This window comes from Desmodus rotundus, chromosome 6 (genome assembly GCF_022682495.2).
Source record: "Desmodus rotundus isolate HL8 chromosome 6, HLdesRot8A.1, whole genome shotgun sequence".
Classification (NCBI taxonomy): domain Eukaryota; kingdom Metazoa; phylum Chordata; class Mammalia; order Chiroptera; family Phyllostomidae; genus Desmodus; species Desmodus rotundus.
This window is the reverse complement of record NC_071392.1, coordinates 85,928,375-85,999,722: the sequence shown is the minus strand read 5'-3', so window position 1 is coordinate 85,999,722 and position 71,348 is coordinate 85,928,375. Positions and strand designations below refer to the sequence as shown.

The 71,348-nt window shown below is 46.6% G+C and overlaps 3 protein-coding genes across 5 annotated transcripts in view; all 3 read left to right on the top strand.

Annotated features, from left to right (window-relative positions):
- TCAF2 (TRPM8 channel associated factor 2) overlaps positions 1-664 on the top strand; it is an 18,854-nt gene extending 18,190 nt beyond the window's left edge. The window contains exon 8 of the mRNA XM_024564565.3: positions 1-664. This exon is cut by the window's left edge and continues 1,121 nt beyond it. The gene's annotated coding sequence lies outside the window, so the exon portion shown is untranslated.
- Positions 665-25,912: 25,248 nt separating this feature from the next.
- LOC112310265 (olfactory receptor 10AC1) lies at positions 25,913-34,396 on the top strand. Of its 3 annotated transcripts, none has more exons than XR_008427114.1 (2): positions 25,913-26,004; positions 30,308-30,383. XR_008427114.1 is itself a non-coding variant. In XM_053926718.2 (2 exons), the coding sequence occupies exon 2, from the start codon at positions 32,222-32,224 to the stop codon at positions 33,209-33,211; it is 990 nt and encodes a 329-aa protein (XP_053782693.1). In that variant the 5' UTR covers positions 25,939-26,004; positions 32,200-32,221; the 3' UTR covers positions 33,212-34,396. The 3 variants fall into 3 exon arrangements, 2 of the variants coding, with proteins under 2 accessions (XP_053782693.1, XP_053782692.1); XM_053926718.2 differs by lacking the exon at positions 30,308-30,383 and adding an exon at positions 32,200-34,396 and having other exon boundaries at positions 25,939-26,004; XM_053926717.2 differs by lacking the exons at positions 25,913-26,004; positions 30,308-30,383 and adding exons at positions 30,459-30,524; positions 32,200-34,396.
- Positions 34,397-61,591: 27,195 nt separating this feature from the next.
- On the top strand, positions 61,592-69,100 carry LOC128781276 (olfactory receptor 10AC1). Its single transcript, XM_053927395.1, has 3 exons — positions 61,592-61,887; positions 66,198-66,414; positions 68,089-69,100. Exons 1-3 carry the CDS (start codon positions 61,788-61,790, stop codon positions 69,098-69,100), a joined length of 1,329 nt encoding a protein of 442 aa, XP_053783370.1. The 5' UTR covers positions 61,592-61,787.
- The last annotated feature ends 2,248 nt before the right edge of the window (positions 69,101-71,348 follow it).

Here is a 71,348-nt window from a genome sequence, read left to right as displayed (position 1 = left end):
AGGGTACATGGATAAATGATGCTGAGGGTAACCGGTTGTCATAGAGACAAAGACAAAATCTGACTTTCCCCCACTCTCTGCAGAGGAAGCTGGAGCCCTTCTCTCTCACAGAGACTGCCATGGCCCTGCCACTGGTCTCTAAGTTCGCAGTCTCCGTAACTGTGACCCCGTCCGACTACTGTTGAATGCGTGAAAACAACTTTGCTGCCAGTGGTAGGGATGATCTATGATTTCTGAGATGTACTAAGTCTAGAGAAATTATTCTAAGAAAGTTATCCATGGAAATGGAGAGTATTGTGCCAAGTGAAATAAGCCAGTCAATGGAAGAAAAACACCATATGATCTCACCTATAACAAGAACCTAATGAACAAAACCAAACTAATGAGCACGACAGAACCAGCGGCATGGAGACAAGGAACAGGCTGGCGGCGGCCAGAGGGGAGGCGGGAGGGGGATAAGGGTGGAAAGAAGGGGAAGGGACTAGTGAAAGTACTCATATCAATGACCCACCGACAACATGGCGGGGACTGACTGGGAGTTGGGGGCTAAACTGGGTGGAGGAGAGCAAAGGGGGGGAAATTGGGACAACTGTAATAGAACAATAAATGATATAAACTTCTGGGAATAAAACACAATAGAACGAATACTGCATCTAGCTTGTCTGGCTCTGGAACTGGTTCTTACAGCTCCCTCGGACTCCGTTTTCGCCCTGTCACTCCACGTATAGGATACGGGTTTGGGGGTTTTTGGTGTGGAATTTTTTTTTTTGTCCTTTGTCTTTGTGGCCTCCCATCAGCTACTGTATTGCTTTGGCAAAAGCCTGCCAGTTCCCCTTTGCCAGTTCCCCTTTGCCATCACCACCCTCAGCACAAAGTCCACATGGTTTGGAAGGCAGGGCACAGGGTCTGAGTGGGGCTCATCTGATCCTCTGCACCTTCTGACCTTGACTGGTCCAAGCAGGAGGGAAGTTGCAGGAGCTGAGCTGATAAAGGGCCTGCTGCTTCCCTCCATAGCACGTACTGGGAAGCACACGCTCTCTCTGCAGCTGGAGGATCAGAGGAAAGTGTGGCTGGACTGCCAGGTGCTGTCAATCAGTGAGCCTGGGTGCGGGAAACCTGGGTTCATTACTCAACTTTCCCATGTGCTGGAAAGGGGTGCAATAAATAAAAATTTAAAGGTGCAATTGTATCGGTTATAGCTTTAAAAAGGAAAAAATTCTTTTAAAGTTTTTAAGGAGCCTGTTAGAGTGGGACCAGGAGTAGGGGAGCTGAAGAGGGAAGAGGGTTTGGGCAAACTGCTATATTTCTTATATGCTCTTCACCAGTTTTTCAGCATTTCATTTTTTACTCTGAAGGATTCTGCCACATCTTCTGCCATAATTTTTCAACAAAATAAACTGAACTACCGCCACATCTTCAATCCCCGACGAGTGAACAGCTCTTCCACGGCTGGGCCTGTGTGTTTTCCAGACTCGCCCCGGGCCGCTGTCTGCCTTGCCCCTCTCCTCCAGCCGTGGTGCTGTGTTGCACACGGGACACGGATGCTAATGCCCCCTTGCTCACAGACCGCTCCGTGCCCCTGGAGCCACTGCCCCCGCCTGACCTTCCCTCCACATCACAGGGAAGAACTCCCGGTGCGGGGCTTCCTCCCTGGTGAACAACCAAAGACAATGACAGTGGACCTGAACACATGTCCTTGTTGATAATTACAGTCTCAGATGTGCAGAACCATAATATGTAATTTATATATGCCACGGGAAATCAGAACACTTTTTTCCCCCTATTAAGTATTCAATGACCTTCAGGCTGACCTTACACTGGAATGGTCTGCAATCTTTTTGATATGCGAATAGTTTTATCCATTAGCTAAATATCAGTAAAATGATCAGCACTGTTTGTTGCTGCATGTAACAAACTAAAGTCCTGTCCTGTGGGGGAGGGGCACCACGTGCAGGTGCCATTTGGGCCCCACAGAAGATACCAAATCTAAGGGCCAGGAGGGGGCGCTGTCCAGCCCTTGCTGCTCTCCCTGGCAGGGCTTCAAGTCAGGCCTTTCCCAGCTTACACACAGGCACTCCATGGCCCAGCGGGGATTATGGGGGAAGGGATGGTACTCCTCAGGACAAAGTGGGATTCCTGCATCAGTCTTTTTAAGGTTTTCTTCTCATTTTTCAGGTCTTAACCTAAAGGCCATTTCCTCTGGCCTATCCCCATGCCTCACACTCGCATGAATTTCCCTAACATATCCATCGTCACATTTGTAATGGTTTACTCAGTGTCTTCTTTCCCACTACACGCGCACTTCGTGAGGGCAGGGACCCGGTCTGTCTGATTTACAGCTGGTGGTTTAGCCCCAAGGCCACCCACGGGTTTGGCTGTGGGTGTTTACTGAACTCACAGATCCTACTAAGACTGCATAATACGGGAAAAGACTAGCTGAGGGTTACCAACTGCTGCACCTGTTTGCTGTCTTTCAAAGGCCTCTGTTACTTATTCCTACTCAGGAAAACGCTTCATTATTCCAGAAACTTCAGGGTGATTATAACCATTCTATTTTTGTCATCTGAACACAGGCTACCCAAGTGAGGTAAATTTTCTATTAACTCTCTTTTTCCCCATTTCCAGGTAGCTAGCTCAGAGAACACCACAAGCTATTTGCAGGAGTTTCTTCTGCACTTCTGGGAAACAATCAATTACTTAACCAAACTTCCAGGCCCTGAAATTTCTTGGGCCCTGTTTGTACTATATCTCTCTGTCAATTTCTCTCTTCTAATAATTAACAGTCCCACCCAAAGTTAACTCTCACAGAGATGCCTTTCCTTCCAATCAACGTTATTTTCAGCCTCTAGGACACTTCATTTACCATCTTCAGCCTCCTTGGCTGTCTTCACCAGAAACCTGCACTCTCTGAGCGTCGCTAAGACAAAAGTCCGCTGTGCTCGCTGGAGATCAAAGGTGCCCGCAGGCGTGCCTCCTGCTGTCTGTCTCTACCGTACCGCACTCGCGGTCCGAGAGGCCTTAGACGGGTACCAGGGTTCTATAGGAAGGCAGCTGCTTCTCCACCTCCTCACAAGAGGTCGTGATTTCCCACCGTTTCAGGATGCTCTTTTCCTGCCCTTGTCCCGGTCACCAGTTGTTTGGTACTGTGCTGACGAAGCTTCCATCACCTTCTCTTACAGGCCTGCAGTGCTTCCCGGGTATGCAGGAAGGTAGTTTGTGCCCACATTCAACTTACAAAAGAGCCTACTGTTGTGTACTCCTAACTCTGCGGGTGACTCACCTTTTGTTCAGGAAAGCAGTGGAAAAAATAAACTTTATTCATAAAAACTAGAGGTATCACCTAAAGATGAGGAAAGGAGGAAGCACTATTAAAAAATGTTAGGTTTAGCCATGGCTAGTGCAGCTCAGTGGATTGAGTGCCGGGCTCTGAACCAATGGGTCACCAGTTTGGTTCCCAGTCAGGGCCCATGCCTGGGTTGTAGGCCAGGTCCCCAGTGGGGGGGCCTTTGAGAGGCAACCACACATTGATTTGATGTTTCTCTCCCCCTCTTTTGCCTTCCCTTCCCCTCTTTCTAAAAATAAATAAATAAAATTTTTAAAAATTAAATATTAAGTTGAGATAGGGAAATAGGGGGGTGAGAAAACAGTTAGAATTGACATCCCAAAGCACCCGTCCAGCCGGAGGCCCACAGAACAGAGAAGCCGAGGGTGTGGGCAACACCCACAGATGCAGAGAGAGGAGTTTTTGCCTTGGGGGGTGCCCAGGACCCAACCTGAAGGCACAGTCTCCTGGTCACAGCCGCAGGTGGCCAGTGCCCCACACCAAGGGGATGACACTCAAAGCCAACACCCAGTTAGAAAACCACTACTTCAAAATAGATTTTTTTTGCTAGTCTTCCAACAAATTTATCAAAGCTGCTTGGATTTGCCTTTCACAGAGAATAACCTGAAAAAAGCCAATCCTTTTTACTGAGGATCACAGGTGAAAGGGACAATTAAACAAACCAAAAAAAAAAACACTCTACCACTTTACCTCCGCTTCTGTCTTGTTCCCGGTCCCTTAATGGCCGGAAGAAAACTCTGGCGGTGAACTAATGAATGAACTTAGCGCATATTCGGAAACTCAAATGCAGCACAGCTGGCCCAAGAAGAAGGGACCCGTGCAAGGACACTCACAGCGATTAAAAACAAATTGTAGCGCTTCAGCGTGGCCTTCAGAGCTCTCCCGGGCCTGCAGAGACTGGAGCCCAGGGTGCTGTGTGCACCAATGAGAGAAATACAAGCTGGACCCATAAGACGGGAACCCCTCACAAAGGACGCCGTCTTCAATGTGGGCCTCGCAGGCTCCTCTCGGGCCCATTTCTATCTTAAATGAACCTTAGACACTGTCCATCTGTGGACACCATGTTGTTCGTTGTCTCCCCCTTGTGGCCACTGAGAAAACCTTACAGCTCCTCACCATCAACTGTTTCCAAAATGGTGCAGAAAGAATTGATTTTTTTTTTCTGAGATCACAGTTTCTATAAGCCATTTAAGGCAAAAGCTGCTTATAATATCATTATCTTGGAAAGTTATGGCAAACCAAAGACAAAAATCTCTATTCCTAAGAATATTGCTCAATCATGGAGATCTAGTAGTGCTCTCAGCTCTGGGTCAACTCCCAGAACTTTGTGTTTCCTGAATCAATAAATTGCTTCCTTTTGCATCAACCAGTTTGAGTTGAGTTTCTATCACTTGTCATCAGAAAAGTCCAACTAACACATTTTAACTTTTAATTTTTTAATTTAATTTTCTATTTATTTATACTTAGGAACAAAACCAGTGATCACATTCCAGGGTATTATTTTGCATATGAATATCATTATTGCTTTCTAGAGTTATACTTTTAACACAGAAGCATAAATTAAAAAAATTAAAAACATTTATATAGATATAGAATTAGTACTACCCATTTATAATGGGCATCCTTATATTTCCCTCAATAATTCGGGCAAAAAAAGGTGCACATTATACATGTCAAAATACCATAATACTTCTCATCACACTTGCAGTTAATACCTGTTTACTGTTCTCTTCCCTCACTAGGCTGTATGTTTCGTGAAGGCAGGGCTGATGTCTGCATTTCTCAGAGCTTTATCTCTAACTCGGGTCCTAGCGCCTGGCACATCAAAGATTTCCATAGGCATTCGAGTACTCTATAAGGATATACAGGACTGATTACAGATCCCCCACCTCCTATCCCCACTGAATAACCGATAGAGGCCTATGATACTTAATGAAATTCAAAGAAATTCTCCCATCAATCTAGAAGGTACTTTCAGTATGACTTTAATCTTTCCTCCATCTTTCCTGCCTTATGATTGGCTGCATGAAAATTGTGGTCATATTGGTGGTGGGACTGGATGAAAGGGAACTTTCCTAAGGTTTCCCCCCTACCCCTTTTCTATAGTAAAGAACCAGTACTTATGAGAATGTTTTCAGCAAATACTTTTGTGGGGACAATGATGGAAACTTTCAAAGGCAGTCATCAGCTTTGAGTTACATTTTTTAGGCATTGACATTTTTCGGGCTCTGTCTTCCCTTCTTCTCGCACCTGTGTCTTTTCTCACCTTACCTGAACTTCAGCCAGCATTAATTTCTGAGGGGTTTTTCTTTTCTCTCGAGGATCACTTCCCCCACCCCTGCTGTATGTCATCATATTTCAGACCAAGGGCATTCCTCTAACTCAGCATGGTCCCCAAATCTCTTTATGTCATCAACCAAAATAGCTCCGTCCTTCCCCGTCTGTCCTCAAGATGGCATGCTAAGCCCGGGCTCCAGCCTCTTCAACCCTCAGATGTAAGGTACTAGAAAGACACGATCTTTTGTAAAACTCTCACATGGTTGGAAATCCAGAAGGCAGGCTCCCCCTAAAACATCCAGGGAGATGGGTGTTTTAGAAGCACCTGCCGGATGCAAAGGGCTTGCAGAGCAGCAGTGGCCCTGGGAGCTTCCAGGTCCTGGGGAAGCTGACGGTGGGAACAGCTAAAACTCAGGAATGCAAAATGCAACTCCCATGTATCTAATATCTTCACCAAGTGCACAGATTAGGTTACAAGAGAGAAATTTTATGGCCGTGCAGAAAAATAACTTGAAAAGTCAAGACCCAGTCGTAACTAAACATTTGCAGCACAGAAAAGCAGAAACAAATGTCCTATAACAAATGGTACATCTACCAGAAACCTTCGGCAAGCATTACACTTGGTAGGAAAAAATCAGAAGCATTCACAGTAAGTTCAAGAACACGAGAAGGATCCTCGGAGGTCCTTATTAATGCGATGCAACAAGAAAAATAAGCAAACTGAAAAGGAAGAGAAAATACTAATTATTTTGGGATCCTGTATATTTGGGCGGGAGCCGTAGTCTTAGCTGATGAATTGGATGTGACAGTCACAGGGAAACAGAGACGAAGGATGATACCGCGGCTCTTGGCTGGAACCGTCAGAGTTTTTCCCACTTTAGCTGAGACAGTGGGCATGAGAGTGTGAGAGGAGGGGAGAATATCAAAGAGTTTCATACAAGTCTACACTGCAGCGGTTCCGAGCACAAATCAAGAGGAGATATTAGACAGGCAGTTTGACAGAGGAGTCTAGACTTCAGGGGAGAGCCCAGGTCTGACCATGGAAAGGAGGAACTTTTCAGAAGAGAGTTGGCATTCTTAGTTTCGGCAGTGTCGAACGCAGTAGGAAGCAGCACATTGAGAACGCTGCAGGCCAGCAGCCTGGAGAAATCAAATGGGATTGGGGAGGACCAGCCCGAGAGAGAAGGGAAAGCCCAAATTCACCCCAGTGTCACAGAGCGGTGTGGAGAAAACAGTTAAAAGCAGAGGCCTTGGGAGATGACAGCATTCCCAGGGCGCCAAGTATGCACGAAGAAGTCCCAGGAGTGAGGACTGAGGGAACCTTAGGGACCCGTGCTAGTGGAGGCTGTGGGTGATCTCATCAGGGTGGGTGAGGCCTAGTGGGGAACCCACCTGGGGCAGGTTGAGGAGAACGGGGCAGGAGGGATTCGGGATTCAGGACAACTCAGATTCAAAATGCTGGCAATGTGTTTTTCTTGGTAAGGAAGCCAAGAAGCAGGTACTTGAAGCGTTAAAGGGCCTAGGGAACAGTTCATTCTGTAAAACAATGAAATACTGGAGACTATTTACACAGTAGTGAAGAATCCAGGATGGAGGGAGAAACTGTGGGCAGGAAAAGTGAAAGAAGGACATTATATTTAGCTTTACGTGAAAACGCAGAGTAGTTTTCAAGTAAAGAGAAAGAGATTAGCCAGGGTATGATCCATACCTCAGCCAGACAAACTGAGTTTCTATCGACTCAATTAGCTTTTATTATGCGCTTTTCACTTAAGAGACTAATGTGTACACAGTATTTTTCTTTTAATGAACTATAGTTAGCTCAGAGATTATTTTTATAATAGTAAGATATTTAGGGGAGGTGGGTTCCCAAATAATAGCACCTTACTTCTCAACATATCTTTGGGGATCTAGGATGAACCTATATTGACAACAAACTTATTCACATTTAAAACCTGCGTGTGAAGAGTGAAAATGTGGCTACACTCGACAGACTATCTGCTCTCAACTCACTTAGTTCTGTTGAATTTTCAACAGACGCAGGGGACTTCGTTTCTTTGTTTCTTTCTCTTTTTTGCCACTCAGCATTGGGATCCTGATTCTGTTTGGGGCCCTGCACCAATATTCTGAGTGTGAGTAGGAAATGAGGTCCTTCTTCACAGCACACCAGCTAAAAATGCCAAGCACACATATTTCTTACTCTCACCCCCGTGGCTAGAGAGGAGTCAGCCGAGTCCACTGGGGGCTGAGTCCCAAGCAGATGACAAGAAGAGTGTCAAGTGTGGAATTAATTCTGTTGGTGGCATCCAATGACCAGTAGCCACAGCCGCCACAACCTAACCAAGTTCCTCTGGTGGCATAATTGTTGCTGTACAGACAAACCTCATTTGATTGTGCTGCACTTTATTCTGCTTTGCAGAGACTGCATTTTTTACACATTGAAGGGCTGTGGCAACCCTGCACTGAACAAGTCTATCGGTGCTGTTTTCCAACTGCATTTGCTCACCTTGCGTCTCGGGGTCACATTTTGGTAATCCTTGCAATCTTTCCAGTTTTTTATCATTACTATATTTGTTTTGGGGATGTGTGATCAGTTACCTTTGGGGTGCCGTGAACCGTGCCCATATGAGACAGCAAAGTTAATCAATATTGAGTGTGTTCTGACTGCTCCAGGGACCAGCTGTTCCCTTATATCTATCCATCCATCCATCCATCCATCCATCTCTCCTCCCACCCCCCTTGTGCCTCCCTAGTCCCAGAGACACAACAGTATTGAAATTAGACCAATTAGCAACCCTACAAGGCCTCCCAGTGTTCAAGTGTAAAGAAGAGTCACACGTCTCTCACTTTAAATCAAAAGCTAGAAATGAGTAGGCTTACTGAGGAAGGCGTGCCAAAAGCTGAGACAGGCTGAAAGCTACACCTCCTGCATCAAACAATTAGTCAAGTTGTTAATACAAAGAAAAAGGCCTTGATGGAAGTTAAAAATGCTACTCCAGTGAACACACAAATGATAAGAAAGCAGAACAGCCTTATTGCTGGTGTGGAGAAAGGCTTAGTGGTCTGGATAGAAGATCAAACCAGCCACAACATTCCCTTAAGCCAAAACCTAGTCCAGAGCAAGGCCCTAAGTCTCTTCAATTCTGTGAAGGCTGAGAGGTGAGGGAGCTGCAGAAGAAAAGTCTGAAGCATAAGTGGGCTCGTGAGGGTTGGGGAAAGAAGCCATCTCCATAACATAGGAGTACACGATGCAGTAGCAAGAGCTGATAAAGAGGCCATGGCAAGTGATCCAGAAGACCTAGCCAAGAAAATTAATGAAGGTGGCTGCACTAAACAGACTTTCAATGTAAAGGAAACAGTTTTATTCAGAAGAGGAGGCCATCTCGGACTTTCACAGTGAGAGAGAAGTCAATGTCTGGCTTCAAAGCTTTGAAGGACAGGCTGACTCTCTTGTTGGCAGCTAATGCACTTGGTGACTTTAAGTGGAAGTCAGGGCTCATTTACCCTTCTGGACATCTCAGCACCCTTCAGAACTATAAATTGACTCTGCCCGAGGTCTATAAACAAAACAACAAAGCCTGGATGACAGCACATCTGCTTACAGCATGGTTCACTGAATATTCTAAGCCCACTGCTGAGACCTAGTGCTCAGAAAAAAAAGATCTCTTTCAAAATATTACTGCTCATGGACAATGCAGCTGGTGGCCCATGAGCTCTGATGGAGATGTTGTTTTCATGCCTGCTAACTCAACATGCATTCTTCAGCTCTTAGATCAAGGAGTGATTTTGACTTTCCAGTCTTATTATTTAAGAAATAATTTTGCAAGGCTAGAGCTGCCATAGATAGTGATTCCTCTGATGGATGTGGACAAGGTAAAAACCTTCTGAAAGGGTTCATCATTCTCGATGCCACTCAGAACACTTGTGACTCATGAGAAGAAGTTAAAATATCAACATTAACAGGGGTTTGGAAGAAGCTGAGTTCAACCCACAAGAAGGCTGTGAGCAGCTCCAGACTTCAGTGCACGAAGTCACTACAGATGTGGTGGAAATGGAAAGGGACTAGAATGAGAAGTGGGGCCTGAAGATGCCACTGAATCGCTGCAATCTCATCATGCAGCTTTAATAGATAAGCAGAGAAAGTGATTTCTTGAGATGGGATCCACTCCTGGAGAAGATGCTGTGAAGACTGTAGAAATAACAACAATAGACTTAGAACATGACATAACTTCATTGATAAAGCAGCAGCAGGGTTCGAGAGCATTGACGCCAATTTTGAAAGAGGTTCTGTGGGTAAATGCTCTCAAACAGCATTGCACACTACAGAGAGATTATGAAAAGCAGAGTCCGTCACTGCAGCAAATGACAATGTCTTATCTTCAGAAATTGCCGCAGCCACCCCAGCCTTCAGCATCCACCCCTGATGAGTCAGCGGTCATCCACATCAAGGTGAGACCCTCCGCCAGCAACATGGTTATGACTGGCTGAAGGCTCAGGTGATGGTCAGCAGTTTTTAGGTTCCCTGACCTTCTCTACACAGTCCCTCTCTCCTGCCTGTCTTGCAGGAGCTGTTCAATTGACTCTCAGTTGTCTCTCCAGGGGACTTGCTCTAAATACAGGTGTACATTCGATCTGCTCTGAGAAAGAGCAAGTTCAGCTTCCACCTACGCCACCATTGTAGACGTGCCTCCAATAAAGTATTTTTACATTAAGGTATGTACATTCAGTTTGGGTTTTTTTAGACATGATGCCACTTCACACTTCGCAGAGTACAGTACAAACATAAATTTTACATGCACTGGGAAATCAAACGTTTCATACCTCACTTTATGGCGATATTTGCTTCTCTGTGGCGGTCTGAACTGAACCTGTACAGGTAATGCCGCACATCTGAACATCTGGGTCCTGGTTCCTAGTGTATTCAGACCTGGTTCTGCATATGTGCCATCAATTATGAGAGCTGTCCAAATACGGCCAGTAAATTCCTTTCCTGCAGAAGTTAGGCAAGGCTTTCTTTTCTGTTGCTTGCCAACCATGATCCCTGAGTGCCACACTAGATATACTCACAGCAACCTCAGACCAAACTGACAGCAGCCTCTTCCTCCAAGAATTCCACCCAATTCTTGGAATCCCTGGAAGCCCATATGGCTCCCACATTTTCTACTTTGCATGAGATCCCATGGCTCACGATGTTCTAAACCTGGCCACCTAAGTTGGCTGTACAGTTGGGCAGAGGAAAGAAAGAGAAAAGGACGAGTATGAGACCACCTGTATCTAGAGTACATCTCTAGAAAGTAAAATTCATTCCAGTTTCATCTTTGTGTACCACCTTCTCCAATCACTAACCAGTGTATTTATTGCACACGGGTTTTCACTGAGTATTGGTTGAACAAATCAATCCAGGAAAAAATGGAAAACAGTATAGAATAGTGGAGAAAGAGCTGAGATAAGGCTCAGGCATTAATGCATTCTTTTTCTTTTTCTATTACCTCAAATACTCTCTGGACACCCTTTTCCTATTTGTAAAAGGAAGAGGCAGCAGAAGTCTACGTTCCTTTCAGCATGGAAGTGCCTGCACTGGGAATAAATACACTTGAGATTGTGTACTAGAACTTGGAATCTGTGGTGTAACTTTTAAAAAAATTCTTTGCTGGGTGGGGGAAAATGGTGTTATATCTCATTTTTCCCAGCACTCAGCAGCATAAATACAGGGTTTATAAACACACAAGCCTGAGTCCCCACAGGAATGAGCAGAGTACCTGCTGTAAGCTGTACTGCAACGTCTACTAAAAATGTAACCTCCCAGGGGCCGAGCTAACCCATATTCCCACAGCATTTTCTAAGGCTACCACCACCTTCTCCTTCTCAGGGTTACACTCACTGATGCAAATTGCCCAGCTGGGTTTTAATTAAAGCTCCTGCTCTCCCTCCTGTTTTTCTATCATAATACAGTGCTCCTCCTCCATTTCTTCCCCTCAGTCATTGCTCTCTTTTCCCTGAACTCCCTCCATATAGGCCCACAGTGAGGAGAGTTGACCATAATGAGGCCCCAGGAACCGCTGTGAAGCCTGCAGTAAAACTTTTTAATTGAACCCTGGAGACTGCAGGAGCTGTAATTACAACGCCTGGTTCGAAGTGAACCAACATCTCGCAGGAATGATCCCGGGCCTGTGGGACTGCAGGGCTCTGGGACTTCTGCCCCAGCAGAGGGGGTATTTCCAGCCACAGACCATCCTGCCCAAAAGTGGGCAAAGACTCCCTTGAATGGTTTTGGAAGCATCCCAAGTTCTCGTCTTGTTGAACAGCTAGGATGTGTTTAATTTAGAAGCAGTTGTTTTGATGAACATCTATGGGGGTAAGTCTTGGCATTTGTGAAAATTTCCCCTAAGGAGATTTCCACAAGTGGAAGTGGAGAGCGAAATGGCAGAAATCTGTTGAGGACTCAATTAGGATGTCACCTTTTCCTTTCACTTATTCACGCGAACAACTATTAACCGAGCCTCTCCGTGTGCCCAGCACTCCCCTAGGTGTTGGACTGGGGCTGTGACAAGGCGGCCCATGTCTCTGATCTCATGGAGGGCCTAGTCTAGCAGTTAGGGAAGACAATACTCAAGTAAGGAAAAGTATAGGGTATGATCAAAACAGTAACAAATGCTATCAACAAACATAAAATGGGATGCTAGAGCATGGGTGTTGGCTTCTTCCTTCTTTCAAGTCCTCCCACAATTACCAGCCGATCTGCTCTGCTTTGCCTTCTAGATACACACAGAACACACTTCACTCACCTCTCACCACCTCTACTGCTGTCTCCCTAATCCAAGTCACACCCCCTTTGCCTGGATGTTTGCAGTACCTTCCTTTGCTTCCATCTTACTCCCTGTGTCCACCTTTCCCCACAGCAGTCTGATGGAGTCTTTGAAAATATAAGATCATACAACAGCATGTCAAGTAGCTTCCCTAGTAAAATCCGGTCACTGCCACGACCTTAAAAGCAATCCACGGGCTGGACACTGCCACCTCTCTGCCCTCACCTCTAACACTAGCTCCCCCACGTGCTCCTCTCCACTTCCAAAGGCGGTCCTGCCTCAGGTCCTTTGCACTTGCTCTTTCCTCTGTGTGGAATGCTCTTTCCCCAGCTAGTTCTCTTGTCTTCAGCTCTTTGTTCAAATCTTGGTTTTTTTAAGAGAAACAATCGCCGTGATTGCAAACTAAACAGCAGAGCATCCCCATCTTTCTTCTCTGCCCTGCTCCACTTTTCGTCATTGCACTTACCATCACTTGACAAGGGTTTTTTTTGTATATTTTATTATTGATTGTTTTACCCACTAGATAGAAATTTCATAAGTAAATGACTTTACCTGTTTTATTCACGACTCTATTCACAGCACCTACATTGATATCTGGGTACAATGGCTGTTAAATGAATAGTAAGTCACCACAGGCAAAGTATGTTCATTAATGGCCCTGCTTCAACCTGATGGGAGATTTCTAGAAATATTCTGCAGGACTAGATATGTGCCCTCTCTTGTTTTCCACTTGCGTCAGTGACGTGGGTCAGCTAACCCTATCAACTGGTGTGTAGGGAGCACTGGCCGAGCACTCGCCACGCTGTGGTTATGGTGCTAACGTCTCCTCGCTGCTCACCTACACTGGGCCTGCCCTCTGCACCTGGGCTTGCACTTCAGGTTTCTATCTCCCAGATCCGTCACTCACAACAGTAACTAAAACTCGTACAGCCCTTTCCAGTTCCTATCGCACACACATCACATTCACCTGCACATCAACCCTTTGAGATACATCTTTACTGCATTTCCACACCTATTTATCTATCTCTTTATCGATTTTCAGGCAAAATAAATTTGTCCAAAGTTGTGAAGAATTTGGGGCAGATCAGAACTGGAACCGGGATCTCTGACTCCAGATACTGTTTCCTTTGCAGCTACCACACCACCTGTAAAACCCGCATACACCACCACCACCCAGGAACCCGGTTATGAAAGTGTCCAGGGCTCCCTGCCCAGCACAGCCCTCTCCCTCCTAGACTTTGCCTCGCATCTGCTGCTGCTGTACAGAACCACCTGAACGGCCACATGGGGCTCAGCCTGCTCAGCTCCGGCCTCAGCACCCCTCCAGCTCTGGCCCTGTGTAAATACAGCCATTCTGTCAATGGTCTTGGTCTCCCTGCACAAAAACCCTCAGCGTGATGCTCAACTTGCCCCTCCCCCTGCCTGCCCCACTCCTTTACCTATTGAAAACGAAGGAGCTTCCTGTGTGTTATCTCCTGGGCCTGCTCTTACTTTTCCACCCTTGTGTCCCCTGCTGCAAACCAGCAGGCCCTCCTCACTGCATCCCTCAACTCTACTACAGTCTCCTTGACTTCTTCACCTTCCCCCTTTTCACTCCATCCTAAAAACACAGCAGATTAACCTTGGTGACATGTCCCTGTGTCCTGCAGAAAAGCTTTCTGTGACTGTCCATGTCCTTTAAGATATGATCAAACCCTTAACACGGTGTTTCCTAAACTGTGTGCTGAGAAACGCCATGTTCTTTGGATATTAATAGATCCTTTACTTAAGGCAAAAAAGGAAAGAAAAAAATGCGACCAACTCTCACCTCTTCTCCATTTACAGGCACATCAGCTGAGCATGTGATGAGACCTGAAAGTTTTTTAATAACCAGCATTTTTCAAAATGCATTTGACCGCAGAACACATTTTTCAGTGAAAACTCTGGCACATCTGATTGGCACTACTGTTCCATGAAACACAGTTAAGGACACTCACCACCTCACCTCCACGTCCCTTCCTGAAATTACTTTCCACTGCCACCCTATCCGAATCCCTCGTGGCCTTTAAATTGGCTCCTGACCGTGTGGAACCAAGTCAGACCTCTGGGTTCCACGTCACCCTTCCCTGGCCACCGAGTCCTGCTGAGCACTCCACATTTGGAGCCCTGCATGGGAGCCACATAGCCAGGTTTTCTATGTGGCCCTGAGTTGATGTGATACTGTGTTCTTAATAAAAATAATTCATATACAGCAGGAAATGTGATTTTTGTGGGACTCCTGTTATAAGTAAATTCATGGTGGGAAAAATCTTCCTTAAATTACGTATCCCGACTTCTGATTTACATAGTGGGGTCACTGTAATTATGGAGCACACACGCGTTTTGTACGGGATAGTGGATCACTGTGTACCGTGCCGTACTGTTAATTACGTTTCTATCCCTTTGTGTCAGTCCTACTAGGTTGGCGCATGTATCTCCAGTACCTCTATGCCCCCCAGAGCTGGGTGCTTAGTAACTAAGGTTGAGTATCATATTGATACTAAGGTTACCCATTGGACTAGCTCAAAGACTTGCAAACGGCAAACTCCTTTTTACCCAAAATATAAATTTCCATTTTAAACACCAAGCTGACTTCCTAGAAAAGAAATGCCCCATTTTAATTTAAGGAACAAGGTCTAGCTAGTCCCAGTGGGGGCTCTTGGAGCCACAAAACTTCAAGGAGACAAAAGATACTAGCACCAGAGTCATCACCACACCCATCTGCAGTACCAGCTGGGCTCTCAGGCCCTGCGCTTCCTTAAGACTCACCTGGAGCTCGACCATCATCACAGAAGCAGCACAGGAATTGGGCTGCAGAAGGGGAGCATGCACCAGTGCACACAGGTGCTTAGACACAAAACACCTGAATGCACTGAGTTATTGGTGGGTAAAATGATGGGATGTTTTGGATTTCCTCTAAAATACTACAACAAAAACAAAAGGCCCAAGGCTGTGGGGCAAAGACAGAATTCAACAAGATTGACAAATCGTTGGTAATTGCCGAATTAGATAAGAGGTGCACGAGGGCTCGTTACACTACTCTCTCTGTGGATTCTACAACATGAAAATTTCCATAGCAAAAACTATAAACTGTGTAGATTACTGACGTTTACTAAAGAGGAAGGACAATGACGGTCCGAGAGCCTTGCTTATCACATCTGTACCTCCACCGGGGTCCATTCACTCCACTGCCAACAACCAGCAGCCAGGTCCCCTCCTTGAGCTGACAGTCACCCAGCCTGCAGCCTCATGCCATCATCACCCCTGGCCTCTGAGAGAGACTGACCCAGCATGAGCTGCCATCACTAGGAGGTAAGGAAATGGAGCCCAAACTCTTCTCTGTCTTTTTTTCCCTGCTGTCCATCTGTGCTTCTGCCCACCAACCCACTTCCTTCCCCATCATCCCAACCAACTGCCCCCTGCACACTTCTGCCCTTTCTCGCTCTGGCTCCATAAGATTTTGTAAACTCTTTGACCAACTGTACCCAGGCATTCACAATAGTTCACCTACAACTGCAGCTGTCTCAGCCACCAATTGATGCCAGAAATATGAAGCTTCTGCCCTTCCCTGCCTTTTGGTGTCCTCCTGATTTCTCTCTGACAACGTGATATTGACCCTGCTTCTGCCCCAACCTCGACCTTCCATGCAGTGCATGCTCTGCTTCCAAAATCCCTCAGATGGTGTCCTCACATGATGCTCACCATCTGGCCCTACAGAGGCAGGGGAATGTGTGTAGAAAGGTGTAGGGCTTCGAGAATGTGTCCTATCATAAAAACCAAACAAGACAGAGTGCCAAGGATACCGTAGTCAAAGGGGCAAAATGCACCAGAAAAATCTATGGAGAAGAACGAGTTAGAAGAGGATTTTGGTGACTAGGAAATCATGACCAACCACGGTCAGTTCAGAAATGATAGAGGTGGGTTTCAGAAACATACAATTCACACAAGAAAAAGGCATAGGATTTAAAAAAAAAAAAAAAAAAAACTTACCTGGGAATGTGTAGAATGATGGGAAGAAGAAAATGGCAACAGAATATTATACAGAATAACATTCAACCTGGGACTTCTCAACACAAGTTAGGCAGACTGGGCAACCTTGCGGGCTGAGAAAGGAGCCAGTGGAAAGGGAGGCTGGAGAATCTGGGGAGTTGGCACCAGGAAAACATGGTTCGGAAGTGGTGGAAAGGGCAAGGGTGGGGACAGAAACATCCCTCGACGTGCTGGCCTTGGAGAGGAAGAGCACACACCTCCTTCTCAGATCAGAAATACAACCGGGCAGCTCAAGCTTTAATGAAATCAATTTTGAAAAACCTAAGGATTGTTCTTGAATGCTTTCACCAAACTCAGTAAGAGTGTCTTCAATCAAATGAGATAAGATAAGTAAAATACTTGGCACAAGACTTAACACATAATAATGGTTTGACATGTGATGATCCTTGTAGACTGAGTAACACTTGTCACAAGAGGAGTGGCAAACACTTACTGAATGTTTACTATGTTCCAGGAACTTTTCTAAGCTATTGCAGAGGTAGTGGTGGAATAAGAAGGAGCATGAGTAGCAGTTTAAGAATGAAGGGAGCAACGAACCAAGATGGTGGCGCAGGTAGACACACTGCGCCTCCTCGCACAACCAGAACTGACAGAAAATCGAACGGCAAGGAAGTCCGACACCAAGTAGATAAAAAAGAAACACACATCCAGACCGGAAGGAGGGGCGGAGATGGACAGCTGGCGCGGAGAGGACTGGCCTGGCCATGGCGGGACTGAGACTGGTGGAGTGTGGGACCAACAGGGCAGGCAGCCCGACCACTGCCAGACACTGCGGCCCCACACTCGCGCACAGATAAACTGGGAAGAACAGTGGGGAGTGAAACAGACCGCATAACCCAGGGCTCCAGCACGGGGAAATAAAGCCTCAGTCCTCTGATTGAAAGCAACCATGGGGGTTGGGGTGGCAGCAGGAGAGACTCCCAGCCTTACAGGAGAGGTCGTTGGAGAGACCCACAGGGGCCTAGGGCATGCGCAAGCCCACCCACTCGGGAACCAGCACCAAAGGGGCCCAGTTTGATTGTGGGTAGCTGAGGGAGTGACTGTAATCCGGTGGAGAGTGGAGCAAGCGGCCATTGCTCCCTGTCGGCCCCTCCCCCACGTTCAGCATCATCCAGCAGTAACCAGCGTTACCCCGCCCCAGGGAACACCTAAGGCTCCGCCCCTTTAAGTAACAGAAGCGCCAAGACAAAAAAAAGGCCCAAATGACAGAACACTTCAAAGCTCCAGAAAAAATACACCTAAGTGAGGAAGAGATAGCCAACCTATCGGATGCACAGTTCAAAACACTGGTTATCAAGACGCTCACAGAATTGGTTGAGTTTGTTCGAAAACCAGATGAAAAGTGAAGCCTATGCCAAGAGAAACAAAGGAAAATGTACAGGGAACCAATAGTGATGCGAAGGAAACTGGGACTCAAATCAACTGTGTGGACCAGAAGGAAGAAAGAAACATCCAACCAGAAAAGAATGAAGAAACAAGAATTTGGAAAAATGAGGAGAGGCTTAGGAACCTCCAGGACACCTTTAAACGTTCCAACATCCGAATTATAGGGGTGCCAGAAGGAGAAGAGGAAGAACAAAAACTTGAAAACTTATTTGAACAAATAATGAAGGAGAACTTCCCTCATCTGGCAAAGGAAATAGACTTCCAGGAAGTCCAGGAAGCTCAGAGAGTCCCAAAGAAGCTGGACCCAAGGAGGAACACACCAAGGCACATCATAATTACATTACCTAAGATTAAACAGGAGAGAATCTTAGAAGCAGCAAGAGAAAAGGACACAGTTACCTACAAAGGACTTCCCATAAGACTGTCAGCTGATTTCTCCAAAAGACCTTACAGGCAAGAAGGGGCTGGCAAGAAGTATTCCAAGTCATGAAAGGTAAGGACCTGCATCCAAGACTACTGTATCCAGCAAAGCTATCATTTAGAATGGAAGGGCAGATAAAGTGCTTCTCAGATAAGGTCAAGTTAAAGGAGTTCATTATCACCAAGCCATTATTATATGAAATGTTGAAGGGACTTATCTAAGAAAAAGAAGATAAAACATAGGAACAGTAAAAATGACAGCAAACTCACAGTTACTAACAACCACACCTAAAACCAAAACAAAAGAAAACTAAGCAAACATCTAGAACAGAAACAGAACCACAGAAATGGAGATCACATGGAGGGTTATCAATAGGGGATTGGGAGGGGGAGAGAAAGGGGGAAAGGTACAGAGAATAAATAGCATAAATGATAGGTGGAAAATAGACAGGGGGAGGGTAAGAATAGTGTAGGAAATGTAGAAGCCAAAGAACTTATAAGTATGACCCATGGACATGAACTATAGGGGGGGCAGGATGCAGTTGAGTGAACGGGGGGAAATGGGACAACTGTAATAGCATAATCAATAAATATATCAAAAAAAAAAAGAATGAAGGGAGTGGAAGTAAGCTGGAGAAAAACAGAAGAAGGTTGGCTGGAAGAGATGCTATGACAATTTCACCAGCAGAGGAACAGTTATTATTAAGCATCTGTGGGAACTCACTTGAAGTTGGTAGGTGTCTGGTCAGAAAGGAAGCCTGTAGAAGGGGTGAAATTAGAGTAAGTAGCACTCACACTACACAAAGAAGGGCACACTAGTTAAAGGATTTGGTAGATGGCATTTTAGAGGGGGGTTGGCACTTGGTCATGAAGCTGAAGCATCTCCTTGCTACTAATCAAGAAAAGGGGTGGAAATAGTCAAGGATGGAAAGTATGGTTAGTATGTTATAATGTAAGTGGTAAAGTCACTAAAAATGCAGAATTTGGACAGAAAAATCAGGGATGAGGTTAGCGGTATTGCTTCATTCAAGGAACTAATTATATGACTTCAAGGAGGTTGGAAATGTTGCCCCCATCCCCACATTGCTCAGTCTTGATTATGATAGATCATCAAAGACGGTAAAAGTAGCCCTGGATGGTGTGGCTCGGTTGGTTGGAGTGCCCTCCCATGGACACAAAGGTCATGGGTTCAACTCCCAGACAGGGCACATACCTATGTTGTGGGGTTTGATCCCTGGTCCTTGTTTCACTTCCTAGTTGTTTTCGTATTGGAAGCGTCAGGTGGGATGCTGAAGGTGTTCAACCATCTGGCTGAGGTGGAAGGCGTAGCCTCAAAGTCACAAACTGAAACACAACAATAGTTCAAAAGGTGTCGCCTCTATTTAACACTGAACTTCAGAACACAAGGAGCAGAAACGTCAGGGGGTATGTCTCCCAACAAACTGCACAGAGTTACCATGGAAGGTATTAACCCCTGGCTCAGCACAGCGTGGTAAAGAAGCTGGAATCGATGCAAGGTAAACTCGGGAGCCGGTCTGTGCCACCTGCATGCAGGCCCTGCTTGGCTCCTCTCCCAAGTCTTTTCTTGTAGTCATGCCTCATCTGATGAGTGCTTTCTTTGCTTTTTTTTAATCTCTTGAGAAACACGGCACTTTTGCTTTTGTTTCTGATGAAAGACAACTAGATCCTTTGGCATATGTGAAGAAATGGTTAAAGTAAAGGCCGAGTATCCACATCACAGCGGTGACATTAGAGGAAAAAAAGGGAGAAAGATCCCATGGTTGTTTCAATGTTACTCACCTGCGACTGAAAATGATGCTGAGAATCTCTTTCAAATGCCTCTTCGTGAACAACTTCATAGCTTTGTCCGTATTTCTTCTCATTCTTTAATTAATTAGTACTGTCTCCTTCTGTGACTCCTGATTCTTTGTTATTAATGATGCAAGTATCACTTCCTGCACTATTATTTCTACTTATATTGTCCTCTGTTAACCAAAATGTTTATTTTTAATGTACTCAAATCCATCACTTTTCTCTTACAGGTTGTATATTTTACATCTTTGGGTATATGTGGAGCAACTAGTTCACTTCCCCCCATCTAATGAGCCTACTTCCCTGAAAACATTTGTTTTTAAATTACTTCTCATTGATTCATGATGCAATCACTGTCATTTTCCATGTTCACATAAAAATACAGATCTGTTTCTGAACTGTCGATCCTGTACCTTATGCCAGCTTTCTTACACAAATGTCATTATTTTACTAATTATTGCTTTGCATGTATCTCAATATCTCGGAGAGTTACTCATCTTCTCATCACCTTAGTTCAAAAGTTTTACTTTTATTAGCTGTTTGGGGGCTTCTATTTTTCCATATATACTTCAAAACTGATATGCCAATTGGCCTCATGATTCCTGTTGTAATTATTGACCACTCATTTCACTGATCCCAAAATTGAGAGAAAACTGACGTTTTCATAAGGAAAAGTCATTCATGAACATGGTATATTTTTACATTTATTTGGGTTTTATTTCTCGTCCTTTACTAGAGTTTAATAGCTTTCCTTATAAAGCTCTTACACAGTTTGTTAAATTCATTCCATATTTCATGGCATGTGTTCCTACTGTAACGCTATCTTATTTTCATTATATTTTTAACGATTGTTGCTGGTACAGAGGAATCTTATTTACTTTTATATGCTCATCTTATATTGGGAAATCTTGCTGAGCTTTCTTATTAGTGTGACTAATTTGCTGAACAATTCTCTTGGATTTTAAATGTAAATGATCATATCATGAGCAAACAATTATTATTTTCTTTCCTTTGGTTTCAGCTAGAATCACTAGGACTATGATAAGTGTCATTTACACCAAGCACATGCTTCTTGCTTGTGACTTTAGAAGTAGTGCCTCAGATTTATCCACTAAGTACGTCATTTGTTGTAGAATTTTTGCATACAGGCTTTCTGAGGTTACAAAGTCCTCTATTTCTAACAAGTGTCATCATTTTTCTCCATTTATATTGAGATTATTCTGTTTTCCTCCAGTCACCTAATGTGATAGTGAATTCGTGCATTTTCTGAGATTGAATCATCTCTGTATTTCTGGGAACATTGTCACTTGGTAAAAATATGCTGTTTTTTAAAAAGTTAAATTACTTTGGAAAACATTAAAAGATGCTGTCATCCATTAGATTAGTGTGTACTTTTCACATAATCTTCTTTATAAGTCTCATAAAATTAGTTGGGCAGCTTTTCTTTTTTTTATTTTTTGGAAAAACTTACTAATAAATGGGGATGACATGTCTCTTGAAACTTGGGTAAAGTCCACTTGTAAAATTGTTTTCCATGATGTGATGCAAAGGGCAGAAAGGTTATCTTTTTGGTTGCAATTCCATCTACTAATGATTACAATTTTATCCAAGTTTTCTTGGGTAAAAAGTTTCTTCTTAGGCCAATTAGATGTTCACTTTCAGATACGTGTATTATATCCATAAGTACTTCTAATAATATTCTTCTATTATTTCTAATCTCTACTACATCTATTTTAATTTCTGTGTTTTCCTTTTTTCAATTCTATCTTTCCTAATGTTTCTTTGATGAGAATTCCAAATATGTACCCATATTCCTAGAATTTCCAGAGAGTCAACTTAAGATTGTGCTTATACTCTGGTTGGTTTCTGTTCTATGCCCTACTTCCTTTGTGTATCACTGTAATTTCATTCATCATTGATACTATAGGTTTACTCTGTCTGTTTTCTATCATCTATTTTCTATAAATTTACCCAACGTGTACAAAGACCCCAAAGGAATGAGCTTTTCCTCCTTATAACCAGAGCCACAGATACTGGTCAAACCCAACAACTTAAGCAGCCTCTTCGCTGCTACAGTCGGACAGGAGTGGTAAACCTAAGCAGGGGTCCCACAAGGCCACGTGCAATCCGGTGACACATGGCTCACGACTGTGGGCAGGATGTAAATATTTCCAGTCTCCGTGCACACACAGATTCCACCTGATTCCGCATCTGAGCAAACTCGCACCAACTCTCCAAGAGGGGAGAGAGGCACCGCCAACCTGAGCAATCCCTCCGCCAAGCAGACACTTCCCTGTGTTGACACAACTCTTTCAATAAAGCCAGACCCCAGCCAAGAAATACACGAGGCGTAAAACTCCCAACTCCTGCCTCTAGTACATTTTGCTGCAGGTCCGGGCCGATGCACCCTGAAGATTGTGTCCAAGATCCTCCTGGCACCATTTCCAAAATTCTGAACCGTGGCTACGCGGCTGTTTGTTGACGATACCATCTCGTCCGGAGTCCACGGATCACTGAGGAGCCCAGACCCAGTCCCTTCCCGATTGCTTCTTACCTATCGGGGAAGGTATGCGCACGAAAAGGGCGAGAATGCCAGGGCAGCCTACCTCTGAAAGCTCGGAGCCAGGGAAAGGCGCAGTAGAGTGCTGTGTTGGAAAACATGTTGACTATGGATCTTCTACGCACGTGACATTTACGTAGCACTTTAGAACTGGCAAAATCTTTCCAAAAGTGAAAATCTCAAAACAGCATTTTACATGTCAATTATATCTCCATAAAGTGCTTTTACAAATTGGGGAGGATATAAAATAAATAGAAAAATGCAAGGAGAGGAAGTACAGACAGCAAAGACAGCTCACGTTTTTTCAACTGCATAAAAATGGGAGCTAGGTGAAAAACTGGGATCAGGAACGCTTTTCTTTAAGATGGGAGAGACATCACTTTAATTCCACACAGATGAGGAATCTAAGCAGTCAATCTCACAGAAGAAGAGACTGCAGGAGTGGGTGCCAGGGGCTGAGGGCTGGGGACCAGGGAGTTGCTACTCACAGGGGACAAAATCTCAGTTATGATGAATGACTGAATTCTAGAGTCTGCTGTACAACATCGTGCCTGTGGATAACAATACTGCATTGCGCACTGCAGCATCATTAAGAAAGAGGATGTCTTCTTGAGAGAGGCGGGGAGGGGGGCTGATGGACCCAAGGAAACCTCTGGGAGGCACTGGACGTGCCCATTCCCTCAGCCGTGGTGATGGCATCCTGAGTGTTTGCATGGGTCTGAATTAATCAAATTGTGCACATTGAGTGTATGCAGTTCTTTGTATTTCAATTATACCTCAATAAAGCTGTTAGAAATAAAATGCCAAAACAATAGCTGCCAATTAGACACAGGTGGTATTATTCTTACATTTCAGTATGGCAACTAAGGCTCAGACAAGGTATATGACTTTCTAAACAACACATAAGAAATAAAAAGCAGATTTGGAATTAGAACCTAGAATTTTAGAACCCAGAATTTTGTTTCCAACTCCTGCCTTCTCCATGGGGTTTAGGCCCTGCCCTCACTTCAGCCTCTGCTGTAGCTCCTCCCACTTTATGAGGAAGGAGCCATGGGAACAGTCAGACCCTGTTTCCCACCTGACCACGATTCTACATTCTACATGGTCTGTAGCAGAATTGTGTAGGGGTTGAATAACTTTTTATTATCAGTAGGGGAAGTCATCCTAACATATCACGGACTCATTTTCCATGTAAATATTCTACGATGGTGGAGATGTGCAAATTGGGAGAGAGGCAGAACACAGGTATGTGGTTTAGTCAGCTGGGAGACACAGACTGCAGACTCCCCCCAGACTCCCCTTCTGTATGAACGAAACTCCTTACTCAGGTACCACTGGGATCCGTGTGCAGGCCCTTTCCTTCCTCCAACTATATTCATTCCCACCATGATCTCTCCATCAGCTTCATGACTTTAAATATCACCTACAATACATACCTTCAGAATTTTATCCCTAACATGGATCGTGTCTGTGACCTGCAGATCACCTGTCCAAGTGTCAATCAGGAGGACCAATCTGGACAGCTGATTGATGTCCCAAACTGAAATGCCCCACACTGAACTTCTGACAACTTCTCCTTCCCCAGCTTGCTCCAGCTGAGGCCTCATCTCAGACACCAACACCTCTAGCCTTCCTGTTGCTCAGGCAAAAAATAAAGTCATTCTGGGTCCTCTCTTTCACACCCCATATTCAATCCATCAGGAGGTTCTGCGGGCTCCACATTTAAAGTATGTGCAGAATCCAACCAGTCTCACTTCTGCTGCTAATCTGATGCACCATATTCTCCCTCACCCTGGTCTCCTACAGTCTGTTCCAATGCAGCAGCCAGAGTGGTCCTTCCATAGCATCCCAGTCCTCCACCTCTCCAGCGGCTCCCCATCCTACACAGAATACAAGCAAAGTTCTCACACTCCACCTGCATGGCGCCCCCTGCTGGCCACACTCCACTTTTCTGCCCTCACCTACTGCTCTTCTGTCCTTCCTCCACTCCAGCCACACTGGCCTCCTCCCTGGGCCTCAAACACGCCAGGCCTGCTCCCCACTCAGGGCCTCTGCCTGCATAATGCTTCTGCCTGGAATGCTCTTCCCCCAGATACCCACAGGACTCTCTTCTTTACCTCCTTCAAGTTTTGCATCAAATACCACCTTTCCTCTACAGGTGTCCTCACGCACCCTATTTAAAACTGCCTGTGACCTCCTCACATTTCCTGTCCTTCTTAATTTTTCTCCACTGGACTTATCACTCTCAAATCTACTATACAATTTACTTAACTTGGGTCTTGTGTCTTTCTTCTTCCTAGAATGTAAGCTCCATGAGGGCAGGATTCTTTTTTGGTCTGTTTTGCCACCTGAGTTATATACCCGAGGACTGAGATCTGAGCCTGGCACATAGTAGGTACACAATAAATATGAAATTGTTGAATCAATAAATAAATGAATGAGCAAGTGGATTAGAACAGATGACCTCACAGCCCTACAATGCTGGTGTGCCTATACACGCAAATGTGCAGGATACTAACTAAACACTCAAGACCAAGTCTTCAGCCGCCAAACTTAGAGGACCCTGGCAGGAGTCATCTGGTTTACACTCCAGGCTCAGGAGTATCCCTTGGTGGAGGCTTCCCAATGCAGTTCCCTGGGTTTGGCACACACGCGAGAGTTAGAAAGGAGACTCATTCGTGCACCTCACCAGCCAGCTCCCTGCTCTAGCCATTGGACAAATTCAGCCGTCTAAGACCTCTTGGGCAACTGACACTTCAGTGCAGGACACAGAGGGGAGAGTTGCTATGATGAGAGAGGAGCCACGAGCACTCTGGGGAAAGAGTGCAGCGCCAGTGGGGCAGACAGCTTCTGGACAGTGGCCATGTGAGATGGGAATAGCTGCTTCTCCTTGGACAGCAGGAGAGTCACTGGACATGTGCCAAGTCCCAGCTAGGTTTCCCAGCCTGAGAGGGTTGCTTAGTGAGCACACTAATCACAGGTGCCTTTGCTCTTGCCCATCCTCCCTGTGGAAGGAAAAGCAGGACTAGTAGGCTGCTCTCCTCTCTCCCGACCTCTCCAGGGACGTGCAGCAAGCTAAGGTTATAATACCGGCCGGCCACTGCCAGCCAGAAACTGCTGCAGAAGCACCCTTGGCGTGGTCTCTGCCCCACTCTCCACCGGGCCTCCCCATCTCTAGCTCTTCTCATTTCAGGCCCTCCACCACCTCTACAACTGCCCACTGACACTCTCCTGCATGCCCTTTTTCATTTTGCCAGTGACGTTTCTACCCTCCAGGCACCAGGATCTGAGTCTCCTCTCCACCTACCTCCCACCATCCCTCAGTCTGCTCCCAGGTAAGGAGAAGCCTGACGTTTACAGGGTGCATGGGCAGGGAAGGAAATACCAAGACTGGAGCATGGAAATGAGGCAAGAACACACTCCCCAATGAGGTTTGCCCACAGAGCTAACTGCCTCTGAGAGAAGCATTTCTTCTGCCCTCCTGTGGTTGGACCTGGTACCCCGCATCAGCAAATCGTGGGGCACATGGTGTTCAAGGTACTCTCACTTATGGAATCCTTTAGTCTGGGGTGCACTAGGTGGGGTACGGTGTGAGGCAAATGAGGCAGATACAGATGCTAGAACTTTTAGGTTCAGTTGCTATTTTTATTCAATATCTTTGCCCAAGTGTGTCTCTTCTGCCTCAACTTTTCCAACCAAAAAGGTGAGACGGTTCGGTCTTCTCCTTGGGTGAACAGAGCTTCTCCTAGGCATGCAGTGTGTTGTTTCTATAGAATGTTGGGTAGAAGGGAATTGAGGAAAGTGTCATCTCTCCCTCGGTACTGGCAGAACAGACAACATCCGTGAAGTGATGGCCGAGGCTATCACTTATCTCCGCCAGACACAAAAATGCAGCCACAGAAAAGCCTCCCGTCCCAGTACTGTCCCTGGCTCCATTTGGTCCTTGCTTCCTGGCCAGAACACTGGTCCCCAGGCCCTAAACCACACCGACCACAGTAGTAGCCACCACCCTTGAAGGAGACCTGGGCCACCATCAGGGCCCACTGAACCCTGTCCACTCCATCTCATTTCATTTGGTCATTAGTTGCTTTTTCTCAGCACCCCAGGAGTCTATTCTGGAAACGTGGGGGTAGGTGGCAGGATGGTGAAGACAGTATCCCACAGGGAAGGGCTCCTGACCCAAAACCATGCACACAGCTCTCACTGGTGAAGGGCTTCCTGATGAGCCAGCGGCTTTCTGAGGCAGCTCGGAAGACACCAGTGTGCCCTCTCCTGCTGGGTGCTGGCCCAGGAGATCAGTACAGTTTTTCACCAGTGGGTTTGGTTTTGGGGTTTTTTTTTCCCCCCAGTTTAATGAATCATGAAAACACCCTGGCAGAACTGGAATTGCCTTGATTCCCTCACCCAAACAGCTGTCTTGCCCTATTCCTTACTTCCCAGCTGTCAGTCTGTGGCCAACAAGAAACAGAAAGGCATCTTTTACTAGGAGGGTCATTTGAGGTTTTCGAGGGAACCCTCTCCCTGCTTTGTGACATAAGCTGGAGTTGAGAAATTAACAGTACTTCAAACCTACTAACTTCATGGAAAACGACAGTTGATCTTAAAAAATAAATTCAGAAGACGAACTAGTGTCCCTGCAGAGCGAAGATGCTAATACTTTCTCAGGTAGATACACTGACTGACCCTCTGGCCTAGAATACTTCTCAAAATGGGACAGTACAATGACCATGCATTATGCGTGACAAAGAGGACCTTCAGAGTCCCAGAACTGGGACAGTCTCTATGCCAGGCAATGCTGATGGTGTCCATTCAAGCGCTTGTTTTTGAAGTGCATCCCTCTTCCTCTGGCAGAAGCCGGGGCCAGAGATATCAGTTTAAATGGATGCTGCTTCTTTCCAGCTGAGGATTTCTTTAAAATTATCAAAGGCAGAGAGCAAGCTCGGAAGTCGGTAGGACTCCTAGATCTGTGAGGCCAAAGCTCCTCTTCAGATGAAAATAAAGGAGAGCAGGAGGCTAAGACAAAACTGCACTCAAAGCCCCAATCCCACGATTGATTTTAAGAAAAGAGAATGAACGGTAGCAACTATTTAGGGGGCTGTAAACACACAAGTACACACATTGTTGGAATTCTGGATTGTCAGGAAACCGGGAGAACTAATGTTGCCCAAAATGCAAAACCCAAGGTAAGGTACTACTGACCCGGAGCTGGAGACGTAAAATATTGCCCATGTAATAACCATCACTTTAAAAAGTGCTCCTGAGAAGACATGAAGTATCAAGGGCTTCACAGTTTTATAACACGGGCTCACTGAATATCCCAGGAAACACCGTAAGGGGGGTAAAGCAAGAATGTCTGTGTAAGGAACATTCCCTATCACATCTGTTTAAATGGCTTCAGGGCACAAAGATGCCCACAAGAAACAGGAAAGGATTTCTTTTATTTAGACTTTCAGAAGCCCTTGACAGCTCTCTTGCCAAATTTAGTTGTCCAGAACTTGGGAGACTGCTTGATCGTGTGAGAGGCAGCGGCCAACAGGACAAGAGCAGCACGCCAGAAAAGAGGCGCCTGTCCCAGGTGGAGGCTGAGAGTATAAATGGTTGGAAGAGGGAGCCCACAGTAAAACCTGTCCTTCAGAGGTGACAGTTAGCTCCTCTGAGCAGAGAAATTATCAAACTGATGAGGAAACAAAGCCACCAAAACATGTAAGTTTGCATGACATAGCAAGAAGATGTGAAGTAAGTATTTTTTTAAGATTTTATTTATTTATTTATTTTTTAACGAGAGGGGAAGGAAAGGAGAAAGAGAGGGAGAGAAACATCAGTGTGTGGTTGCCTCTCACACACTCCTTACTGGGGACCTGGCCTGCAACCCAGGCATGTGACCTGAGTGGGAATCAAACAGGCGACCTGTGGTTTCCCAGCCTGCACTCAATCCACTGAGCTACACCAGCTAGGGCGAAAATGGTAAATAAGTCTTCATTCAAAGGCTGAAAACAAATCTAAATTTGAATTACATAATAACACAAATATATGTATGTTAGTAAGTTTTGAGTTATCTGTCCCAAATCAAACAAAAGGCTGATGACACAGGAAAAAGAGTCATTATGGCAATTATGCTTGTCAGCTGCTATGCAAATGGACCCAAAGGCTGCCAGGACGCTGCAGAAGCTGGGCTCTGACATAGGCTGAAGGAACTCAAGAGTGCCTGGAGCCTTGGCTAGGAACAAATGACAGACATTTATTCAAGGGTCTTAGAGTGTTCACGCTGGGAGCATAGCTAGGCAAAAACCCAGAAGTCTCCAGAGAAGACGGGAAAGTTCAGTTCTTAGAGTACAAAGTGCATTCTTCAGGATAAGCAGCCCTGAACTCTTAGCCCGAGGACAGGTCCAGGATGGCTGTCAGTCAGAGGCCGGGCGGCCAGGATGAGGGATGCTGGTGGGTCCAGGGGCTGGGAGCCAGAGGTCTGGTCATGACCATTCATGACCATTGGTCTGGCGGGGCCAGACTGTCTGCTCTCAGATCTCCCACCTCATTCATCATCTCTCTTCACAAGTGCTTCTGTTGACTACTGAAACGATCGATTTAGAAAACGTCATCATGACAGGTAATTGTAATTATTCTGCACTGTGGAAATCCAACTGCAGGTCTGTGGCCCCAGCCCAGCAAGGCTTCCAGCCATATCCGGGTGTCCCGGGCGCCCGGCCAGCCGATACCCTGTGGGTGCTCCATGGAGCCTCACACAATTAGCAAAGCAGACCTGCCAGAACAGTAACAGCAGCAGCGATGAATGTCAGAGCTAAGGAGAAATTATTTTTAGGTTTGCTATCTTAGATGATCTGTACTACTGCTCCCATCCACACGGCCTCAAGAGAAATGTCAGCAAAGGGAAATCCGAGGACAGCAAGGCCTCAGCCTTGGGGCAGTGCAGCTAATTTCTAGGCAGGGGCAGATGTGGGGTGGGGGGTGTTTTACATGGGAAGAATTTGGGGGAGAGGTCTATGTAAGGGAGACCACACATAGTGGGTTGGGCCACTGACCAACAAGGGCTTGGCCATTAAACCTGGCTTCACCACTAGCTCGTGACATTTAATTCTTTAGGCCTCTATTTCCTCATCTGTAAGAGGAGTGTATGAGTTGGCCCACTTCATCCAGTTGTTGCTAGGATTAAGACAGTTAAATGTGTCCAGCCCTTGTGAGCATCTGTGTGCCACTCTCTCTTAGCACAGCTATTACCGTTGATGCTATAAATCACCTGGAAGAATGGGAGTATCTGCCCTCCTGCCCCTGGGGGTGGCGGGGGCTCCAGCAGAACTCGTGGGCATTTCTTCTCCCTTAGCAGCTTCTCCAGCTTGGGGGGAGCTGGGTTTGCAATGGACCAAATCACTGAAGATTTGAAAGTGTCTGTTCCCCCTCAATCCTCGCAGAGAAAAGACATTTGTACAATACGGTCCTTGAGTTTGTGACAAATCTCCTAAAAACTCGAAACCAAGTAGAAACCCTCCTGAGCCTCCTTTTGGTTTACTTGGCCCATCTGGCTCCCTTCACGTGGCCTGGCTTGGGAGAAACACGGGTACATGCTCAGTGTACAGTTATTGTCGCCTTCACCTGGCCTGTCTTGTCACCTCCATTTCTGTGCAGTACGGGCATGGAGGCAAAAGGACTGTCCCTCTGCCCCCTACCACCCGCGCCTCCTAGAAGGAGGGAGTAGAGAGGGGCAAGCGAGGCAGAGAAACGAGAGCTGCTGTGGGTCCCTCAGCAGTGTCACCCTGCCCAGACCTCCAGGACAGCTGGGCTTCTCTCCTGCTCCACCTGCGGCTACACCACCTGGCAAGGAAGAGGCACTCAACAAAAAGAGGTTTGTCACATAGTCAACAGACCAAAGAGTGGCCAAAAAAGGGTGAGGGCTCTGAAACACAAGAGAAATGATTCCGTCTCTCTGAGACCCACCCGGAGCCCCACTCCACACATGTCCCTTCAGCCCACAAACATCTGTTTGAAGACACTCCCCTGGGATGACAAGAAAAAGCACAGGGTGACACTGATAAACATAAATCCTCAGAATTCTCTTCTCCAAAAGGAGCTCCAGCAAGCAAAACCCACATTCTCTGCATTCCTTCCAGCTCTTTCTCCAACCGTGCCCCTGACTCAGCTTTACTGCTGGTGCCCTCTCTGGGAAAACGGCTGTGCACAGTGCCCCTCCCACACTGATTATGAGCCGTGACACAAAGTCAGTGAGGAGGAGTAATAGTCCAGCTTCCCATGAAAATTAATAAAAAGATATGAGGAAGTAAGAGATATCATTAATAACGATTGGAAAAATCAAACCTCCCCCCCCAGTGTGCATGGGCTTGAGTTTCTTAGCACTCCATGGCCCCCCATGATCTGCAGAGGTTTCTAACAAGCACAGCCGACCTACAGGTTATCAATGTTTTCCAAATGCTGCCTGCAAGTGAGTCAGCTGGCAAATCGGGAATGCACTGCTCACTCAGAAAGGCGAGTTAGAACAGATACACATCGCTTTTCATGAAAACCTTAGGGACAGGCTGCTCCTGATGCACCCTGCGAGGCCCTCCCACTAACAGCCCCTGCTCCCTGAGGGTCTGCCTCAGCGCCTGGCACAGACCTGGGCTACTTCAGACTACATCAGTATGGATTGGCTGAAACCAGTGACTTTTAAAAAAAAATCCTCACCTGAGGACGTGCTTATTGATTTGAGAGACAGAAGAAGGGGGACAGGGGGACCAAGGGGGAAGGAAAGAGGGAGGTGGAGAAGAAATGGAGAGGGAGAGGGAGAGAAGCAGCATCCATGTGAGAGAGAAACCCTGGCCAGTTGCTTCCAGTAAGCACCCAGACTGGGGACCAACCCACAACCTAGGTGTGTGTCCTGACTGGGGAGGGAACCTGCACCCTTTTGGCCTACAGGAGACAGCCACCCTGCCAGGGCCCCCGGTGACGGTTTTTACGACCTCATTCGGAGTCGTGAGAAGTTCTGGATTCAGCCTCAGGAAGGCAGACTCTGTAATTTTCTGTGAGCAGTTAAGCCCTTCACCACCACCACTTCCCAGCTTAATCTTTCTCTTTAGAATTATGAGGTTGTAGGGGATGATCTCTAACTTCTTCATCTGCCTCATGTCTCTGTGATTCTGTGACAGACCACAGAGAGCAACTCACAAGTGACAGCAGAGGGCAGGGAGGAGGGAACCTGCCTTGGGGAGCTCAGTTGAGGCTGACACCCTCATCGTACGGGCCCCTCAGAATGGTAACTGCAGTTTGATGGCAGAGAGTTCTTTGTAGATGGAGGTCATGAGCAATGCACTGTAGGGAAGGGGCCTAAAATCAAGGCTTTTTTGGAAAGAGCATGCTGAGAAAGAAACTAAGAATTCTAGTCCAGGAGGTAGGAAAATCTACAATATGTCCCTTAAATAGACACCCCTCCCACCCTCTAACTGCCCCCTGGGCCTCTCTCCACCAGCAGGGCCAGGGGGGAGGCACCCCACAAGCTTTGCCCTTCCCTCCTTTCTCTCCCACAGGTGCTTCTGGGAGGGCAGGTACATGGACAGCCCCAGCAATGCCACCATGCCCCGAGGCTTCCTCCTTCAGGGCTTCTCTGAGTTCCCGCACCTGAGGCCTGTGCTCTTCCTAGTGCTGCTGGCCGTGCACCTGGCCACCCTGAGCGGGAACCTGCTCATCCTGGTGGCCGTGGCCTCTGTGCCCAGCAGGCCGCCCATGCTGCTGTTCTTATGCCAGCTGTCAGCCATTGAGCTCTGCTACACACTGGTGGTGGTGCCCCGATTCCTGGCCAACCTAGCCACACCAGGCCTGGGCAAGGGCAGTCCCATCTCCTTCCTGGGTTGTGCTGTGCAGATGCAGATGTTTGTGGCGCTGGGCGGGGCTGAGTGCTTCCTGCTGGCTGCCATGGCCTATGACCGCTATGTGGCCATCTGCCACCCACTGAACTATGCGGCTGTGGTGACCCCTGGGTTGTGTGTGCGACTGGCCCTGGCCTGCTGTCTCGGGGGGCTGACAGTGTCTGTGGGGCTCACAGTGGCAGTCTTCCACCTGCCTTTCTGTGGCTCCCGCCTGCTGGTGCATTTCTTTTGCGACGTCACAGCGTTGCTGCACCTGGCCTGCACTCGGAGCTATGTGGATGAGCTGCCCGTGTTGGGTGCCTGTCTGGTGCTGCTGCTGCTGCCTTCCATGCTCATCCTGGCCTCCTACGTTGCCATTGTCACTGCCCTGCGTCGCCTGCGCTCCTCCATGGGCCGGCGCAAGGCCGCCTCCACCTGTGCATCTCACCTGGCCGTCACCTTCCTGCACTATGGCTGCGCCACCTTCATGTATGTGCGGCCCAAGGCAAGCTACTCCCCGCGGCTGGACCGCACGCTGGCGCTCGTCTACACCAACGTCACGCCACTGCTCTACCCACTCATCTACAGCCTGCGCAACCGGGAGATCACCACTGCCATCCGCAGGGTGCTGGGGCGGTGGCGGTGGCGGCAGCGGCCCGGTCAGCCACAGGCTCGGAGTCTCTGGGAACCTTGAGAGCAGGCAGGGCTAGGCCACAGAGGACAGCTCTGCTCCCTGAAGTCTTTGCACCAGGAGGTGTCAGCATCAGAAGTGCCACCAGGGGGCGCTCAAGGACCGGATTCAGGAAAAAGAACCTGGAAACAGTCCACAGAAGGAGAGCCTCCCAGCAGGTGCCACATCCTCCTCTTGTCCCAGGAGGAATAGCCAAAGACAGTGCCCCACAGAACCAGAAACCTGCCTGCGGTGCTTCCACAAGCACCTGCTGAGTTCCTCCCAAGCCCTGGGGCCTGCGGGCAGTGGGCTTGCAGTGATGCACTGAGCCCAATGCATGGCTGCAGGGAGCTCGCAGGCAGGACACCCATGCAAGCATGTATGTTCAAACAGGTTCATGTCGGCACTGCCTGACTCAGCAAAAGGTTGCAAATTGTTTAAATACCAACCTGTGACTGACTAAATCAACTGTGGTTCACCTCTAGAATGGAATCCTGTGCAGCTGCCAAAGAGAAGGAGAAGGAAGAGGTGGAGGCGGTGGAAAAGTGTGATCAGACATGGAAGCATGTGTCATATATGTTAAATGAAAAAGCAAGGTGCATAACAATGCGTATTAAGGCGTCATCCTCGATTTTGGGCTTGTCACTTGCTATGTCTGCTCCTGGATGGCTCCTCCCACAGACCTTCCACAGGCTGGCTCCCTGTCATTCAGATGCCATCGGAACTTAAAGACCGCCTCCCCATAGAAGAGAGGCCTGCACTGGTCGCCCTATATAATATCACCTCTCTGCCCTCTCACATTGTCACGCTTCAATTCTCAGGCATCTCTCATTACTGGAAATTATCTGACACTCTTTTTTTTATTGTTATTGTTATTCAATTACAGTTGTATGCCTCTTCTCCCCATCCCTCCACCTCACCCCTGCCGAACCCACCAATTCCCCCACCTTCACCCTCCCCCTTGATTTTGTCCATGTGTCCTTTATAGTAGTTCCTGTAATCCCCTCTCCTCACTGTCCCCTCCCCACTCCCCCCTGACCATTGTTAGATTGTTCTTAACTGCAATGTCTCTGGTTATATTTTGTTTGTTTTCTTCTGTTGATTATGTTCCAGTTAAAGGTGAGATCATATGGTATTTGTCCCTCACCGCCTGGCTTATTTCACTTAGCATAATGCTCTCCAGTTCCATCCTTGCTGTTGCAAAGGGTATAAGTTCCTTCTTTCTCTCTGCTGCATAGAATTCCATTGTGTAAATGTACCATTGTTTTTTGGTCCACTCATTTGCTGATGGGCATTTAGGTTGCTTCCAGTACTTGGCTATTATAAATTGTGCTGCTATGAACATTGAGGAGCATAGGTTCTTTTGGATTGGTGTTTCAGGGTTCTTAGGATATAATCCCAGCAGCAGAATTACTGGGTCAAAAGGCAGTTCCATTTTTAGTTTTGAGAGGAAATTCCATACTGTTTTCCACAGTGGCCACACCAGTCTGCATTCCCACCAACAGTGCCCTAGGGTTCCCTTTTCTCCGCATCCTCGCAAACATTTGTTTGTGGATTTGTTTATGTTGGCCACTCTGCCCAGTATGAGATGGTACCTCATCGTGGTTTTAATTTGCATCTCTCTGATGGCAAGTGATGCTGAGTTTCATATGTCAGACTTTCATATGTCTCTGGGCCCTTTGTATGTCTTCCTTGGAGGAGTGTCTGTTCAAGTCCTTTGCCCATGTTTTAATTGGGTTGTTTGTCTTCCTGGAGTGCAGTCGTGTGAATTCTTTATATATTTTGGAGATCAGGACCTTGTCTGAGGTATCATTGGCACATATGTTTTCCCATGCTGTTGGTTCTCTTTTTATTTTAATGCTGTCTTCTTTAGCCATGCAGAAGCTTTTTATTTTGATGAGGTCCCATTTGTTTATTCTTTCCTCTATGTCCCTTGCTTTAGGGGACGTGTCTGTGAGGATGTTGCTACGTGGAATGTCTGAGATTTTCCTGCCAATGTTTTCCTCTAGGACTTTTATGGTGTTATGACTTATATTTAAGTCTTTTATCCATCTTGAATTTATTTTTGTGTATGGCATAAGTTGGTGATCGAGTTTCATTTTTTTGCACGTAGCTGTCCAGATCTCCCAACACCATTTGTTGAAGAGGCTGTTTTTGCTCCATTTTATGCTCCTGCCTCCTTTCTGACACTCTTTTTAATGTTTTAGTTGCCTGTTCCTCCCAACAGGATATGAACTCTGTGAAATTCATCTACTTCATTCCCTGTCCTGAACAGAGTCTGCTATGTACTAGCTGCTCAGTGGTGAGTGAAACTCAATGTTGTGGTCCGATAGCACTTATATATACAAACACATAGAATGCAGTGTGTGTGCATGCCGTGTGCGCTCATATATGTCCTGCATGGTTTACACACACACACACACACACACACGTAACTAAATTCAGAGTCTAAGGAACTGAGGGACAGACCTTTACTTTCATTGAATACTTTCTTTATATACACATATGTGTTTTTCAATAAATACTTACCAAATAAACATAAAAGTAAGCAGAGGAAGAGGAATACACACAGGAGCTGTTGGTTTTTTTATGAGCAATCAGAATAATTGGAGAAAATCCAAGATAACGTGGCATCACAGAAACCAAGGAAAGGATGGAGTGACTAACAGCGCTAAAGGACACTCCCATTTCTAGAATAATATGGTGCTGAAGCCAGAGATGGCGTTGGAGAGGCCTCATCCACCCCAAAGAGCACCAGATTCCCCTGTGCCAACCTCAGCACACCATGGGCAAAGCTCTGGCAGCCAAACAGTGCAGTCTGAGTAGAACTGTGGTCCCGTTGGAGACCAGGTCACATCCGCTGGGCCCCAGCCACCACTTGTACCCTTGCTCTGGCTTTTGTTGATGTTTCTAGATGAAGGGAGGGTCCCCAGGTGGTGGCAGGTTACATTTTGCTGGGCTGCTCTCTGCGTCTCCCTCTGGTTATGTGAGGGAGCTCTGAGCTGGGAAAGCCAAAGGAGTGGAAGTTTGGAAAGACTGTGAATAGCCCAGGGGCTGAGGTTGAGATCAACAAGGCAGATAAGTCAGTGTTTTGACTTAATTTTTTTTTTAAAAAGTAACAACCCACTCTAGTAAGTGAAGCAGAAAAACTATTGGAAAGGGACCCTTAAAATCCCGTACATCTCCAGGAGGGCTATGGGGCTGGGCGTGGAGGCAGGGGAGCCACACCACACAGCAGGGCCGCTCTGGTGCAGATCCCTCAGCTCTGCTATAGGGGCAGAGACCAGCCCTCCTGCCCTGAGAACCCAGCTGCTTCCAACACCTCCCTCGTTCTGTGGATGCCCACTTCTTCACATCCCCCTTTCCTGCAACAAAATTATGCACAGGCATCTAATTGAGGAAGTCTCAGTTACAGGGAAAGAAGAAGCGCTAACGGAGGTTTTGGGGGAAGATGAAAGCCATTCAGGGCAGTTTGGGGGAAGGCTTGCTGTGTGATGCGTGGTTCATCCCTGCCTCCTTCAACCCATCCAACTTCAGGGAAATCAAGTACCTGTCAGTGCATGGGGGAGTGTGGTCCACATGGAGGATGCAGCTCCCTCCTGGCCACAAGGCAAGGGAAGGAGGGCTAGAGGGGTTCCGGTGTGGGGTGGTTACATTTGCAAAACACAAGCCTATTCAGCTTTGTCCAATGTTACTACTAAACCTGAAAGTCATGTGTCACTGATAAAATGTTTGCCAAAGAAGAAATTCACTCCCAATTTTTTAAAAAACCATTTTACCCACAATAATCTCAGGAATTTATGTTATCAAAAATTATGTCACGTTAAAAATTATATTTTCCTATAATAATATTGGGACTATATGTAATACTGTATTGCAGATTTCAAAGTAGCTAGAAGAGTGGATCTTGGAAGTTCTCGTCACAAGACAGAAAATCTCTACCTATGTGTGGAGGTCGATATCAACTGGATTTACTGTAGTGATTATTTTGTAACGTATACTAATATCACATTACTATGCTATACACCTGAAACTAATACAATGACACATATATATTGTAAATAGAGGGATGGTTTTCCAACTAAAAATTGTCATTAAATTAATGCTCTATGTGGCAAAATATATCATTAAATTATTATAAACGTTTTACATAACTTAAAGTAGTGAAATACCCTAATGCCTAATAAACTGTGAACAGACCCCAAACAAAATAAAAGGCACATATATATCATAAAAATGTAACTTGATACATGAACTTAACTTTTAAAGATCTATGCTAGTGTTAATAATATTTAATAAACAGTTTGTTGATTTTTGTAAACTTCTAGAGTAAATATTTGGACAACCCAGACAACTTAAAATTCTTTTCCAAGGACATTTCAAACAGATTACCTTCTATGTCTGCGAATAAACATCTCTTTTACAAGCAGAAGCCTTCAAAACCATCCCCCTGACCTTACTGCTACCTCAGGCTGGTAGAAGGGGATTTTAAATACATGTCTCACTGTTGTGCTATCAGTAACGATTATAGTGGTTTTCCCACCCGCATTTTTCAGAGCCAACCCACTCCAAGCCCTGGAGTCAGACCCCTTGGAAATCCTTGACAAGGGCAGATCCCGTGGAGCCCAACCAGCCTCAATTTTCTCCTTCCTCAAATGAGACAGTGTCCATGAAATTCCCTGGAAGTAAATAAGCACAACACAAATGTAAAGTTTCTTTCCCCTCTCAGGAAAAGGAGACGTGGAACCCCCATCTAGCAGGATCAGAGCTGGAGAGCCGTCTTTCCTATGGGAGGGGGGGCCTCTCTTGGGTTTTGTCCAGTGGACTGGGAGGCAGGTGGGGAGAGGGAGGAAGTGGGTGGCAGTTCCTCGGGCAGCACCCCCTCTGCAGTGGTTCTTTGGGACACCAGCAGTCAGTTCAGTATCACCAGGGACACAGGCAAGACGGGAGAGGCCGCCGTGGCCTCTGTGTACAGCTTCCGGACCCATGTTTGCTCTTGGACAGCCATTCCCAGCCCCCAACTCACTTGCTCTTTGGCTCCCTCTGGCTGCTGTGTCCCCACAACCACCGCCCACCACAGTGGCCAGAAGTTTCCCTGGCTGGAATGTATCCTCTGCCTCAGACGGCCCCCTGCTGCCCTCTGCAGCCCCTCTGGCCAGGATCTTGAAGTTTTCTGTGCTTGATACAAAACTGGAGGAGCAACTCCAACCAGAAAAGCCTCTAACAGGGTATTTCCAAACACGTCTCACAAAATCCCATGGGGCATAAAGCACTTTCGGTTTGACGCAGAGAACTGTTGAATCAGCTTGTATTTTGTGAAAGACAAAATAAGAAAATTTTGAGTTCCCAGAGCCCAACGGGATGGAAGTAAAGGTGTATGTGTCAGGGTGGGGTGGGGGTGGGGCATAGCTCTATTTGTGGCAACGGATTACTAGCACCTTTCCTCTGCAGTGCGGAAAGGATTTCCAACATAAAAATCCCCAACAGTCATCAAGGGTTAAGAGCTTTACATGGATGGTCTCATTCCATCCTCACAAGGGCCCCATGAGATATTCTAATTCTCCCCATTTCACATTTGAGGAAACTGAGGCAGTAGCGACTTCAACTTGCCCAGTGTCATAAATGCGCAGGGTGGGAGACAAGATCCAGAGGCGGCATCCGGAGCGTGGAACCTACACCCTCAGCTGCCAGGCTTGGCTGCCCCGAGCCGCGCGCAGTCTGCTGAGTAAATGGAACGGCCTCTTCTGCTCCACACGGAGTGCCTGGGGCCGGACGGGATCTGAAAGTCTTGGGAAAAGGTCACAGCCAGGGTGGGATGTCCAGGCACCAGACCACCAGATCGCAACTCTATCATGCTCTGGGAGCTAAGAGGAACCGGCTCGCAGAACGCCGAATTCTCAGGGTACAAGGAGAAAATAACTGTGTTCCTTCTGACCCCCACACCCTCAAACCTGCTCTGTGGGGACAGCTCCTTCCCCTCCCTCAGACTGAGTCCATTGCATGTAGCATAATGTCCTGGTTCCCACAGGAAATAGAAAAAGTTTCCAGTTACTTTTGGTTGTTTTGGTATTAAAAGCAGCCAGTCCAATGTCAAATCAAAACCCAATGAAAGGGAACGTTCCTAGGGTTTCCTCCCCACCCCTTTTCTATACTAAAGAACCAGTACTTATGAGAATGTTTTCAGCAAATACTTTTGAGGCGACAATGATGGAAACTTTCAAAGGCAGTCATCAGCTTTTAGTTACATTTTTTGGGCCTTGACATTTTTCGGGCTCTGTCTTCCCTTTTTCCCGCACCTGTGTCTTTTCTCACCTTACTTAAACTTCAGCCAGCATTAATTTTTTTAGAGGTTTTTCTTTCCTCTCAAGGGTCACTCCCCCTGCCCCACAAGGGCATTCCTCTAAGTCAGGATGGTCCAAAATCTCTTTATGTCATCAACCAAAATAGCTCCCTCCTTCCCTGTCTGTCCTCAAGATGGCATGCTAGGCATGGGCTCCAGCCTTTCCAACCCCCACCTGCAAGGTACTAGAAACAAACCCTCTTTTGTAAAACTCTCACATGGTTGGAAATCCAGAAGGCGGGCTCCCCCTAAAACATCCAGGGAGATGGGGTCACTTGGTAAAGGAAGCCAAGCACCTGCCGGATGCAAAGGGCTTGCAGAGCAGCAGTGGCCCCGGGAGCTTCCAGGTCCTGGGGAAGCAGACGGTGAGAACAGCTAAAACTCAGGAATGCAAAATGCAACTCCCATGTATCTAATATCTTCACCAAGTGCACAGATTAGGTTACAAGAGAGAAATTTTATGGCCGTGCAGAAAAATAACTTGAAAAGTCAAGACCCAGTCGTAACTAAACATTTGCAGCACAGAAAAGCAGAAACAAATGTCCTATAACAAATGGTACATCTACCAGAAACCTTCGGCAAGCATTACACTTGGTAGGAAAAATCAGAAGCATTCACAATAAGTTCAAGAACACGAGAAGGATCCTCGGAGGTCCTTATTAATGCGATGCAACAAGAAAAATAAGCAAACTGAAAAGGAAGAGAAAATACTAATTATTTTGGGATCCTGTATATTTGGGCGGGAGCCGTAGTCTTAGCTGATGAATTGGATGTGACAGTCACAGGGAAACAGAGACGAAGGATGATACCGCGGCTCTTGGCTGGAACCATCAGAGTTTTTCCCACTTTAGCTGAGACAGTGGGCATGAGAGTGTGAGAGGAGGGGAGAATATCAAAGAGTTTCATACAAGTCTACACTGCAGCGGTTCCAAGCACAAATTTTTTTAATATATTTATTGATTATGCTATTACAGTTGTCCCATTCCCCCCCCTCACTCCACTCCATCCTGCCCACCCCCTCCCTCCCACATCCCCCCCCTATAGTTCATGTCCATGGGTCATACTTATAAGTTCTTTGGCTTCTACATTTCCTACACTATTCTTACCCTCCCCCTGTCTATTTTCCACCTATCATCTATGTTACTTATTCTCTGTAACTTTCCCCCCCTCTCCCCCTCCCACTCCCCTATTGACAACCCTCCATGTGATCTCCATCTCTACGGTTCTGTTCCTGTTCTAGTTGTTTGCCTAGTTTGCTCTTGTTTCGGTTTTAGGTGTGGTTGTTAATAACTGTGAGTTTGCTGTCATTTTTACTGTTCATATATTTTATCTTCTTTTTCTTAGATAAGTCCCTTCAACATTTAATATAATAATGGCTTGGTGATGATGAACTCCTTTAACTTGACCTTATCTGAGAAGCACTTTATCTGCCCTTTCATTCTAAATGATAGCTTTGCTGGATACAGTAGTCTTGGATGCAGGTCCTTACCTTTCATGACTTGGAATACTTCTTGCCAGCCCCTTCTTGCCTGTAAGGTCTCTTTGGAGAAATCAGCTGACAGTCTTATGGGAAGTCCTTTGTAGGTAACTGTGTCCTTTTCTCTTGCTGCTTCTAAGATTCTCTCCTGTTTAATCTTAGGTAATGTAATTATGATGTGCCTTGGTGTGTTCCTCCTTGGGTCCAGCTTCTTTGGGACTCTCTGAGCTTCCTGGACTTCCTGGAAGTCTATTTCCTTTGCCAGATGAGGGAAGTTCTCCTTCATTATTTGTTCAAATAAGTTTTCAAGTTTTTGTTCTTCCTCTTCTCCTTCTGGCACCCCTATAATTCGGATGTTGGAACGTTTAAAGGTGTCCTGGAGGTTCCTAAGCCTCTCCTCATTTTTCCAAATTCTTGTTTCTTCATTCTTTTCTGGTTGGATGTTTCTTTCTTCCTTCTGGTCCACACAGTTGATTTGAGTCCCAGTTTCCTTCGCATCACTATTGGTTCCCTGTACATTTTCCTTTGTTTCTCTTGGCATAGGCTTCACTTTTCATCTGGTTTTCGAACAAACTCAACCAATTCTGTGAGCGTCTTGATAACCAGTGTTTTGAACTGTGCATCCGATAGGTTGGCTATCTCTTCCTCACTTAGGTGTATTTTTTCTGGAGCTTTGAAGTGTTCTGTCATTTGGGCCTTTTTTTTGTCTTGGCGCTTCTGTTACTTAAAGGGGCGGAGCCTTAGGTGTTCCCTGGGGCGGGGTAACGCTGGTTACTGCTGGGTGATGCTGAACGTGGGGGAGGGGCCGACAGGGAGCAATGGCCGCTTGCTCCACTCTCCACCGGATTACAGTCACTCCCTCAGCTACCCACAATCAAACTGGGCCCCTTTGGTGCTGGTTCCCGAGTGGGTGGGCTTGCGCATGCCCTAGGCCCCTGTGGGTCTCTCCAACGACCTCTCCTGTAAGGCTGGGAGTCTCTCCTGCTGCTGCCCCAACCCCCACGGGCGTTTTCAAATAGAGGTCTGAGGCTTTATTTACCTGCGCTGGTGCCCTGGGTTGCTCGGTCTGCTTCACTCCCTGCCGTTTGTCCCGTTTATCTGTGCGCAAATGTGTGGCCGCGGGGTGCTACCCGTGCTCTGCTTGCCCTGTTCTCCGCCACTCTGAGTCCGGCCCTCTCGGTTTATCTGTGCGCGAATGTGGGGCCGCAGGGTCTGCTAGTGGTCAGACTGCCTGCCCCGTTGGTCCCACACTCCGCCAGTCTGGGTCCCACCACAGCAATGCGAGTCCTCTCCGCCCCAGCTGCCTATCTCCGCCCCTCCTACCGGTCTGGATGTATGTTTCTTTTTTATCTACTTGGTGTCGGACTTCCCTGCCATTCGATTTTCTGTCAGTTCAGGTTGTGCGAGGAGGCGCAGTGTGTCTACCTACGCTGCCATCTTGGTTCTCCCCGAGCACAAATTAAGAGGAGATATTAGATAGGCAGTTTGACAGAGGAGTCTAGACTTCAGGGGAGAGCCCAGGTCTGACCATGGAAAGGAGGAACTTTTCAGAAGAGAGTTGGCATTCTTAGTTTCGGCGGTGTCGAACGCAGTAGGAAGCAGCGCATTGAGAACGCTGCAGGCCAGCAGCCTGGAGCAAGCAAATGGGATTGGGGAGGACCAGCCTGAGAGAGAAGGGAAAGCCCAAATTCACCCCAGTGTCACAGAGCAGTGTGGAGAAAACAGTTGTTAAAAGCAGAGGCCTTGGGAGATGACAGCATTCCCAGGGCGCCAAGTATGCACGAAAAAGTCCCGGGAGTGAGGACTGAGGGAACCTTAGGGACCCGTGCTAGTGGAGGCTGTGGGTGATCTCATCAGGGTGGGTGAGGCCTAGTGGGGAACCCACCTGGGGCAGGTTGAGGAGAACAGGGCAGGAGGGATTCGGGATTCAGGACAACTCAGATTCAAAATGCTGGCAATGTGTTTTTCTTGGTAAGGAAGCCAAGAAGCAGGTACTTGAAGCGTTAAAGGGCCAAGGGAACAGTTCATTCTGTAAAACAATGAAATACTGGAGACTATTTACACAGTAGTGAAGAATCCAGGATGGAGGGAGAAACTGTGGGCAGGAAAGGTGAAAGAAGGACATTATATTTAGCTTTACGTGAAAACGCAGAGTAGTTTTCAAGTAAAGAGAAAGAGATTAGCCAGGGTATGATCCATACCTCAGCCAGACAAACTGAGTTTCTGTCGACTCAATTAGCTTTTATTATGCGCTTTTCACTTAAGAGACTAATGTGTACACAGTATTTTTCTTTTAATGAACTATAGTTAGCTCAGAGATTATTTTTATAGTAGTAAGATATTTAGGGGAGGTGGGTTCCCAAATAATAGCACCTTACTTCTCAACATATCTTTGGGGATCTAGGATGAACCTATATTGACAACAAACTTATTCACATTTAAAACCTGCGTGTGAAGAGTGAAAATGTGACTACACTCGACAGACTATCTGCTCTCAACTCACTTAGTTCTGTTGAATTTTCAACAGACGTCAGGGGACTTTGTTTCTTTGTTTCTTTCTCTTTTTTGCCACTCAGCATTGGGATCCTGATTCTGTTTGGGGCCCTGCACCAATATTCTGAGTGTGAGTAGGAAATGAGGTCCTTCTTCACAGCACACCAGCTAAAAATGCCAAGCACACATATTTCTTACTCTCACCCCCGTGGCTAGAGAGGAGTCAGCCGAGTCCACTGGGGGCTGAGTCCCAAGCAGATGACAAGAAGAGTGTCAAGTGTGGAATTAATTCTGTTGGTGGCATCCAATGACCAGTAGCCACAGCCGCCACAACCTAACCAAGTTCCTCTGGTGGCATAATTGTTGCTGTACAGACAAACCTCATTTGATTGTGCTGCACTTTATTCTGCTTTGCAGAGACTGCATTTTTTACACATTGAAGGGCTGTGGCAACCCTGCACTGAACAAGTCTATCGGTGCTGTTTTCCAACTGCATTTGCTCACCTTGCGTCTCGGGGTCACATTTTGGTAATCCTTGCAATCTTTCCAGTTTTTTATCATTACTATATTTGTTTTGGGGATGTGTGATCAGTTACCTTTGGGGTGCCGTGAACCGTGCCCATATGAGACAGCAAAGTTAATCAATATTGAGTGTGTTCTGACTGCTCCAGGGACCAGCTGTTCCCTTATATCTATCCATCCATCCATCCATCCATCCATCTCTCCTCCCACCCCCCTTGTGCCTCCCTAGTCCCAGAGACACAACAGTATTGAAATTAGACCAATTAGCAACCCTACAAGGCCTCCCAGTGTTCAAGTGTAAAGAAGAGTCACACGTCTCTCACTTTAAATCAAAAGCTAGAAATGAGTAGGCTTACTGAGGAAGGCGTGCCAAAAGCTGAGACAGGCTGAAAGCTACACCTCCTGCATCAAACAATTAGTCAAGTTGTTAATACAAAGAAAAAGGCCTTGATGGAAGTTAAAAATGCTACTCCAGTGAACACACAAATGATAAGAAAGCAGAACAGCCTTATTGCTGGTGTGGAGAAAGGCTTAGTGGTCTGGATAGAAGATCAAACCAGCCACAACATTCCCTTAAGCCAAAACCTAGTCCAGAGCAAGGCCCTAAGTCTCTTCAATTCTGTGAAGGCTGAGAGGTGAGGGAGCTGCAGAAGAAAAGTCTGAAGCATAAGTGGGCTCGTGAGGGTTGGGGAAAGAAGCCATCTCCATAACATAGGAGTACACGATGCAGTAGCAAGAGCTGATAAAGAGGCCATGGCAAGTGATCCAGAAGACCTAGCCAAGAAAATTAATGAAGGTGGCTGCACTAAACAGACTTTCAATGTAAAGGAAACAGTTTTATTCAGAAGAGGAGGCCATCTCGGACTTTCACAGTGAGAGAGAAGTCAATGTCTGGCTTCAAAGCTTTGAAGGACAGGCTGACTCTCTTGTTGGCAGCTAATGCACTTGGTGACTTTAAGTGGAAGTCAGGGCTCATTTACCCTTCTGGACATCTCAGCACCCTTCAGAACTATAAATTGACTCTGCCCGAGGTCTATAAACAAAACAACAAAGCCTGGATGACAGCACATCTGCTTACAGCATGGTTCACTGAATATTCTAAGCCCACTGCTGAGACCTAGTGCTCAGAAAAAAAAGATCTCTTTCAAAATATTACTGCTCATGGACAATGCAGCTGGTGGCCCATGAGCTCTGATGGAGATGTTGTTTTCATGCCTGCTAACTCAACATGCATTCTTCAGCTCTTAGATCAAGGAGTGATTTTGACTTTCCAGTCTTATTATTTAAGAAATAATTTTGCAAGGCTAGAGCTGCCATAGATAGTGATTCCTCTGATGGATGTGGACAAGGTAAAAACCTTCTGAAAGGGTTCATCATTCTCGATGCCACTCAGAACACTTGTGACTCATGAGAAGAAGTTAAAATATCAACATTAACAGGGGTTTGGAAGAAGCTGAGTTCAACCCACAAGAAGGCTGTGAGCAGCTCCAGACTTCAGTGCACGAAGTCACTACAGATGTGGTGGAAATGGAAAGGGACTAGAATGAGAAGTGGGGCCTGAAGATGCCACTGAATCGCTGCAATCTCATCATGCAGCTTTAATAGATAAGCAGAGAAAGTGATTTCTTGAGATGGGATCCACTCCTGGAGAAGATGCTGTGAAGACTGTAGAAATAACAACAATAGACTTAGAACATGACATAACTTCATTGATAAAGCAGCAGCAGGGTTCGAGAGCATTGACGCCAATTTTGAAAGAGGTTCTGTGGGTAAATGCTCTCAAACAGCATTGCACACTACAGAGAGATTATGAAAAGCAGAGTCCGTCACTGCAGCAAATGACAATGTCTTATCTTCAGAAATTGCCGCAGCCACCCCAGCCTTCAGCATCCACCCCTGATGAGTCAGCGGTCATCCACATCAAGGTGAGACCCTCCGCCAGCAACATGGTTATGACTGGCTGAAGGCTCAGGTGATGGTCAGCAGTTTTTAGGTTCCCTGACCTTCTCTACACAGTCCCTCTCTCCTGCCTGTCTTGCAGGAGCTGTTCAATTGACTCTCAGTTGTCTCTCCAGGGGACTTGCTCTAAATACAGGTGTACATTCGATCTGCTCTGAGAAAGAGCAAGTTCAGCTTCCACCTACGCCACCATTGTAGACGTGCCTCCAATAAAGTATTTTTACATTAAGGTATGTACATTCAGTTTGGGTTTTTTTAGACATGATGCCACTTCACACTTCGCAGAGTACAGTACAAACATAAATTTTACATGCACTGGGAAATCAAACGTTTCATACCTCACTTTATGGCGATATTTGCTTCTCTGTGGCGGTCTGAACTGAACCTGTACAGGTAATGCCGCACATCTGAACATCTGGGTCCTGGTTCCTAGTGTATTCAGACCTGGTTCTGCATATGTGCCATCAATTATGAGAGCTGTCCAAATACGGCCAGTAAATTCCTTTCCTGCAGAAGTTAGGCAAGGCTTTCTTTTCTGTTGCTTGCCAACCATGATCCCTGAGTGCCACACTAGATATACTCACAGCAACCTCAGACCAAACTGACAGCAGCCTCTTCCTCCAAGAATTCCACCCAATTCTTGGAATCCCTGGAAGCCCATATGGCTCCCACATTTTCTACTTTGCATGAGATCCCATGGCTCACGATGTTCTAAACCTGGCCACCTAAGTTGGCTGTACAGTTGGGCAGAGGAAAGAAAGAGAAAAGGACGAGTATGAGACCACCTGTATCTAGAGTACATCTCTAGAAAGTAAAATTCATTCCAGTTTCATCTTTGTGTACCACCTTCTCCAATCACTAACCAGTGTATTTATTGCACACGGGTTTTCACTGAGTATTGGTTGAACAAATCAATCCAGGAAAAAATGGAAAACAGTATAGAATAGTGGAGAAAGAGCTGAGATAAGGCTCAGGCATTAATGCATTCTTTTTCTTTTTCTATTACCTCAAATACTCTCTGGACACCCTTTTCCTATTTGTAAAAGGAAGAGGCAGCAGAAGTCTACGTTCCTTTCAGCATGGAAGTGCCTGCACTGGGAATAAATACACTTGAGATTGTGTACTAGAACTTGGAATCTGTGGTGTAACTTTTAAAAAAATTCTTTGCTGGGTGGGGGAAAATGGTGTTATATCTCATTTTTCCCAGCACTCAGCAGCATAAATACAGGGTTTATAAACACACAAGCCTGAGTCCCCACAGGAATGAGCAGAGTACCTGCTGTAAGCTGTACTGCAACGTCTACTAAAAATGTAACCTCCCAGGGGCCGAGCTAACCCATATTCCCACAGCATTTTCTAAGGCTACCACCACCTTCTCCTTCTCAGGGTTACACTCACTGATGCAAATTGCCCAGCTGGGTTTTAATTAAAGCTCCTGCTCTCCCTCCTGTTTTTCTATCATAATACAGTGCTCCTCCTCCATTTCTTCCCCTCAGTCATTGCTCTCTTTTCCCTGAACTCCCTCCATATAGGCCCACAGTGAGGAGAGTTGACCATAATGAGGCCCCAGGAACCGCTGTGAAGCCTGCAGTAAAACTTTTTAATTGAACCCTGGAGACTGCAGGAGCTGTAATTACAACGCCTGGTTCGAAGTGAACCAACATCTCGCAGGAATGATCCCGGGCCTGTGGGACTGCAGGGCTCTGGGACTTCTGCCCCAGCAGAGGGGGTATTTCCAGCCACAGACCATCCTGCCCAAAAGTGGGCAAAGACTCCCTTGAATGGTTTTGGAAGCATCCCAAGTTCTCGTCTTGTTGAACAGCTAGGATGTGTTTAATTTAGAAGCAGTTGTTTTGATGAACATCTATGGGGGTAAGTCTTGGCATTTGTGAAAATTTCCCCTAAGGAGATTTCCACAAGTGGAAGTGGAGAGCGAAATGGCAGAAATCTGTTGAGGACTCAATTAGGATGTCACCTTTTCCTTTCACTTATTCACGCGAACAACTATTAACCGAGCCTCTCCGTGTGCCCAGCACTCCCCTAGGTGTTGGACTGGGGCTGTGACAAGGCGGCCCATGTCTCTGATCTCATGGAGGGCCTAGTCTAGCAGTTAGGGAAGACAATACTCAAGTAAGGAAAAGTATAGGGTATGATCAAAACAGTAACAAATGCTATCAACAAACATAAAATGGGATGCTAGAGCATGGGTGTTGGCTTCTTCCTTCTTTCAAGTCCTCCCACAATTACCAGCCGATCTGCTCTGCTTTGCCTTCTAGATACACACAGAACACACTTCACTCACCTCTCACCACCTCTACTGCTGTCTCCCTAATCCAAGTCACACCCCCTTTGCCTGGATGTTTGCAGTACCTTCCTTTGCTTCCATCTTACTCCCTGTGTCCACCTTTCCCCACAGCAGTCTGATGGAGTCTTTGAAAATATAAGATCATACAACAGCATGTCAAGTAGCTTCCCTAGTAAAATCCGGTCACTGCCACGACCTTAAAAGCAATCCACGGGCTGGACACTGCCACCTCTCTGCCCTCACCTCTAACACTAGCTCCCCCACGTGCTCCTCTCCACTTCCAAAGGCGGTCCTGCCTCAGGTCCTTTGCACTTGCTCTTTCCTCTGTGTGGAATGCTCTTTCCCCAGCTAGTTCTCTTGTCTTCAGCTCTTTGTTCAAATCTTGGTTTTTTTAAGAGAAACAATCGCCGTGATTGCAAACTAAACAGCAGAGCATCCCCATCTTTCTTCTCTGCCCTGCTCCACTTTTCGTCATTGCACTTACCATCACTTGACAAGGGTTTTTTTTGTATATTTTATTATTGATTGTTTTACCCACTAGATAGAAATTTCATAAGTAAATGACTTTACCTGTTTTATTCACGACTCTATTCACAGCACCTACATTGATATCTGGGTACAATGGCTGTTAAATGAATAGTAAGTCACCACAGGCAAAGTATGTTCATTAATGGCCCTGCTTCAACCTGATGGGAGATTTCTAGAAATATTCTGCAGGACTAGATATGTGCCCTCTCTTGTTTTCCACTTGCGTCAGTGACGTGGGTCAGCTAACCCTATCAACTGGTGTGTAGGGAGCACTGGCCGAGCACTCGCCACGCTGTGGTTATGGTGCTAACGTCTCCTCGCTGCTCACCTACACTGGGCCTGCCCTCTGCACCTGGGCTTGCACTTCAGGTTTCTATCTCCCAGATCCGTCACTCACAACAGTAACTAAAACTCGTACAGCCCTTTCCAGTTCCTATCGCACACACATCACATTCACCTGCACATCAACCCTTTGAGATACATCTTTACTGCATTTCCACACCTATTTATCTATCTCTTTATCGATTTTCAGGCAAAATAAATTTGTCCAAAGTTGTGAAGAATTTGGGGCAGATCAGAACTGGAACCGGGATCTCTGACTCCAGATACTGTTTCCTTTGCAGCTACCACACCACCTGTAAAACCCGCATACACCACCACCACCCAGGAACCCGGTTATGAAAGTGTCCAGGGCTCCCTGCCCAGCACAGCCCTCTCCCTCCTAGACTTTGCCTCGCATCTGCTGCTGCTGTACAGAACCACCTGAACGGCCACATGGGGCTCAGCCTGCTCAGCTCCGGCCTCAGCACCCCTCCAGCTCTGGCCCTGTGTAAATACAGCCATTCTGTCAATGGTCTTGGTCTCCCTGCACAAAAACCCTCAGCGTGATGCTCAACTTGCCCCTCCCCCTGCCTGCCCCACTCCTTTACCTATTGAAAACGAAGGAGCTTCCTGTGTGTTATCTCCTGGGCCTGCTCTTACTTTTCCACCCTTGTGTCCCCTGCTGCAAACCAGCAGGCCCTCCTCACTGCATCCCTCAACTCTACTACAGTCTCCTTGACTTCTTCACCTTCCCCCTTTTCACTCCATCCTAAAAACACAGCAGATTAACCTTGGTGACATGTCCCTGTGTCCTGCAGAAAAGCTTTCTGTGACTGTCCATGTCCTTTAAGATATGATCAAACCCTTAACACGGTGTTTCCTAAACTGTGTGCTGAGAAACGCCATGTTCTTTGGATATTAATAGATCCTTTACTTAAGGCAAAAAAGGAAAGAAAAAAATGCGACCAACTCTCACCTCTTCTCCATTTACAGGCACATCAGCTGAGCATGTGATGAGACCTGAAAGTTTTTTAATAACCAGCATTTTTCAAAATGCATTTGACCGCAGAACACATTTTTCAGTGAAAACTCTGGCACATCTGATTGGCACTACTGTTCCATGAAACACAGTTAAGGACACTCACCACCTCACCTCCACGTCCCTTCCTGAAATTACTTTCCACTGCCACCCTATCCGAATCCCTCGTGGCCTTTAAATTGGCTCCTGACCGTGTGGAACCAAGTCAGACCTCTGGGTTCCACGTCACCCTTCCCTGGCCACCGAGTCCTGCTGAGCACTCCACATTTGGAGCCCTGCATGGGAGCCACATAGCCAGGTTTTCTATGTGGCCCTGAGTTGATGTGATACTGTGTTCTTAATAAAAATAATTCATATACAGCAGGAAATGTGATTTTTGTGGGACTCCTGTTATAAGTAAATTCATGGTGGGAAAAATCTTCCTTAAATTACGTATCCCGACTTCTGATTTACATAGTGGGGTCACTGTAATTATGGAGCACACACGCGTTTTGTACGGGATAGTGGATCACTGTGTACCGTGCCGTACTGTTAATTACGTTTCTATCCCTTTGTGTCAGTCCTACTAGGTTGGCGCATGTATCTCCAGTACCTCTATGCCCCCCAGAGCTGGGTGCTTAGTAACTAAGGTTGAGTATCATATTGATACTAAGGTTACCCATTGGACTAGCTCAAAGACTTGCAAACGGCAAACTCCTTTTTACCCAAAATATAAATTTCCATTTTAAACACCAAGCTGACTTCCTAGAAAAGAAATGCCCCATTTTAATTTAAGGAACAAGGTCTAGCTAGTCCCAGTGGGGGCTCTTGGAGCCACAAAACTTCAAGGAGACAAAAGATACTAGCACCAGAGTCATCACCACACCCATCTGCAGTACCAGCTGGGCTCTCAGGCCCTGCGCTTCCTTAAGACTCACCTGGAGCTCGACCATCATCACAGAAGCAGCACAGGAATTGGGCTGCAGAAGGGGAGCATGCACCAGTGCACACAGGTGCTTAGACACAAAACACCTGAATGCACTGAGTTATTGGTGGGTAAAATGATGGGATGTTTTGGATTTCCTCTAAAATACTACAACAAAAACAAAAGGCCCAAGGCTGTGGGGCAAAGACAGAATTCAACAAGATTGACAAATCGTTGGTAATTGCCGAATTAGATAAGAGGTGCACGAGGGCTCGTTACACTACTCTCTCTGTGGATTCTACAACATGAAAATTTCCATAGCAAAAACTATAAACTGTGTAGATTACTGACGTTTACTAAAGAGGAAGGACAATGACGGTCCGAGAGCCTTGCTTATCACATCTGTACCTCCACCGGGGTCCATTCACTCCACTGCCAACAACCAGCAGCCAGGTCCCCTCCTTGAGCTGACAGTCACCCAGCCTGCAGCCTCATGCCATCATCACCCCTGGCCTCTGAGAGAGACTGACCCAGCATGAGCTGCCATCACTAGGAGGTAAGGAAATGGAGCCCAAACTCTTCTCTGTCTTTTTTTCCCTGCTGTCCATCTGTGCTTCTGCCCACCAACCCACTTCCTTCCCCATCATCCCAACCAACTGCCCCCTGCACACTTCTGCCCTTTCTCGCTCTGGCTCCATAAGATTTTGTAAACTCTTTGACCAACTGTACCCAGGCATTCACAATAGTTCACCTACAACTGCAGCTGTCTCAGCCACCAATTGATGCCAGAAATATGAAGCTTCTGCCCTTCCCTGCCTTTTGGTGTCCTCCTGATTTCTCTCTGACAACGTGATATTGACCCTGCTTCTGCCCCAACCTCGACCTTCCATGCAGTGCATGCTCTGCTTCCAAAATCCCTCAGATGGTGTCCTCACATGATGCTCACCATCTGGCCCTACAGAGGCAGGGGAATGTGTGTAGAAAGGTGTAGGGCTTCGAGAATGTGTCCTATCATAAAAACCAAACAAGACAGAGTGCCAAGGATACCGTAGTCAAAGGGGCAAAATGCACCAGAAAAATCTATGGAGAAGAACGAGTTAGAAGAGGATTTTGGTGACTAGGAAATCATGACCAACCACGGTCAGTTCAGAAATGATAGAGGTGGGTTTCAGAAACATACAATTCACACAAGAAAAAGGCATAGGATTTAAAAAAAAAAAAAAAAAAAACTTACCTGGGAATGTGTAGAATGATGGGAAGAAGAAAATGGCAACAGAATATTATACAGAATAACATTCAACCTGGGACTTCTCAACACAAGTTAGGCAGACTGGGCAACCTTGCGGGCTGAGAAAGGAGCCAGTGGAAAGGGAGGCTGGAGAATCTGGGGAGTTGGCACCAGGAAAACATGGTTCGGAAGTGGTGGAAAGGGCAAGGGTGGGGACAGAAACATCCCTCGACGTGCTGGCCTTGGAGAGGAAGAGCACACACCTCCTTCTCAGATCAGAAATACAACCGGGCAGCTCAAGCTTTAATGAAATCAATTTTGAAAAACCTAAGGATTGTTCTTGAATGCTTTCACCAAACTCAGTAAGAGTGTCTTCAATCAAATGAGATAAGATAAGTAAAATACTTGGCACAAGACTTAACACATAATAATGGTTTGACATGTGATGATCCTTGTAGACTGAGTAACACTTGTCACAAGAGGAGTGGCAAACACTTACTGAATGTTTACTATGTTCCAGGAACTTTTCTAAGCTATTGCAGAGGTAGTGGTGGAATAAGAAGGAGCATGAGTAGCAGTTTAAGAATGAAGGGAGCAACGAACCAAGATGGTGGCGCAGGTAGACACACTGCGCCTCCTCGCACAACCAGAACTGACAGAAAATCGAACGGCAAGGAAGTCCGACACCAAGTAGATAAAAAAGAAACACACATCCAGACCGGAAGGAGGGGCGGAGATGGACAGCTGGCGCGGAGAGGACTGGCCTGGCCATGGCGGGACTGAGACTGGTGGAGTGTGGGACCAACAGGGCAGGCAGCCCGACCACTGCCAGACACTGCGGCCCCACACTCGCGCACAGATAAACTGGGAAGAACAGTGGGGAGTGAAACAGACCGCATAACCCAGGGCTCCAGCACGGGGAAATAAAGCCTCAGTCCTCTGATTGAAAGCAACCATGGGGGTTGGGGTGGCAGCAGGAGAGACTCCCAGCCTTACAGGAGAGGTCGTTGGAGAGACCCACAGGGGCCTAGGGCATGCGCAAGCCCACCCACTCGGGAACCAGCACCAAAGGGGCCCAGTTTGATTGTGGGTAGCTGAGGGAGTGACTGTAATCCGGTGGAGAGTGGAGCAAGCGGCCATTGCTCCCTGTCGGCCCCTCCCCCACGTTCAGCATCATCCAGCAGTAACCAGCGTTACCCCGCCCCAGGGAACACCTAAGGCTCCGCCCCTTTAAGTAACAGAAGCGCCAAGACAAAAAAAAGGCCCAAATGACAGAACACTTCAAAGCTCCAGAAAAAATACACCTAAGTGAGGAAGAGATAGCCAACCTATCGGATGCACAGTTCAAAACACTGGTTATCAAGACGCTCACAGAATTGGTTGAGTTTGTTCGAAAACCAGATGAAAAGTGAAGCCTATGCCAAGAGAAACAAAGGAAAATGTACAGGGAACCAATAGTGATGCGAAGGAAACTGGGACTCAAATCAACTGTGTGGACCAGAAGGAAGAAAGAAACATCCAACCAGAAAAGAATGAAGAAACAAGAATTTGGAAAAATGAGGAGAGGCTTAGGAACCTCCAGGACACCTTTAAACGTTCCAACATCCGAATTATAGGGGTGCCAGAAGGAGAAGAGGAAGAACAAAAACTTGAAAACTTATTTGAACAAATAATGAAGGAGAACTTCCCTCATCTGGCAAAGGAAATAGACTTCCAGGAAGTCCAGGAAGCTCAGAGAGTCCCAAAGAAGCTGGACCCAAGGAGGAACACACCAAGGCACATCATAATTACATTACCTAAGATTAAACAGGAGAGAATCTTAGAAGCAGCAAGAGAAAAGGACACAGTTACCTACAAAGGACTTCCCATAAGACTGTCAGCTGATTTCTCCAAAAGACCTTACAGGCAAGAAGGGGCTGGCAAGAAGTATTCCAAGTCATGAAAGGTAAGGACCTGCATCCAAGACTACTGTATCCAGCAAAGCTATCATTTAGAATGGAAGGGCAGATAAAGTGCTTCTCAGATAAGGTCAAGTTAAAGGAGTTCATTATCACCAAGCCATTATTATATGAAATGTTGAAGGGACTTATCTAAGAAAAAGAAGATAAAACATAGGAACAGTAAAAATGACAGCAAACTCACAGTTACTAACAACCACACCTAAAACCAAAACAAAAGAAAACTAAGCAAACATCTAGAACAGAAACAGAACCACAGAAATGGAGATCACATGGAGGGTTATCAATAGGGGATTGGGAGGGGGAGAGAAAGGGGGAAAGGTACAGAGAATAAATAGCATAAATGATAGGTGGAAAATAGACAGGGGGAGGGTAAGAATAGTGTAGGAAATGTAGAAGCCAAAGAACTTATAAGTATGACCCATGGACATGAACTATAGGGGGGGCAGGATGCAGTTGAGTGAACGGGGGGAAATGGGACAACTGTAATAGCATAATCAATAAATATATCAAAAAAAAAAAGAATGAAGGGAGTGGAAGTAAGCTGGAGAAAAACAGAAGAAGGTTGGCTGGAAGAGATGCTATGACAATTTCACCAGCAGAGGAACAGTTATTATTAAGCATCTGTGGGAACTCACTTGAAGTTGGTAGGTGTCTGGTCAGAAAGGAAGCCTGTAGAAGGGGTGAAATTAGAGTAAGTAGCACTCACACTACACAAAGAAGGGCACACTAGTTAAAGGATTTGGTAGATGGCATTTTAGAGGGGGGTTGGCACTTGGTCATGAAGCTGAAGCATCTCCTTGCTACTAATCAAGAAAAGGGGTGGAAATAGTCAAGGATGGAAAGTATGGTTAGTATGTTATAATGTAAGTGGTAAAGTCACTAAAAATGCAGAATTTGGACAGAAAAATCAGGGATGAGGTTAGCGGTATTGCTTCATTCAAGGAACTAATTATATGACTTCAAGGAGGTTGGAAATGTTGCCCCCATCCCCACATTGCTCAGTCTTGATTATGATAGATCATCAAAGACGGTAAAAGTAGCCCTGGATGGTGTGGCTCGGTTGGTTGGAGTGCCCTCCCATGGACACAAAGGTCATGGGTTCAACTCCCAGACAGGGCACATACCTATGTTGTGGGGTTTGATCCCTGGTCCTTGTTTCACTTCCTAGTTGTTTTCGTATTGGAAGCGTCAGGTGGGATGCTGAAGGTGTTCAACCATCTGGCTGAGGTGGAAGGCGTAGCCTCAAAGTCACAAACTGAAACACAACAATAGTTCAAAAGGTGTCGCCTCTATTTAACACTGAACTTCAGAACACAAGGAGCAGAAACGTCAGGGGGTATGTCTCCCAACAAACTGCACAGAGTTACCATGGAAGGTATTAACCCCTGGCTCAGCACAGCGTGGTAAAGAAGCTGGAATCGATGCAAGGTAAACTCGGGAGCCGGTCTGTGCCACCTGCATGCAGGCCCTGCTTGGCTCCTCTCCCAAGTCTTTTCTTGTAGTCATGCCTCATCTGATGAGTGCTTTCTTTGCTTTTTTTTAATCTCTTGAGAAACACGGCACTTTTGCTTTTGTTTCTGATGAAAGACAACTAGATCCTTTGGCATATGTGAAGAAATGGTTAAAGTAAAGGCCGAGTATCCACATCACAGCGGTGACATTAGAGGAAAAAAAGGGAGAAAGATCCCATGGTTGTTTCAATGTTACTCACCTGCGACTGAAAATGATGCTGAGAATCTCTTTCAAATGCCTCTTCGTGAACAACTTCATAGCTTTGTCCGTATTTCTTCTCATTCTTTAATTAATTAGTACTGTCTCCTTCTGTGACTCCTGATTCTTTGTTATTAATGATGCAAGTATCACTTCCTGCACTATTATTTCTACTTATATTGTCCTCTGTTAACCAAAATGTTTATTTTTAATGTACTCAAATCCATCACTTTTCTCTTACAGGTTGTATATTTTACATCTTTGGGTATATGTGGAGCAACTAGTTCACTTCCCCCCATCTAATGAGCCTACTTCCCTGAAAACATTTGTTTTTAAATTACTTCTCATTGATTCATGATGCAATCACTGTCATTTTCCATGTTCACATAAAAATACAGATCTGTTTCTGAACTGTCGATCCTGTACCTTATGCCAGCTTTCTTACACAAATGTCATTATTTTACTAATTATTGCTTTGCATGTATCTCAATATCTCGGAGAGTTACTCATCTTCTCATCACCTTAGTTCAAAAGTTTTACTTTTATTAGCTGTTTGGGGGCTTCTATTTTTCCATATATACTTTAAAACTGATATGCCAATTGGCCTCATGATTCCTGTTGTAATTATTGACCACTCATTTCACTGATCCCAAAATTGAGAGAAAACTGACGTTTTCATAAGGAAAAGTCATTCATGAACATGGTATATTTTTACATTTATTTGGGTTTTATTTCTCGTCCTTTACTAGAGTTTAATAGCTTTCCTTATAAAGCTCTTACACAGTTTGTTAAATTCATTCCATATTTTATGGCATGTGTTCCTACTGTAACGCTATCTTATTTTCATTATATTTTTAACGATTGTTGCTGGTACAGAGGAATCTTATTTACTTTTATATGCTCATCTTATATTGGGAAATCTTGCTGAGCTTTCTTATTAGTGTGACTAATTTGCTGAACAATTCTCTTGGATTTTAAATGTAAATGATCATATCATGAGCAAACAATTATTATTTTCTTTCCTTTGGTTTCAGCTAGAATCACTAGGACTATGATAAGTGTCATTTACACCAAGCACATGCTTCTTGCTTGTGACTTTAGAAGTAGTGCCTCAGATTTATCCACTAAGTATGTCATTTGTTGTAGAATTTTTGCATACAGGCTTTCTGAGGTTACAAAGTCCTCTATTTCTAACAAGTGTCATCATTTTTCTCCATTTATATTGAGATTATTCTGTTTTCCTCCAGTCACCTAATGTGATAGTGAATTCGTGCATTTTCTGAGATTGAATCATCTCTGTATTTCTGGGAACATTGTCACTTGGTAAAAATATGCTGTTTTTTAAAAAGTTAAATTACTTTGGAAAACATTAAAAGATGCTGTCATCCATTAGATTAGTGTGTACTTTTTACATAATCTTCTTTATAAGTCTCATAAAATTAGTTGGGCAGCTTTTCTTTTTTTTATTTTTTGGAAAAACTTTCTAATAAATGGGGATGACATGTCTCTTGAAACTTGGGTAAAGTCCACTTGTAAAATTGTTTTCCATGATGTGATGCAAAGGGCAGAAAGGTTATCTTTTTGGTTTCAATTCCATCTACTAACAATTACAATTTTATCCAAGTTTTCTTGGATAAAAAGTTTCTTCTTAGGCCAATTAGACGTTCACTTTCAGATGCGTGTATTATATCCATAAGTACTTCTAATAATATTCTTCTATTATTTCTAATCTCTACTACATCTATTTTAATTTCTGTGTTTTCCTTTTTTCAATTCTATCTTTCCTAATGTTTCTTTGATGAGAATTCCAAATATGTACCCATCTTCCTAGAATTTCCAGAGAGTCAACTTAAGATTGTGCTTATACTCTGGTTGGTTTCTGTTCTATGCCCTACTTCCTTTGGGTATCACTGTAATTTCATTCATCATTGATACTGTAGGTTTACTCTACTGTCTGTTTTCTATCACCTATTTTCTATAACTTTACTCAAACGTGTGCAAAGACCCCAAAGGAATGAGCTTTTCCTCCTTATAACCAGAGCCACAGATACTGGTCAAACCCAACAACTTAAGCAGCCTCTTCGCTGCTACAGTCGGACAGGAGTGGTAAACCTAAGCAGGGGTCCCACAAGGCCACGTGCAATCCGGTGACACATGGCTCACGACTGTGGGCAGGATGTAAATATTTCCAGTCTCCGTGCACACACAGATTCCACCTGATTCCGCATCTGAGCAAACTCGCACCAACTCTCCAAGAGGGGAGAGAGGCACCGCCAACCTGAGCAATCCCTCCGCCAAGCAGACACTTCCCTGTGTTGACACAACTCTTTCAATAAAGCCAGACCCCAGCCAAGAAATACACGAGGCGTAAAACTCCCAACTCCTGCCTCTAGTACATTTTGCTGCAGGTCCGGGCCGATGCATCCTGAAGATTGTGTCCAAGATCCTCCTGGCACCATTTCCAAAATTCTGAACCGTGGCTACGCGGCTGTTTGTGTACGATACCATCTCGTCCGGAGTCCGCGGATCACTGAGGAGCCCAGACCCAGTCCCTTCCCGATTGCTTCTTACCTATCGGGGAAGGTATGCGCACGAAAAGGGCGAGAATGCCAGGGCAGCCTACCTCTGAAAGCTCGGAGCCAGGGAAAGGCGCAGTAGAGTGCTGTGTTGGAAAACATGTTGACTATGGATCTTCTACGCACGTGACATTTACGTAGCACTTTAGAACTGGCAAAATCTTTCCAAAAGTGAAAATCTCAAAACAGCATTTTACATGTCAATTATATCTCCATAAAGTGCTTTTACAAATTGGGGAGGATATAAAATAAATAGAAAAATGCAAGGAGAGGAAGTACAGACAGCAAAGACAGCTCACGTTTTTTCAACTGCATAAAAATGGGAGCTAGGTGAAAAACTGGGATCAGGAACGCTTTTCTTTAAGATGGGAGAGACATCACTTTAATTCCACACAGATGAGGAATCTAAGCAGTCAATCTCACAGAAGAAGAGACTGCAGGAGTGGGTGCCAGGGGCTGAGGGCCGGGGACCAGGGAGTTGCTACTCACAGGGGACAAAATCTCAGTTATGATGAATGACTGAATTCTAGAGTCTGCTGTACAACATCGTGCCTGTGGATAACAATACTGCATTGCGCACTGCAGCATCATTAAGAAAGAGGATGTCTTCTTGAGAGAGGCGGGGAGGGGGGCTGATGGACCCAAGGAAACCTCTGGGAGGCACTGGACGTGCCCATTCCCTCAGCCGTGGTGATGGCATCCTGAGTGTTTGCATGGGTCTGAATTAATCAAATTGTGCACACTGAGTGTATGCAGTTCTTTGTATTTCAATTATACCTCAATAAAGCTGTTAGAAATAAAATGCCAAAACAATAGCTGCCAATTAGACACAGGTGGTATTATTCTTACATTTCAGTATGGCAACTAAGGCTCAGACAAGGTATATTACTTTCTAAACAACACATAAGAAATAAAAAGCAGATTTGGAATTAGAACCTAGAATTTTAGAACCCAGAATTTTGTTTCCAACTCCTGCCTTCTCCATGGGGTTTAGGCCCTGCCCTCACTTCAGCCTCTGCTGTAGCTCCTCCCACTTTATGAGGAAGGAGCCATGGGAACAGTCAGACCCTGTTTCCCACCTGACCACGATTCTACATTCTACATGGTCTGTAGCAGAATTGTGTAGGGGTTGAATAACTTTTTATTATCAGTAGGGGAAGTCATCCTAACATATCACGGACTCATTTTCCATGTAAATATTCTACGATGGTGGAGATGTGCAAATTGGGAGAGAGGCAGAACACAGGTATGTGGTTTAGCCAGCTGGGAGACACAGACTGCAGACTCCCCCCAGACTCCCCTTCTGTATGAACGAAACTCCTTACTCAGGTACCACTGGGATCCGTGTGCAGGCCCTTTCCTTCCTCCAACTATATTCATTCCCACCATGATCTCTCCATCAGCTTCATGACTTTAAATATCACCTACAATACATACCTTCAGATTTTTATCCCTAACATGGATCTTGTCTGTGACCTGCAGATCACCTGTCCAAGTGTCAATCAGGAGGACCAATCTGGACAGCTGATTGATGTCCCAAACTGAAATGCCCCACACTGAACTTCTGACAACTTCTCCTTCCCCAGCTTGCTCCAGCTGAGGCCTCATCTCAGACACCAACACCTCTAGCCTTCCTGTTGCTCAGGCAAAAAATAAAGTCATTCTGGGTCCTCTCTTTCACACCCCATATTCAATCCATCAGGAGGTTCTGCGGGTTCCACATTTAAAGTATGTGCAGAATCCAACCAGTCTCACTTCTGCTGCTAATCTGATGCACCATATTCTCCCTCACCCTGGTCTCCTACAGTCTGTTCCAATGCAGCAGCCAGAGTGGTCCTTCCATAGCATCCCAGTCCTCCACCTCTCCAGCGGCTCCCCATCCTACACAGAATACAAGCAAAGTTCTCACACTCCACCTGCATGGCGCCCCCTGCTGGCCACACTCCACTTTTCTGCCCTCACCTACTGCTCTTCTGTCCTTCCTCCACTCCAGCCACACTGGCCTCCTCCCTGGGCCTCAAACACGCCAGGCCTGCTCCCCACTCAGGGCCTCTGCCTGCATAATGCTTCTGCCTGGAATGCTCTTCCCCCAGATACCCACAGGACTCTCTTCTTTACCTCCTTCAAGTTTTGCATCAAATACCACCTTTCCTCTACAGGTGTCCTCACGCACCCAATTTAAAACTGCCTGTGACCTCCTCACATTTCCTGTCCTTCTTAATTTTTCTCCACTGGACTTATCACTCTCAAATCTACTATACAATTTACTTAACTTGGGTCTTGTGTCTTTCTTCTTCCTAGAATGTAAGCTCCATGAGGGCAGGATTCTTTTTTGGTCTGTTTTGCCACCTGAGTTATATACCCCAGGACCGAGATCTGAGCCTGGCACATAGTAGGTACACAATAAATATGAAATTGTTGAATCAATAAATAAATGAATGAGCAAGTGGATTAGAACAGATGACCTCACAGCCCTACAATGCTGGTGTGCCTATACACGCAAATGTGCAGGATACTAACTAAACACTCAAGAGCAAGTCTTCAGCCGCCAAACTTAGAGGACCCTGGCAGGAGTCATCTGGTTTACACTCCAGGCTCAGGAGCATCCCTTGGTGTAGATTTCCCAATGCAGTTCCCTGGGTTTGGCACACATGTGAGAGTTAGAAAGGAGACTCATTCGTGCACCTCACCAGCCAGCTCCCTGCTCTAGCCATTGGACAAATTCAGCCGTCTAAGACCTCTTGGGCAACTGACACTTCAGTGCAGGACACAGAGGGGAGAGTTGCTATGATGAGAGAGGAGCCACGAGCACTCTGGGGAAAGAGTGCAGCGCCAGTGGGGCAGACAGCTTCTGGACAGTGGCCACGTGAGATGGGAATAGCTGCTTCTCCTTGGACAGCAGGAGAGTCACTGGACATGTGCCAAGTCCCAGCTAGGTTTCCCAGCCTGAGGAGGGTTGCTTAGTGAGCACACTAATCACAGGTGCCTTTGCTCTTGCCCATCCTCCCTGTGGAAGGAAAAGCAGGACTAGTAGGCTGCTCTCCTCTCTCCCGACCTCTCCAGGGACGTGCAGCAAGCTAAGGTTATAGTACCGGCCGGCCATTGCCAGCCAGAAACTGCTGCAGAAGCACCCTTGGCGTGGTCTCTGCCCCACTCTCTACCCGGCCTCCCCATCTCTAGCTCTTCTCATTTCAGGCCCTCCACCACCTCTACAACTGCCCACTGACACTCTCCTGCATGCCCTTTTTCATTTTGCCAGTGACGTTTCTACCCTCCAGGCACCAGGATCTGAGTCTCCTCTCCACCTACCTCCCACCATCCCTCAGTCTGCTCCCAGGTAAGGAGAAGCCTGGCGTTTACAGGGTGCATGGGCAGGGAAGGAAATACCAAGACTGGAGCATGGAAATGAGGCGAGAACACACTCCCCAATGAGGTTTGCCCACAGAGCTAACTGCCTCTGAGAGAAGCATTTCTTCTGCCCTCCTGTGGTTGGACCTGGTACCCCACATCAGCAAATCGTGGGGCACATGGTGTTCAAGGTACTCTCACTTATGGAATCCTTTAGTCTGGGGTGCACTAGGTGGGGTACGGTGTGAGGCAAATGAGGCAGATACAGATGCTAGAACTTTTAGGTTCAGTTGCTATTTTTATTCAATATCTTTGCCCAAGTGTGTCTCTTCTGCCTCAACTTTTCCAACCAAAAAGGTGAGACGGCTCGGTCTTCTCCTTGGGTAAACAGAGCTTCTCCTAGGCATGCAGTGTGTTGTTTCTATAGAATGTTGGGTAGAAGGGAATTGAGGAAAGTGTCATCTCTCCCTTGGTACTGGCAGAACAGACAACATCCGTGAAGTGATGACCGAGGCTATCACTTATCTCCGCCAGACACAAAAATGCAGCCACAGAAAAGCCTCCCGTCCCAGTACTGTCCCTGGCTCCATTTGGTCCTTGCTTCCTGGCCAGAACACTAGTCCCCAGGCCCTAAACCACACCGACCACAGTAGTAGCCACCACCCTTGAAGGAGACCTGGGCCACCATCAGGGCCCACTGAACCCTGTCCACTCCATCTCATTTCATCTGGTCATTAGTTGCTTTTTCTCAGCACCCCAGGAGTCTATTCTGGAAACGTGGGGGTAGGTGGCAGGATGGTGAAGACAGTATCCCACAGGGAAGGGCTCCTGACCCAAAACCATGCACACAGCTCTCACTGGTGAAGGGCTTCCTGATGAGCCAGCGGCTTTCTGAGGCAGCTCGGAAGACACCAGTGTGCCCTCTCCTGCTGGGTGCTGGCCCAGGAGATCAGTACAGTTTTTCACCAGTGGGTTTGGTTTTGGGTTTTTTTTTTTCCCCCAGTTTAATGAATCATGAAAACACCCTGGCAGAACTGGAATTGCCTTGATTCCCTCACCCAAACAGCTGTCTTGCCCTATTCCTTACTTCCCAGCTGTCAGTCTGTGGCCAACAAGAAACAGAAAGGCATCTTTTACTAGGAGGGTCATTTGAGGTTTTCGAGGGAACCCTCTCCCTGCTTTGTGACATAAGCTGGAGTTGAGAAATTAACAGTACTTCAAACCTACTAACTTCATGGAAAACGACAGTTGATCTTAAAAAATAAATTCAGAAGACGAACTAGTGTCCTGCAGAGCAAAGATGCTAATACTTTCTCAGGTAGATACACTGACTGACCCTCTGGCCTAGAATACTTCTCAAAATGGGACAGTACAATGACCATGCATTATGCGTGACAAAGAGGACCTTCAGAGTCCCAGAACTGGGACAGTCTCTATGCCAGGCAATGCTGATGGTGTCCATCAAGCGCTTGTTTTTGAAGTGCATCCCTCTTCCTCTGGCAGAAGCCGGGGCCAGAGATATCAGTTTAAATGGATGCTGCTTCTTTCCAGCTGAGGATTTCTTTAAAATCATCAAAGGCAGAGAGCAAGCTCGGAAGTCGGTAGGACTCCTAGATCTGTGAGGCCAAAGCTCCTCTTCAGATGAAAATAAAGGAGAGCAGGAGGCTAAGACAAAACTGCACTCAAAGCCCCAATCCCACGATTGATTTTAAGAAAAGAGAATGAACGGTAGCAACTATTTAGGGGGCTGTAAACACACAAGTACACACATTGTTGGAATTCTGGATTGTCAGGAAACCGGGAGAACTAATGTTGCCCAAAATGCAAAACCCAAGGTAAGGTACTACTGACCCGGAGCTGGAGACGTAAAATATTGCCCATGTAATAACCATCACTTTAAAAAGTGCTCCTGAGAAGACATGAAGTATCAAGGGCTTCACAGTTTTATAACACGGGCTCACTGAATATCCCAGGAAACACCGTAAGGGGGGTAAAGCAAGAATGTCTGTGTAAGGAACATTCCCTATCACATCTGTTTAAATGGCTTCAGGGCACAAAGATGCCCACAAGAAACAGGAAAGGATTTCTTTTATTTAGACTTTCAGAAGCCCTTGACAGCTCTCTTGCCAAATTTAGTTGTCCAGAACTTGGGAGACTGCTTGATCGTGTGAGAGGCAGCGGCCAACAGGACAAGAGCAGCACGCCAGAAAAGAGGCGCCTGTCCCGGGTGGAGGCTGAGAGTATAAATGGTTGGAAGAGGGAGCCCACAGTAAAACCTGTCCTTCAGAGGTGACAGGTTTTTTGACAGGGTGTCCTTCTCTCCTCTGAGCAGAGAAATTATCAAACTGATGAGGAAACAAAGCCACCAAAACATGTAAGTTTGCATGACATAGCAAGAAGATGTGAAGTAAGTATTTTTTAAAGATTTTATTTATTTATTTATTTTTTAGCGAGAGGGGAAGGAAAGGAGAAAGAGAGGGAGAGAAACATCAGTGTGTGGTTGCCTCTCACACACTCCTTACTGGGGACCTGGCCTGCAACCCAGGCATGTGACCTGAGTGGGAATCAAACAGGCGACCTGTGGTTTCCCAGCCTGCACTCAATCCACTGAGCTACACCAGCTAGGGCGAAAATGGTAAATAAGTCTTCATTCAAAGGCTGAAAACAAATCTAAATTTGAATTACATAATAACACAAATATATGTATGTTAGTAAGTTTTGAGTAATCTGTCCCAAATCAAACAAAAGGCTGATGACACAGGAAAAAGAGTCATTATGGCAATTATGCTTGTCAGCTGCTATGCAAATGGACCCAAAGGCTGCCAGGACGCTGCAGAAGCTGGGCTCTGACATAGGCTGAAGGAACTCAAGAGTGCCTGGAGCCTTGGCTAGGAACAAATGACAGACATTTATTCAAGGGTCTTAGAGTGTTCACGCTGGGAGCATAGCTAGGCAAAAACCCAGAAGTCTCCAGAGAAGACGGGAAAGTTCAGTTCTTAGAGTACAAAGTGCATTCTTCAGGATAAGCAGCCCTGAACTCTTAGCCCGAGGACAGGTCCAGGATGGCTGTCAGTCAGAGGCCGGGCGGCCAGGATGAGGGATGCTGGTGGGTCCAGGGGCTGGGAGCCAGAGGTCTGGTCATGACCATTGGTCTGGCGGGGCCAGACTGTCTGCTCTCAGATCTCCCACCTCATTCATCATCTCTCTTCACAAGTGCTTCTGTTGACTACTGAAACGATCGATTTAGAAAACGTCATCATGACAGGTAATTGTAATTATTCTGCACTGTGGAAATCCAACTGCAGGTCTGTGGCCCCAGCCCAGCAAGGCTTCCAGCCATATCCGGGTGTCCCGGGCGCCCGGCCAGCCGATACCCTGTGGGTGCTCCATGGAGCCTCACACAATTAGCAAAGCAGACCTGCCAGAACAGTAACAGCAGCAGCGATGAATGTCAGAGCTAAGGAGAAATTATTTTTAGGTTTGCTATCTTAGATGATCTGTACTACTGCTCCCATCCACACGGCCTCAAGAGAAATGTCAGCAAAGGGAAATCCGAGGACAGCAAGGCCTCAGCCTTGGGGCAGTGCAGCTAATTTCTAGGCAGGGGCAGATGTGGGGTGGGGGGTGTTTTACATGGGAAGAATTTGGGGGAGAGGTCTATGTAAGGGAGACCACACATAGTGGGTTGGGCCACTGACCAACAAGGGCTTGGCCATTAAACCTGGCTTCACCACTAGCTCGTGACATTTAATTCTTTAGGCCTCTATTTCCTCATCTGTAAGAGGAGTGTATGAGTTGGCCCACTTCATCCAGTTGTTGCTAGGATTAAGACAGTTAAATGTGTCCAGCCCTTGTGAGCATCTGTGTGCCACTCTCTCTTAGCACAGCTATTACTGTTGATGCTATAAATCACCTGGAAGAATGGGAGTATCTGCCCTCCTGCCCCTGGGGGTGGCAGGGGCTCCAGCAGAACTCGTGGGCATTTCTTCTCCCTTAGCAGCTTTTCCAACTTGGGGGGAGCTGGGTTTGCAATGGACCAAATCACTGAAGATTTGAAAGTGTCTGTTCCCCCTCAATCCTCGCAGAGAAAAGACATTTGTACAATACGGTCCTTGAGTTTGTGACAAATCTCCTAAAAACTCGAAACCAAGTAGAAACCCTCCTGAGCCTCCTTTTGGTTTACTTGGCCCATCTGGCTCCCTTCACGTGGCCTGGCTTGGGAGAAACACGGGTACATGCTCAGTGTACAGTTATTGTCGCCTTCACCTGGCCTGTCTTGTCACCTCCATTTCTGTGCAGTACGGGCATGGAGGCAAAAGGACTGTCCCTCTGCCCCCTACCACCCGCGCCTCCTAGAAGGAGGGAGTAGAGAGGGGCAAGCGAGGCAGAGAAACGAGAGCTGCCGTGGGTCCCTCAGCAGTGTCACCCTGCCCGGACCTGCAGGACAGCTGGGCTTCTCTCCTGCTCCACCTGCGGCTACACCACCTGGCAAGGAAGAGGCACTCAACAAAAAGAGGTTTGTCACATAGTCAACAGACCAAAGAGTGGCCAAAAAAGGGTGAGGGCTCTGAAACACAAGAGAAATGATTCCGTCTCTCTGAGACCCACCCGGAGCTCCACTCCACACATGTCCCTTCAGCCCACAAACATCTGTTTGAAGACACTCCCCTGGGATGACAAGAAAAAGCACAGGGTGACACTGATAAACATAAATCCTCAGAATTCTCTTCTCCAAAAGGAGCTCCAGCAAGCAAAACCCACATTCTCTGCATTCCTTCCAGCTCTTTCTCCAACCGTGCCCCTGACTCAGCTTTACTGCTGGTGCCCTCTCTGGGAAAACGGCTGTGCACAGTGCCCCTCCCACACTGATTATGAGCCGTGACACAAAGTCAGTGAGGAGGAGTAATAGTCCAGCTTCCCATGAAAATTAATAAAAAGATATGAGGAAGTAAGAGATATCATTAATAACGATTGGAAAAATCAAACCTCCCCCCCCAGTGTGCATGGGCTTGAGTTTCTTAGCACTCCACGGCCCCCCATGATCTGCAGAGGTTTCTAACAAGCACAGCCGACCTATAGGTTATCAATGTTTTCCAAATGCTGCCTGCAAGTGAGTCAGCTGGCAAATCGGGAATGCACTGCTCACTCAGAAAGGCGAGTTAGAACAGATACACATCGCTTTTCATGAAAACCTTAGGGACAGGCTGCTCCTGATGCACCCTGCGAGGCCCTCCCACTAACAGCCCCTGCTCCCTGAGGGTCTGCCTCAGCGCCTGGCACAGACCTGGGCTACTTCAGACTACATCAGTATGGATTGGCTGAAACCAGTGACTTTTAAAAAAAAATCCTCACCTGAGGACGTGCTTATTGATTTGAGAGACAGAAGAAGGGGGACAGGGGGACCAAGGGGGAAGGAAAGAGGGAGGTGGAGAAGAAATGGAGAGGGAGAGGGAGAGAAGCAGCATCCATGTGAGAGAGAAACCCTGACCAGTTGCCTCCAGTAAGCACCCAGACTGGGGACCAACCCACAACCTAGGTGTGTGTCCTGACTGGGGAGGGAACCTGCACCCTTTTGGCCTACAGGAGACAGCCACCCTGCCAGGGCCCCCGGTGACGGTTTTTACGACCCCATTCGGAGTCGTGAGAAGTTCTGGATCAGCCTCAGGAAGGCAGACTCTGTAATTTTCTGTGAGCAGTTAAGCCCTTCACCACCACCACTTCCCAGCTTAATCTTTCTCTTTAGAATTATGAGGTTGTAGGGGATGATCTCTAACTTCTTCATCTGCCTCATGTCTCTGTGATTCTGTGACAGACCACAGAGAGCAACTCACAAGTGACAGCAGAGGGCAGGGAGGAGGGAACCTGCCTTGGGGAGCTCAGTTGAGGCTGACACCCTCATCGTACGGGCCCCTCAGAATGGTAACTGCAGTTTGATGGCAGAGAGTTCTTTGTAGATGGAGGTCATGAGCAATGCACTGTAGGGAAGGGGCCTAAAATCAAGGCTTTTTTGGAAAGAGCATGCTGAGAAAGAAACTAAGAATTCTAGTCCAGGAGGTAGGAAAATCTGCAATATGTCCCTTAAATAGACACCCCTCCCACCCTCTAACTGCCCCCTGGGCCTCTCTCCACCAGCAGGGCCAGGGGGGAGGCACCCCACAAGCTTTGCCCTTCCCTCCTTTCTCTCCCACAGGTGCTTCTGGGAGGGCAGGTACATGGACAGCCCCAGCAATGCCACCATGCCCCGAGGCTTCCTCCTTCAGGGCTTCTCTGAGTTCCCGCACCTGAGGCCTGTGCTCTTCCTAGTGCTGCTGGCCGTGCACCTGGCCACCCTGAGCGGGAACCTGCTCATCCTGGTGGCCGTGGCCTCTGTGCCCAGCAGGCCGCCCATGCTGCTGTTCTTATGCCAGCTGTCAGCCATTGAGCTCTGCTACACACTGGTGGTGGTACCACGCTCCCTGGCCGACCTGGCCACGCCAGGCCTGGGCAAGGGCAGTCCCATCTCCTTCCTGGGTTGTGCTGTGCAGATGCAGATGTTTGTGGCGCTGGGCGGGGCTGAGTGCTTCCTGCTGGCTGCCATGGCCTATGACCGCTATGTAGCCATCTGCCACCCACTGAACTATGCAGCTGTGGTGACCCCTGGGTTGTGTGTGCGACTGGCCCTGGCCTGCTGTCTCGGGGGGCTGACAGTGTCTGTGGGGCTCACAGTGGCAGTCTTCCACCTGCCTTTCTGTGGCTCCCGCCTGCTGGTGCACTTCTTCTGTGACATCACAGCGCTACTTCACCTGGCCTGCACTCGGAGCTATGTGGATGAGCTGCCCCTGCTGGGTGCCTGCCTGGTGCTGCTGCTGCTGCCTTCCATGCTCATCCTGGCCTCCTACGTTGCCATTGCCACTGCCCTGCGTCGCCTGCGCTCCTCCATGGGCCGGCGCAAGGCCGCCTCCACCTGTGCATCTCACCTGGCCGTCACCTTCCTGCACTATGGCTGCGCCACCTTCATGTATGTGCGGCCCAAGGCAAGCTACTCCCCGCGGCTGGACCGCACGCTGGCGCTCGTCTACACCAACGTCACGCCACTGCTCTACCCACTCATCTACAGCCTGCGCAACCGGGAGATCACCACTGCCATCCGCACGTTGCTGGGGCGGTGGTGGTGGCGGCAGCGGCCCGGTCAGCCACAGGCTCGGAGTCTCTGGGAACCTTGAGAGCAGGCAGGGCTAGGCCACAGAGGACAGCTCTGCTCCCTGAAGTCTTTGCACCAGGAGGTGTCAGCATCAGAAGTGCCACCAGGGGGCGCTCAAGGACCGGATTCAGGAAAAAGAACCTGGAAACATGTCCACAGAAGGAGAGCCTCCCAGCAGGTGCCACATCCTCCTCTTGTCCCAGGAGGAATAGCCAAAGACAGTGCCCCACAGAACCAGAAACCTGCCTGCGGTGCTTCCACAAGCACCTGCTGAGTTCCTCCCAAGCCCTGGGGCCTGCGGGCAGTGGGCTTGCAGTGATGCACTGAGCCCAATGCATGGCTGCAGGGAGCTCGCAGGCAGGACACCCATGCAAGCATGTATGTTCAAACAGGTTCATGTCGGCACTGCCTGACTCAGCAAAAGGTTGCAAATTGTTTAAATACCAACCTGTGACTGACTAAATCAACTGTGGTTCACCTCTAGAATGGAATCCTGTGCAGCTGCCAAAGAGAAGGAGAAGGAAGAGGTGGAGGCGGTGGAAAAGTGTGATCAGACATGGAAGCATGTGTCATATATGTTAAATGAAAAAGCAAGGTGCATAACAATGCGTATTAAGGCGTCATCCTCGATTTTGGGCTTGTCACTTGCTATGTCTGCTCCTGGATGGCTCCTCCCACAGACCTTCCACAGGCTGGCTCCCTGTCATTCAGATGCCATCGGAACTTAAAGACCGCCTCCCCACAGAAGAGAGGCCTGCACTGGTCGCCCTATATAATATCACCTCTCTGCCCTCTCACATTGTCACGCTTCAATTCTCAGGCATCTCTCATACTGAATATTATCTGACACTAAAATACCAAGTTGCCTGTTCCTCCCAACAGGATATGAACTCTGTGAAATTCATCTACTTCATTCCCTGTCCTGAACAGAGTCTGCTATGTACTAGCTGCTCAGTGGTGAGTGAAACAGTGAGTAACTCAATGTTGTGGTCCGATAGCACTTATATATACAAACACATAGAACACAGTGTCTGTGCATGCCGTGTGCGCTCATATATATATCCTGTATAGTTTACACACACACACACACACACACACACGTAACCAAATTCAGAGTCTAAGGAACTGAGGGACAGACCTTTACTTTCATTGAATACTTTCTTTATATACATATATGTGTTTTTCAATAAATACTTACAAAATAAACGTAAAAATTAAGCAGAGGAAGAGGAATACAGAGAGGAGTCTTTTTTTTTTTTTAAGAGCAATCAGAAAAATCAGAGAAAATCCAAGCTAACATGGTGTGACAGAAACCAAGGAAAGGATGGTGACCGACAGCGCCAAAGGACACTCCCATTTCTAGAATAATATGATGCTGGAGCCAGAGATGGCGTTGGAGAGGCCTCGTCCAGCCCAAAGAGCACCAGATTCCCCTGTGCCAACCTCAGCACACCATGGGCAAAGCTCTGGCAGCCAAACAGTGAGCTGTTTACAATAAAATATATTATAAATAGCAAGCTGTTTTTCCAACTACAGATTGTTATTAAATTAATCCTCTACATGGCAACAAACATATAAAATTATTATAAACTTTTAAAATAATTTAAAGTAGTAAAATATCCCGATGCCTAATAAACTTGAAAAGACCACAAACAACAAAAAAAACCCCACACATATAGTTCATAAAAATGTAACTTGATATAGGAACGTAACTTTTAAAGATCTATGCTAGTGTTAATAATATTTAATAAACAGTTTGTTGATTTTTGTAAACTTCTAGAGTAAATATTTGGACAACCCAGACAACTTAAAATTCTTTTCCAAGGACATTTCAAACAGATTACCTTCTATGTCTGCGAATAAACATCTCTTTTACAAGCAGAAGCCTTCAAAACCATCCCCCTGACCTTACTGCTACCTCAGGCTGGTAGAAGGGGATTTTAAATACATGTCTCACTGTTGTGCTATCAGTAACGATTATAGTGGTTTTCCCACCCGCATTTTTCAGAGCCAACCCACTCCAAGCCCTGGAGTCAGACCCCTTGGAAATCCTTGACAAGGGCAGATCCCGTGGAGCCCAACCAGCCTCAATTTTCTCCTTCCTCAAATGAGACAGTGTCCATGAAATTCCCTGGAAGTAAATAAGCACAACACAAATGTAAAGTTTCTTTCCCCTCTCAGGAAAAGGAGACGTGGAACCCCCATCTAGCAGGATCAGAGCTGGAGAGCCGTCTTTCCTATGGGAGGGGGGGCCTCTCTTGGGTTTTGTC

What these genes read in the sequence shown, in the direction of transcription:
- LOC112310265 (XM_053926718.2), top strand. Translation starts at nt 32,222, where the DNA reads ATGGACAGCCCCAGCAATGCCACCATGCCCCGAGGCTTCCTCCTTCAG.
- LOC128781276 (XM_053927395.1), top strand. Translation starts at nt 61,788, where the DNA reads ATGCCCTTTTTCATTTTGCCAGTGACGTTTCTACCCTCCAGGCACCAG. An exon ending in ATCCCTCAGTCTGCTCCCAG is followed by an intron (nt 61,888 to 66,197) that starts GTAAGGAGAAGC and finishes ATTTCTGTGCAG; the next exon opens with TACGGGCATGGAGGCAAAAG. An exon ending in GAGGCACTCAACAAAAAGAG is followed by an intron (nt 66,415 to 68,088) that starts GTTTGTCACATA and finishes TCTCTCCCACAG; the next exon opens with GTGCTTCTGGGAGGGCAGGT.